This window comes from Atractosteus spatula, chromosome 28 (assembly GCF_055471065.1).
Source record: "Atractosteus spatula isolate fAtrSpa1 chromosome 28, fAtrSpa1.hap1, whole genome shotgun sequence".
Lineage (NCBI taxonomy): Eukaryota > Metazoa > Chordata > Actinopteri > Semionotiformes > Lepisosteidae > Atractosteus > Atractosteus spatula.
Genome location: NC_142733.1, coordinates 4,301,547 through 4,372,355, shown reverse-complemented (window position 1 = coordinate 4,372,355; position 70,809 = coordinate 4,301,547). Strand labels below are relative to the sequence as shown.

At 52.7% G+C, this 70,809-nt stretch overlaps 1 protein-coding gene across 3 annotated transcripts; it reads right to left on the bottom strand.

Moving 5' to 3' along the window:
- Window positions 1-36,930: 36,930 nt before the first annotated feature.
- midn (midnolin) lies at window positions 36,931-69,387 on the bottom strand. Of its 3 annotated transcripts, none has more exons than XM_088907793.1 (8): window positions 69,146-69,387; window positions 63,171-63,399; window positions 60,024-60,111; window positions 59,707-59,769; window positions 49,047-49,484; window positions 48,207-48,330; window positions 47,632-47,937; window positions 36,931-40,902 (listed from the first exon to the last, which is right to left on the bottom strand). In XM_088907793.1, exons 2-8 carry the CDS (start codon window positions 63,389-63,391, stop codon window positions 40,640-40,642), a joined length of 1,503 nt encoding a protein of 500 aa, XP_088763919.1. In that variant the 5' UTR covers window positions 63,392-63,399; window positions 69,146-69,387; the 3' UTR covers window positions 36,931-40,639. The 3 variants fall into 3 exon arrangements, with proteins under 3 accessions (XP_088763919.1, XP_088763920.1, XP_088763918.1); XM_088907794.1 differs by lacking the exon at window positions 69,146-69,387 and adding an exon at window positions 63,580-64,080; XM_088907792.1 differs by lacking the exon at window positions 69,146-69,387 and having other exon boundaries at window positions 63,171-63,406.
- Window positions 69,388-70,809: the final 1,422 nt, after the last annotated feature.

Here is a 70,809-nt window from a genome sequence, read left to right as displayed (position 1 = left end):
GCCAGCTCTTGGCGGGGGCCTGTCCTCTCCCTCAGCAAGCACAGGGGTCAGCCGCAGGGTGCACTCTTCAACCCAGGCTCGGCTTCGTTTTGGGATCTTGGGAAAGCCCACGCTCGCAAAAAGTGCTCTGGAACGTCAAAAAAATAACATATCAGCGGTCCTTTGGTCAATCAGGACTGACAACTTCGTGAGGAGAAAGAGCCGCCAAGAGCCTGGCTTCTGGAGAAGCAAGAAACGCATCGTTTCATTAAAAACACAGGAGCTTCCCTGCGTGCCCGGAGATGAGCGTCTGTGGCACCCAATTCAGGCGCAACAACCCCAAACACTTCGCAGAGACGCATCTGTGCCTTCTCGTCCTAGGGGTATCGCGTTACCTGAATTCTTGAGAATTCCCCCGGCAGACGATGCTGAGGACTCTTGAAGGAGCCTGTGCAGGACGATACGTTTTTAAATCGTCTTTGAACCTCCCCCCCCCCCCAGCACCTCCCCACCCGACACCCTTGCCCCTTTTCCCAAGAAACGTCTTCGATTATCCCGCGTGCTTTGAGGCAGGACAGATCCGCAAATGCATCTTCTCCGGAAAACGACGGCTTCGGATCAGACGCGCACGGGGCGGAGGGGTGGGGAAGAGGGTTTTTTTTTATTTTGACTGGCTCCGCAGCCGGTAATTGGTAGGCTGCCTGCGTGTTAATAAGAGGCTCTCTGGCACTAACACGAGGTTTGTTAGTTGGAGCACCGCAGCTCAGCGCGTGCGGGCACGGCCTACCCCCTTCCTCCTGCTCCTGCACGGAGGAAAAGCAGGAATACTGCAGGCGCGCGGGATCACCAGACCCCCCACCCCCCCCACGCAACTTCCCCAGAGCTCAGCTGGGCAACCCAAGAGACGCCCAGACCGAAAAAATGGCGTTGGAGGTGTGTGTGTGTGGGGGGGTGGGTATCCTACACAACATTACTGGTTTACATCAGGCCAGGACTGAGGTACAAGCACGTTTACATGCCTATCACGACAACACACACTGCTGCAGAACCACAGGCACCGAGAACCTTCGCCAACAAGAACAAGGGATCTAAAACCCCATCTCTGGGTTTTTCATCGCAGGCCATGGTCGGGTTTTGTTCTTTCTAATTTTTCGGACGGGTGGGGGGGGGGGGGCGGTCTAGGGAAAGTGACAGAGATTGATGCGGATGGTTAGGGCGAGGGCTTGAGTGGTCTGACAGGAGGCGAAAAGGCAAATGAACTAGACGGGTGTACGGTAAAAAAAGGAAAAAGGAAAAGTTGAGTGGAGTGTGCAGAGGCCCAGGCCGGTACATAAAAGGGCTTTGGGTTTTAAAAACTGGCCTCCAGGAAAAAAGTCAAGCCAACCAACTGGGGAAATTGTTAGAAAACTAAAATAAACTACCTGCGTGACTGAATACGTTAGGAATTCACTGCCCGCTGCCGACTAAACGGGTTGGTATTCAAGCAGGCGCAGAAAAATAATAATAATCACCTGGAACAAACCAGAAGGGGTAACAAAGACGCAGGAGCTCATTGGAACAATTACAAAAAAATTGTCTGAACCGGACAAATTTGTAGCCAAATCCCCTGTTTTCTAAGAAACCCAGCTGGTTGATCTGGAAGATCCTGCAGGATTCAGGACCCTTGAAGACCTCCCCTAATGTAAGCAATGTAATGGGGATCCCCTCCACACCCACCAGCGTGCAGCCCCACCTGGATGACGCGACGGCAGCCATAGTGCGCCAGAACGCTCCCCACACACCAGCTCTCAGTGGGGAGGAGAGCAGAGTGATGAAGCCAGTTCAGAGATGGGGATTATTAGGAGGCCATGACTGGTAAAGACCAGGGGGAAATTTGGCCAGGACACTCGAGGTAACATCCCTACTCTTTTCCGAGAAACACCCTGGGATTTTTAATGACCACAGAGAATTTGGACCTCGTTTTTGTCTCATCCGAAGGCCAGTGTCTTTTTTTTCCCCCCTTCACTATACTGGGGCATTAAGACCCACACGGACTGCAGGGTGAGCGCCCCCTACTGGTCCCACTAACACCTCTTCCAGCAGCAACCTTAGTTTTTCCCAGGAGTCTCCCATCCAGGTACTGACCAGGGTCACAGCTGCTGGGCTCCAGTGGGGCTGCCAGCTGGGAGTTGCAGGGTGATATGGCTGCTGGCTATATAATATACTGCTCTACTGTGTATCACGCAAATTCAAAGTCAATGTAGGTGAGAAAGGCTGGAATAATGAGTCATTATGATTATTTTTTGACTTCTTCTAGACGAATAAAAAAGTTACCAGCCCCCACTACCCACTGGTTGCTTTTTGATGCGTATTAAAAAGAGAGGCACTCCCTTTGCTTCTAAAACGCAGGCCAGATTCCTGAGAAGCGGCTGGAACAAATGAGACGTGCCTCTGGCAACTGCTGGCACGAGCAGCAGGCATCCCAGCAAGCCCTGAAAAGTCACGCCACACTGCGAAAACGGAGGCGGCGAAGGAGAGGGAAGGGAACGGGGCCGCAGCCGCTGCGCTGTGCCGCCCAGGCATCAATCCGCCAGCGCCGTCCCCTCGACGGGCCCCCGGACAGAGACGACGGGGCGATGGAGGGGGAACAGGTAGCGTCCACGTGACCCAGAGGACCACAGGACACGGCTATGACCGTTATCAGTCTGTTATCAGGCAGAGCGGTGGCTCTGTGGCTCAGGATCTGCACCTGCGTCTGTGGCTGGAGGGTTGCCGGTTCAAATCCCGCGGCCGGCAGAGGAATCCTACTCCGTTGGGCCCCTGAGCAAGGCCCTTAACCCCAGCTGCTCCAGGGGCGCCGTATAAATGGCTGACCCTGCGCTCTGACCCCCAGCTTCTCTCCCTGTCTGTGTGTCTCATGGAGAGCAGGCTGGGGTGTGCGGAAAGACAAATTCCTGATACAAGAAATTGTATTGAGAAGGACAGAAAGAGTGAAGGGGGGGAGGGGAGTAAAAAAAAAAAAAGGAGAGGGATCTCCTTGACAGCCTTCCTCCTCAGTGAATCACCTGGCCCTGAATGGCTGCAGGCAATTAGCTCTCTGCATGTAAGACCTTTTAGCAGAAGAGCGTCAGGTGACCTTATACCTGGCAGGGATACGTGCATCTGCCTCCATTGCTTTTACCTAGAGTGTCCTCCCCTCCCCCTTCCATTAGCTCACAGCAGAGCCTCTCTTCCAGCCATCTCACACCTGCCTCCCTCACACTCCGGGATTTCAGGCTCGAGGACGCGTGGGCTCCTGAAGAAATGCCTCAGAAGCCGCGTGGGCACGGAATCAGACCTCACACTTCACATCCCCCCCCCCCCTTCCCCCCCAGCTCCACCACGAGCCGCCGCCGCGCAATCACGCATCTGTGAATCGTCAAGCTCCGGGCCTCGGCACAGTCACGACAGCCCCTCTCTCGCTCGCTCAGCTGGGTACAGAGGGGGACCCCTCCGATAACACCACCACCACCTCCTTGCTCCACGGATGCGGTGTGGGTTCCCCCAGTAACGGCAGGGAAACCCAGTTCTCTCCCGGGACGGACTCCCAACCCCCTTGGGTCTGAAACACTCCTTTCCTTGAAGGTCCCAAAGGGAGAACCCATGACCACCATTTAGAAATGCACAGCAGGTCAGAAGCATTTAGGGATCTGGGCCTCTTATTAGCATTATAAACCACTTATTTAATATCCTTATATTATTATATTATCAGAACGAGCAAGAGCAGTACAGCACAACACCTAATTCATTACCTAATACTCATGGGTTGTTCAAAGAGGCATTAGAGATTCGTCCAGATAACCCCCGCAAAACAGCCTTTAAGAGGAGTTTTTTTCGGAGTTTTGTCATCTTATGTTACAGAAGAGCAAAAAAAACTAAACGAGTCCCCTTACCCCACTCTAATACCACAAGTCCCCATTCTGTCTCGAACCTGGAGAGCAGCCCGGCTCCTGGACCACAAGAGGGAACATTACCCCCTGTGGCAAGTTTAACCACAGACGGGGGGGGTAGGGAACTGTCAGAAGGTGGGATATTCTCGTGCCCCAGAATCAGGAAAGACGGGGAAAAAAGGGAAGCAGATAAGGATGAGGAAGAGGAAGCAGAAGCATCTAGTTAAGGTTCTGTTCCTCATAATCGCTCAATCACCTCCTGCGAGAGGTGATTGGATCAGAAACCTCACTCACTTCTCTACACACTCGGACAGAGAGGAAGATTTACAGCGTCTTGTGATAGTAACACCAGCGCGCGCACACACACACACACCGCCAGTGGTATAAATCCTGCATGTGCATCTGCACCAGGCACACAAGGCCAAGCTAGAGTGTTCTGCCACATGCCTGTGCCACGACTGCCTTGGGATTTCAGCTCAGCGTCAAGGCTGGTCTTTTTAAAGGGGAACTGCAGCACTATTTGTGTATTTCGGGTGAGAAAGAATCGGCACTGATGAGTGCATTTCAGAGCACAATGAAAGTCAAGTGGACACAGTAACTTCAAAATCTCCAATATACATCGCAAAACAGACTAAATTTCCAGGTGTGAGCAGCGCCATGTTCTACATTTTAGAACAAGCCAACAAAACATCTGGGGATGTGTGCAGCCCTATTACATTGTAAACCAGCAGGCTACTGAATACATCTCTCGTAATGCAATAGAAATACTGCTCTCGACTTCGGGACGGTTTTGCTGGAATGGAACTTAGTCGTTAACTCTGCATGAAGATCAAACTGGAAACTTTCTGTGGTGAAGCGCCTGCTGCACAACCTGTACTTATCCGCTTGTCCGTCACATTACATTAGTCATTACAGGGACTAGTGAGCAGGAAGGGCCACATCACATCACAATTAGCACAAACTCTCGCTCTCCCCCCCCGCCCCGTGGTGAGACCAGGGGTTGGCGACACCATGGGGACCATGGGAACTTCGACAAAGTTCATGACTTTGGGCTTAACTTGAAATTTGCAGATTTATTTTATTACGGAGATTTAATAACCAGTCAGAGAAATTGGGACAGCAGCTCCAGTTTAAAATGAGAGGGCTCTGTACAATCCAGTTAGCACGTGTTTTGTGGGGCACAGGTCACGGATAACTCGTCAGTCCTCCCTCGAAAACACAGATTACCGTTTCCTTGCAGCCCTCGGCTGGTTTTGAAGCCATGTGACCCTCCTTTGCAACCAGGAGGATCCTTTGCAAAGAGGAGGTTCATAGCCTTTCAGGGAAAAAATAAAGAGGAGAACAGGTTCAGTCCTAGAGAAGGTATACGATGAAGCCGGTGCACAGCGATGCCAGTTAGCAGCGCTTAATGGATTCCTAGCTGGGAAACACACCCCAGAAGCAGCACAGGAACACAGAGTGGAGTTGAGGGAGATTTACAGGAAAAAGGGGAGTCTGTCTGTGTTGAGGGGGGAGGGATGACAGGGGCCCTTTAAACAATAACTACTTCTTTCTAATTGTTTTTCTCTTGGCCGGCCCAACACTGTGACATTTAGGGTCTGTTTGTCAGCCTTAGGAAATAGTTAATTAATATGATCATTTAACTCCCCCCACACACACACGAGGAAAGACACTGATCAGACTCCCTCCCTCGCAACTGAAGGGGGTGGGACGATGGCGTTAAGTAACTGTGTTTACCGGGAACAGGTCTGGAAGAGAGTCGAGCAGATCCGAGCTCCGCGCCAGTACGAGCGATCATCAGCAAAACAGGCAGAGCCCCGCGGAACTGCACTCCCCTCGCCAACGCACCGCCACCGAGGCATCCTGCTGATGCAGCTGAAAGTGCTTTCCCATTCACATCTGAGCTAACACAGTGGGGGGGGGGGGGTTCAGTCAGTGGTTATGAGGCTCCTGCCTCAATATTCGGCTCAGAAGTCCAGCCCTGGGTGGCATCTGTGTGGAGTTTGCATGTTCTCCACAAGTCTGCATGGGGTTTCTGCAGGCACTCCAATTTCCTCCCATAGAGCAGGGCAATCGGGGGTCTCTGAATGGTTCCTGTGTGTTTGCCTGCATGCTCAGACTGGAAGGCCATCCAGGGTACTTGCATTACATGCTTCTGGGGCATCACACAAGAACGGTTACTCACAAGTGAAGGTTATTCGGCGGCCCACCTCGGTCATTTGGTTGTTAGCTGCTCATCCATCTCTCTCGGGGAAAAAAAAAAGACATAACGTCTAAAACATGACTGGGCAGCTTGTTCCAGACACCCACACTCTCGCCTGTAGAAACGTGTCCCCTGTTCTCGCTTTTTAGAGCAATTCCAAAGTTTCCACAAAGGCTTTGGCCATGAACCTTACAGGTGTAAGTCGCTTTTTCAATAAAGAATGCAGGGAGTATCCAAGCTGCACACTTTATTCTATAGAGTGTCTTTGCTGCAGTTCCAAACACACCCTGAGCATTCGGTGGGCAAATACATATCAGAACCCCCCCCCCCCCCCAGATACAGAGAGAGATTCAAAATTCAGTTCTGCATGCGTTTTTTCCTCTGCGTTTTTTCTCCTCTTGCGATGGAAGCTGTGCAGCCCAGCTAACGAGATCAGCAGCTCATTTACCTGAGCTGCAGGTAGGCAGAAATGCTCATTCACATGCATATCGATTAAAAGCATCTGAATGTCAAGGAACGAGAGCAGTCGACGCCACAGCCTTTGACAACAGACAGGACTGACCAGCTGCAGCAGCACACACAGAGATGCCCTGATATGTTGGACAATGGATGTGGCATTCACTATTTCCATTACAACAGAGGGAGTCAAATCTCTTAAGCCCACAACGACCAGCCCACATAGAGAAGTACCTGTTTTCCATTTTCACAATTGCTAGTAGGATGTGACTGCTTGCTGTTTTGCTCCCCAATGTGGGGATTACTAAGAACTGGACCTTAATGATAGGAGCTCCCTGGAAGAATATCAGCTGCTGAACTGAACTGAAAGTGTGCTAAAAGCACTTGCTCATGCAAGGCGGTGCATCTGAAGTTTTGTAAAGGCTGATCTGACCTGATACTGAGTGAGGTGTGTCCTTCAGTGAAGAAATTATAGAGAAAGAAGTGAGAAGGAAATCAAGTGACGCTATGGCAACTGGCTGTTTTTATCGGTAGCCAGAGAAGATCTTCATCGTTAATGAATGTTTGCTTGTTCTTCTGGCTTGTTTTTAAGCTCTGGGTATCATGACACTGAACACCCAGTTCCTCTTTCGGATTCTGAGAAAAAGGAACAGGTCTGCACTGAAAACCAGAAATTGCCCACACACTCATGCACATAGAAACGCACATACAGTGGACAGTAAAGGAGCCTAATCTTTGCTGGGTGACTTGCTCCTACTCTGACAGCGGCCCACCCGGCTGTCACCGAGAGTGGGTCAGTTCAAACCGTTTGCAGTAATCTAATCTTTTCTGCAAAAAACAGCTCTTGATATTTCCACCCCAGACGAGTCGCACACAGCACCAACAAAAAAACCATAAGCGTTTGACTTGTTTCCAGCCTGAGCTTGTTTCTTGTTCCTCGCACACTGACGCAAGCTAACATGAGCTTTAAACTAACATCCTTTAAACGGATCCCGGTAAGGATCAGACTGTGCACACTGACTGCACCCAGGTTCACCCCTTGTGAACATCTTCTAGTGGGTAGAAATGGAGTGTCATCACAGGCTCTGAGCTCACAGGGATGTCAAAATGCTTCAGATTGGTATCTTCAGCCCTTTTAGTGCCCTCTGTCCTATCTGCACAACTTTGTCTAAGCAGCTGCCTTATATCATGTCCTGGTTCTGGAACGGCCCTGTTCTACGCTTGACCAGTAAGGTGATATCGTAAATGCAATGGAAACAGTGGAATGACGATCAAGCTGATGGCCTGATCCATGTGCTGAGGCCAGAGTGTGCTCATGGTGGACAATCCGCACAACATCTCAGTCCACCCGTGCGTCGCACAAGGTGCACGTTTCACCCCCTGAAAACAGAGCTGGCAAAGGACCTGCAGGATACCGGTCGAAGGCGTTTGACAAAGCGGCTCATGTAGGCCAGGGAGGAAAGCAGAATTCCTTCGCTTCCCAGCTCGAGAAGTGTATTTCTTTCACCAAGTTATCATCTTCAAGCCAGCAGCACGCCTGCTATACTTTATCCTCAATGAATATGCATTGACACACTAGTGGACCTGTGTGGGGGAAAAAATGCATGAAGAGAGAGAGAGAGAAGCATGCAATCTGCACTACAGCCCGCTCTGAAGACCTCAGAAAGCCATGTCAGGTGCTGTGTAATGCAGTATGAGGATGTGTTTTTTTTTAAGAAAAGGCAACACCGTACCGAGCGTTGCGTCGATTCGGGATTTTCTGCTTCTAGCGAAGTGTCCACCTCCCACTGACTCTCATCCGGCGGCGCTTTCCAACCCGATCACCCCTCCCCAGCCTACTCTTCACACTGAGCGATGTATACGCATTTACTTATTTATGTCGTGTTTTTTTTTAATTGTGCTGAAATGCAGAGAAGGGGTGTGAACGCTGTTCCTCTTTTTCTCTCTCCCCCGAAATGACTGACTGCCTCCCCGTTTGAAATCGTTTGAAATTTAGGACAAGAGACACCCGAACACGTAGAGCAGCGGACGATGTTGTTTTTTTTTCCGTTTGCGGCGCAGATGAGCCGAACCCTCGTTAATATAATAAATATTTGACCCTCGTTTTCACCCTGATGATCGTCAGCGTCGCGTTGGGAAAGACCTGCAGCTCGCCCAAATAAACCAACAGCAAAGCAACACTCGGAGCAAAGTTACCTGTGGTTTTCATTCTCCAACGCCCCCAAATACTTTTTTTTAGCGGATTTTCAACAAATAGCAAAAATTAAACTAGTCAATTGGTATAAAAACATTAACAAACTGTGCAAGTGTGGTCTAACACAACGTGGGTGTTGAAACGTGCTGGTATGTGCAACAATTTGAATATAAACGTAACAAACAGCCGAAGCAGCACAACATACTTAACACAAATCGTATAGCTATAATAGTACTGCTAATAAACTATTTTGCATAGTGCTTTTAAAATGAAGCTCAAAGTCCACTTCCCTCTTACCACTTAACTTTAGTTTTGTCCAGCGATGTCTGAGAAGGATGAACTACAGATGGCCAGGACTCCTTCAAGTCGGTGTTTTCTTAAATATGACTTTAAAAAACACACTAGTTTTATTTTCATTTTTTCCCCACAAACGTACTTTATTCCAGAATTGGAAAAACTGTCAAACGTCATTTTTGTTTTGGAGCATTCGCTATAAATCTCCAAAATGACAACGTTTGCAATAAAAGTAACAGGACAATTTCATGACACCCCCCCATCCTGTAAAACTCGGCGGAAGTACAGCGACCTCTACAGGAAGTGGTGTTTCCACTGGGGGGCGTGACCACCAGGTGAGACACGGGGAGGCCAAGTGACCTTTCCGAAGCCGCACAGGCAGTCCACCCGAGCAAGACGGGAAATGTGACCGGTGCTGTCCACACCAAGCAAAGACGCGTGTGTTTTATTTTCAAAAGAAAATGAGTGTCTCACTTCTGAAAAAATCCACCGGGCAGCGTAGTGGGTGAATCTCTGCACTCATGGCTGGTGATGATGGTGGTGGGCTCAAGGCCCCAGGACAGACACAGTATCTCCAGTCCACCCAGCTGAATGACTGGGGAGCAGCCTTGGTGGGATAGCTACCTGGGATCATCTACCTGCTCAAAACAACCCCGTTAGCTGGATGGTTGATCAGATAAGGTCTCTGTGATGTAGCAACACTGGGAGGTTCATCACTTCCACCAGTCTTACAGCAACTCTGTACAATATGGTAGGGGTGTTACCCTGGTGTCCTGGCCTTTACCCATCATGGCCTCCTAATAACCCCCATCTCTGAACTGGCTTCATCACTCTGCTCTCTTCCCCACTGAGAGCTGGTGTGTGGGGAGTGGACTGGCGCACTCTGATTGGAGAGCCCAGGAGAGCAAATTTAAGGAATTATTATTATTCTATTTCTTTTTCTTATTGCAATGGGATACAGCAACCCAACATCTTCAGTGGGAGTTGAGAAACAAGACAACCAGCCCTGAACACAACACGATCAGTCCAGAGAGGGTCAGCCTGCAGGTCTGATGCATCAGAAGGAGCCAAATTCTCGTTCCCGGCATGCACACTGGACCATGTCATACAGCGGGTGCCGTCTTCGTCAGGAGGATCGTTTTAATAATAATAATAATAATAATAATTGCTTACACTTATATAGCGCTTTTCTGGACACTCCACTCAAAGCGCTTTACAGGTAATGGGGATCCCCTCCACACCCACCAGTGTGCAGCCCCACCTGGATGATGCGACGGCAGTCATAGTGCGCCAGAACGCTCCCCACACATCAGCTCTCAGTGGGGAGGAGAGCAGAGTAATGAAGTCACTTCATAGATGGGGATTATTAGGAGGCCATGATTGGTAAGGGCCAATGGGAAATTTGGCCAGGATGCCGGGGTTACACCCCATTTTTAATGACCACAGAGAGTCAGGACCTCGGTTTTACGTCTCATCCGAAGGACGGTGCCTTTTTACAGTACAGCGTCCCCATCACTATACTGGGGCATTAGGACCCACATGGACCACAGGGTGAGCACCCCATGCTGGCCCCACTAACACCTCTTCCAGCGGCAACCTTAGTTTTTCCCAGGAGGTCTCCCATCCAGGTACTGACCAGGCTCACACCTGCTGAGCTGCAGTGGGTGTCCAGTTGTGAGTTGCAGGGTGACATGGCTGCTGGTGAATGCCCAACCAGAAGCGAAACACAGGTTTAGTCACTCGCAACCCAAACGAATCACAAAGAGCAACGATCGTTCTTTTTTTTTTTTTACATCTTGGCTTGACATTTGAGCTGCTTCAAGCTGCACTTTTTGCCTTCCAGAGCAGCCGTGCTGCTGAGACTTGCGGCCAGGCACCAGGGTGCTAGCTGGTGTGTGTCTCTGGCCCCGGGGTGATATTTGATATGAAAGCAGCGAGCGGCGATTTCTCGAAATCCAAAAGGCTGAATGGGGACCACAACCCGGCCACTTCCTTTCACGAGAAATCTCCCCCGACACCCACGATTTTTAAAAAAGGGCCATTTTTCGGTTGTCAGGAGACGTCAGCGATAATCAGTCTTCAAGAAGCCCGTCGCTGTAAATAGTTTTATCTCTGGTTTCGGAAAGGCTGCTGTTCGACAGTTGGACCACTCGATTCTCTGTCTTAGCGTGCCAGTCCTGGCTGCTGTGCTGTGAATGAATCATTCAGCTGCAGTCTAGCACAGCATCGCGATCTCTCTCTCGCTAGCTGACGAGCTCAAATGTCCACTGAGTATCCTGGGGACTCTTCCACCTTGTTTCAGCTATTCTTGAAAAAGGTCAGCAGTTCAGTAGTAGTAATTGGAGTTGCATGGATTTTTTTGTTTATGCAACTACTCCCTGACAAAGAAAACATCCAAAGTTTGATGCAGACTCATATGTTCTCTGATTCAGTGTGGTCAGCGCTCGACATGACCACGAATTACCAGATTATCAACTGCTGTTTTACACCACCCACCATATTCTGTAGCCCAAGGATGCCTCGTTTGCAGCCTCTCCAGACAATTGCACCCATTCATTTTCTAACCAGTTCTTCCAATACAGGGCCACAAGGGAGTCAGGAGCCTATCCCATCAAGCAACAGGCGCAAGGCTGGGTACACCCTGGGCATCACGCCAGTCTTTCACAGGGTACACACACACACTCTTGCACCTAGGGCCGATTTTCCCTGAAGCCAATTAACCTACCGGCATGTCTTTGGACTGTGGGAGGAAACTAGAGAACCTGGAGGAACACGGGGAGAACATGCAAACTCCACCCAGACAGCACCGAATCCCCAAAGTTAACCGCTGTGCCGCCGCCAGACCATTCCATTCCGGAATTTGGATCAAGCCAGCTCCTTAATTGCTATATCAACCCCCGATGATTAGGGTTAAATAATTAAAGAGCTGGTTGTAGCAAAAGTCTGGAATGGAATAGAGCAGGCTGGAGGTGCTGCAGGCTAAGTGCTAGCAAAAGCCTGCAGTGTGAAGTAGTGGTCGGGGCTCTTGGCTTGTATCTGGGAGGTTATGGGCTTGGACACTCCTGTGCCCTTGAGCAAAGGAGCTTAGTAAAATGTCCATCTACATAAATGCATATAAACATACATTGCTTTGGATAACTTAAAATATTTATCCAGCCAAATGAATGAATAACAATTCAGAAATCTTGCCTTCTGAGCAGAGCCCTAAATGTAGTTAATTATTGGACGCCACTGGCATTGTGTGGGTCTCCTCAGTTTGTTTTTTGATTCTGTGCAGTCAGAGCCCCCGAGGCACAGGAAGTGGTTGTAGGCACAAAGTGTGGGGTGGACAGGTGAGCTGAGGCAGGAACAAGGTTAACTGTGTGAACGGAGACGTCTGTGAGGCGTATCTCCAGTCAAGCGCATGTTTCTAATTGTGTTGTTTGGTCAGACGAGCCAGATCTGTTTTGCTGGATCTCCCAAGAGGTCTCACCTTCTCACTGCCCTCCCTGACTTCCGGGCCTTTCCAGACCATTTCTCAGGAAGGAAGGCTTGTTGTGTCAGATGCACGCACATTCCTTTAAGTTCGCAAACACCTCTAGGGGTAAAACGAGAGTTGCTTTTATGATGTTTTTATTTTGTTCGCCTGTGTTTGTTTGTGTTCTCATTAACACCTCGTTTTAATGCTGTTCACACATAGCCCTTAAGCCAAAGGGGTAAACAAAGCCTTTTGGTCATCTCCTGTCTGCACCCTAAAACCAGAAAAGCAGAGTGAGATGGTAGATTTTTCTCTGCTGTGTTTCTGCCTTTTTGGTGCAGATGCTACAGCTCTGGAAAGCGCTCTCTCAGCGATGTCCGATGTTGGAAATGGCCGCACGGTTTGTGTCTCGTTTTGACTCCAGCCCGCCGAGAACACGACCAAACTCCTCTATAACCCCCACACTGCCTGCGCACGGCGAGTAGAGACACGTGCCTCATGAATCCAGGAGATAAGTGTAGTTCAAACACACCAACCCGGCTGTAAATCTTAAAGCTTCGGTCCGTCTTGCCTGGAGTCGGCGTTTCTCCGGCGAGGTCTGGCACACGGTTGGGATTTTGGCACAGAGAGAACGCAGCGCAGCTCCTGGAGGGGCCGAAGGGAATGAAAGAGAAGTGCTCTCCCACATGAGCCCCAGCAAAATGCTCTCGCCAAGCAGAGAGAGAGAGAGACGCTCCTTCTGCTCGTGCAGAAGTCAGCTTGCCACAGACGAGAGCACAAACGACAGGCTGTTCCCGACAGCCACAGCTCTCTCTCTCTCTTACAAGGCCCTCAGCCCTGTCTTTGCTGAAGTTTCCATCGCTGCACAGCCGCTGGCAGGCAGGAGTGTTTCCAGAGGAGTTTTTGAGAGCCCCGATGTGATCAAGGCTGCGGATGACAGGGCGATTCGGAGCGCTCCTGAAGAGAGACGCTGCCGGTTGCAAAAACCCCACCCAAACCCCACCGTGTGCCCAAAAGCTGTGGTTCCTTTTAAAGAGGAAAAAAAATGGGTCACCGTGCAAAATCAACCTTCTCCTGCGATGATTATTGATTGCCGTGACTGAAACAGGCTTCATCTGATTAGCCCGGGGGTGGCGGAAGGGGGCACTACCCTTCTTTAAAGGGAAGCGCAGCTGAATGAGTCATACTCCCGCACGCCTGCAGCCTCACCTGTCCTGGCCTCAGAACGGCTCTTGCAGCCCAGCTTCTGTGAGCATGGCCTCACCCATCCTCCCCCCTCCTCTTGCCTTGCACACCTGGTTGGAGCCCCAGCCTGGTGCCTCTGGGCCTGGCTGCGGTTTGAACAGAACAGCCCCTGTGTGCACTCCAGATAATCATCACATAGCTCTCATGCCTGTCACCTCCCTCCCCTCCCGCCTGCCTGCCGGCTTGTCTCGGTCTCTGGCCTGGCCTAGCTCGGGCCTGACAGCCTGCGCGGGCTCAGACAATAGCTCCTCTCTCTTGAGTTCCCCTCGCCTCTCTCTCTCTCTCGCGCGTTCCTCCTTACCCAGGTGTGCCCAGGTAGTTCGGGGGAGGCAGACAATAGGGGGCCACTTCATGTTCCCCACACCCTCCTCCGTAAGAAAATCAGACAATGAACACAGAGTATCCCATTGTGGGCCGCAGCAGCTGTCTCACCAGTGCACTCGCCTGCAGCGAACAATAAGGACCACAGGCCTTCCTTTCCAAAGTGGAAACTGATTTGAAGGGGAAACGGTAAAAGAGAAACTGAGGTCCCACTTTCTCAGACTGCTTATTAAATCTCGGCGCCAAAATAAATTCGTTGACGTGGAAAAAAAAGTTACAAATTCCGAATCAAGGCCAAAGTGGTGAACATTGTGAAAGTTCTGGATAGTCGCCGTGTTGTTGCAAACCCCTGGTCTCGTCACAGGCAAGAGGGAGAGTTCATGAGAATTGTGATGTGATGCAGCCCTTCCTGCTCACTAGTCACTGTAATGACTAATGTACTGTGACGTACAAGCGAGTAAGTGCAGCAGACATTTCACCACAGAAATGTTCCAACGTGATCTGCACGCAGAGTTAACAAGTAAGTGGTATTGGTGAGCAGAACCGACAAAATCGAGATCGATATGTCTATTGGATTAAAAGAGATGCATTCACAATGTAATACTATTACTATTAGACTCTAAACAGGCCAACTTCCGTTGCCGTTCTGAATGACAGAACATGGTGCTGCTAATTCCTGGAAATTTAATCTATTTTGTGATGTTGACTGGAGGTTTTTCCAAGTCACAGTGTTCATTCAACTGGCGTTGACCCCTCTTCTTGCACATTTCGGCGTGAAAGTGCCTACGAACACCAAAATCCGGCCCTGGCAACTTACGCGTTTTTTAAAAAACGAACAGGGTCCAAGCCATATTGGGTGTCCTGTGCTGCTGCCTCCTGCCATTGCAGAAGGACGTCCCAGCACTTCACCATTCGACCTCTGGTTCAGGAGGAGCATTGTTGTAACTAAGCCCCTTAGAACAGTCTGCTCTTTACAAATAGGAGACCCATTTGCTCTTTACAAATAGGAGACCCATTCACTTATTCATTCATCATATCAGGTTGCCTGCATTGTGTGTTTTTTTTTGTGGAATAAGCCGATAAGAACAGCAGAGTTCCTGTCAGAGCCAGCTGGCCAGGCGGCCTCCTTATCTCCCTCATCATGTGACCCGGGTCAGTGGCAGCGGGGCAGATGGACTCAGACATCGATCAGCTTTCGATCAATAATCGCCGTCTGATCTGGGGGGGGGGAGATCTGAGCCAGTCTGGCCCCAGTGTAGGTGGGGGGTGGGGTTGAAGTGCTGAGTCACTGTCTGAGCACCCCTGGGGGGCGGGGGCGGGGGGTGGCGTTGTTAGGGTGCAGCAAGGCAGCGTGGGATGGGGGCGCACAGCAGGCACTGTTTGCCCATGTCACACACCGCACGTCAAACAAACACTTCCAGGACCAGCCCAGCACAATCTCTTTTGCCCTCGTCGTCAATTCTTCTCAGGAAAGATCAAACCAGAGAGTTTAATTCACATCCTGCCAAGGGGGGTCTGCAAACGTGCTAAGATCACCCCAGCAGAGGCGGATGATCCTTCCCCAATTTTTTAACACTTTCTTGATGACCTAGTCCGTGATGTCGGTGTGTTTTGATTATCTGCTTGTGTGACTGGAAAACATTGCACCTTGGGAAGAACTGCAGGATTGTCACGCCAATGGCTTCAGCTCTGCAGGAAGGCTGCGAAAAGAGATTGTGCTGGGCTGGTCCTTTGCAGAAAATAGGGTCACTGGGGAGAGGCATCACTTTGCCCCCAGCAACATGCAGACTCCCTACTGTCCCTTCACTGCTGTAATAATAATAATTCCTCACACTTATATAGCACTTTTCAGGACACTCCACTCAAAGCTCTTTACAGGTCATGGGGATCCCCTCCACACCCACCAGTGTGCAGCCCCACCTGGATGTTGCGCCAGTCCGCTCCCCACACAGCAGCTCTCATGGGGAGGAGAGCAGAGGGATGAAGCCAGTTCAGAGATGGGGATTATTAGGAGGCCATGACTGGTAAAGGCCAGGGGGAAATTTGGCCAGGACACCAGGGTTACACCCCTACTCTTTTCGAGAAACGCCCTGGGATTTTTATTGACCACAGAGAGTCAGGACCTCGGTTTAACATCTCATCCGAAGGACGGCGCCTGTTTACAGTAGAGTATCCCTGTCACAAGGGTCCAGATTTCAGGTTTCAGATTGACTTTGACATTTCAGCGTTCTCGGGTCTGAGCTGACGCCCCGCCTGCCCCTTGCACGCTTTGCTGAACGAGAAGTGGTCAGCGCACCTCTGCAGAGCAGTAGAACTTCCTGATCTGCCTCGTTCTCTCTGTGCAAAAGGTCAAACCAAAAAACAAGCAAACAGAAGTTCTGTTAAAGGAGGGCGCAGTCTCCTTTGAAAGACAATCAATCCTGTTGGACTTATCAGACAGCTGTTAGGAGATGACCCTGGAGAGAGGTGTAATCACTGATAAAGCTCTTTTTCCTGCCCCTTATTCTCTCTCTTTCTTTCTGGCTCCTGCTTTTGTTTCATGTGCACAGGTGTGACCTGAGGCGTTCCAGAAACAGCCAGCAGGGAATCACAGTTGGTCTCCACAATCTTTTACAGAGATCTGAAGCTTCACTGTGAATTTCTGGCTGTAACAGAGCTTTGCATCTGCGTGTTAACTGGATCATGCACACAAGGAAAAATGCAACAGTGACGTCACTCTCCTCTGAAATCTCGACAGTGCAGTGGCAGAGACGCAGGCGTTTGGAGTAGCACTGCTCTCTAGGAAGGGGGAGAGTCAGACGTATATGCATCTTTAAAAAAAAACAACAGTCTTAATCTAGTGACAACTGCCCCCCCCCCCAACATCTGTCTTTGAGTACAACCAGCAGGGAGATCATGCTTGCAATCATTTAGATTGTGCTGACAAAGCAGTATTTGCTTCCCTCTCCAAACAAGTCTCTGAGCAAAGAGCGAGCTGATGGCTTTCACCTCAGGGGGGGAAATACAGAGGGGATGTGAAGGAGCAGGAAATCAGACCATCTGCTGCACTGAACACGCTGGCCGAGTGACGTACCGTGATAACTCAATTGCGACAGGAAGCTGCTTAACCCCCCCAGCCTCCCTCCTCCAGCATCACCAGTGCCCTGATCAACATCACTTCCTGTCGAGTGACGTCTGTCCACCAACATCCTGTGTCTCGGCAACTTGCTGTGTTCCTGCCCACCACCGTGAGAGCATTAGATACTTAATCACTTCAAGAGCAATGGGTGGTTTGCAGGGTGGCGGGGTAAATTACTGGATAAAAACACCAACCTTCTTGCAGAGAGATGAGTCACGCCTTGGCTGTCACTGTCGCTGGCTCTGTGTTGTTTCTTCCACGAGAGTTTGGTCATCTGAACGCAGAAAGCGGCCGAGAAGGATCGAGAGGAAAGCAGCATCCCAGCGCGACCATGAGATTCCACGCGACTCACGTGATCAAGCACGGGGTCACGCAGCATGGAGAGCAGACTGCGCAACGCAAAGCAGAAAATCAAACTAAAACAGGGCAGGTGACCGGGATAACAATGTGTTCACAGGAAGCCATCGGCGTGCGGAGATCTTCCTTCTGGAGTCTTCAATTGCTCCGGCACAGAAGAAGATGGGACTCTAAGTGTTCCTTTTCAAACGAGCTGGTCTTGACTGTCTTAACAAGGGTTGCAGGGTGAACGGTCATAACAGGGGTTACGGCCTGGGTCCTGCTGAGCCATAGTGTCATCTGGAATCCCCTTCCTGCTGAGCTCTGATTCACTTTAACCACACAGAGTCAATGTGTTTTCTAGGTCTTAACTCTCTGACTTTTTAAGGCTACTGTACCTTAAAATCCTGTGTCTGCAGCTGCATTTATGTTAGGACAAATATTAATGACTGGGAGGACAGATTCTGGTAGTGTGAATGCAACACACTCTGGAATCCAACTATATCCTCTCAAACCTCAAGATCATACTCAAGCTAACTCAGCAGACAAGAGTTTGGAATCTGGTGTACTTAGACCAGTGTAAACACGGTCAAGGCTGGAAAGATTAAAGGAAATTCCCAGTGAACACTGCAAGCCAACTAGCAACCTCATTAGGGTGTTGCCCTGTTGCATGAATGCAGTGTTTCAGCTAACTCGTCATTGAGCAATACTACTACATATCCGCTGAAACGCAACTGCAAAAACAATGAAATAAAATTACACCTCACCTCTGCAATGTCCTCCTTTTTTCCTCTTACAAAGAATGGGGTGGCACAGAGGCTCCTGAAAGAAATACACCCCGCTGTTTCAAACAAGTGTAAGCACCCCATTCCTGAACAGACTGTCCTCAGAATCTTGTCAGAAAGTGTCCAGAACACAGGTATAAACACACAGGTCCTGCATATACTGGCCCCGGATACCTTATCAGAAGGTTTTGGGAACACAAGTTAAACACAACGTAATGCTCTCCAGTGTCCTCCTGGTCCACGAAAATACTGCCTGAGTACTGCCAAGTCCACACAGCAGGGTTAGGACAACCCAGTCTTCACTGGCACTGTACTTCCTCACTCTGATAAATCACTTTCTCCCCTAGGTGCACATATCACCACATAGCATTGGTTTCTGGTGCAAATATTGTGTTGCTCCTGCAGTTGACACCTGGGCTGAAACATCCTTTATCAAAGAGCAAATGCACATGGTCTTCAATGGCAACAATGAAAAGACTCTCAATCGTATGCATGTCTGTAAAAGAAAAATGCACCCACTCCATCTGAAAATCACATCCACATAACATACACACAGAGGAAAAAAAACCCCAAAAGATTTGTGGCCGCCATGGGCTCGGTTTCGATCTGTTAAAACCTTTGCCCATCGTGTGTAACCGTCCAGGAGGGGGCAGAGAAGAGCACAGGAGTGCAAGCAGACACCACCCTTCAGGTGCTTCGACAAAAACACCTCCCTGCCTCTTTTCACACCTTCGTTCCTTACTGCTAGAGCTGCGAAAGGCAGTTCTGAGTGACAAATCGGTTTCAGTGAGCTGTTCCTCGACAGCGTCTTCAGGGCCGCGCTTACAAGGAAACCGAGCCTCCTTTCGCCTTGCTGGTAAGCGGGCGTGGGCCAGGAACCGAACGCCTATCGTACTGAGAAAGCCCGACACGAACGTTTGTTCTTTTTCGAAAATAACATTCTGAACAGAGAATGTACAGTTGCCACAGCTGGAGGTCTGGGGCCCTGCCTCGCCGCCGAAAACTGCGTCACGCTAATTATCTTCCCCCTCGGCACACTTCCTGGCAGCTCTGCAGGTGGCAAAATCTCGTTCCGAAAGGTTGTTTGCCCAGGCTGGTCAGCGGGGCCGTCTCAAGGTGGGGGGGGGGGTGTTGTTGTGTGTAGTGGTGGTGGCAGGGAGCAGCGTTCAGGTGATGAAACAGCTCCCTAACTGGCCTGCGCAAACAGACATGTGTCCGTTTCTTCTTGGCTGCTGGTTTTTAGAAAGAACCTTTTCCAAAGACCCTTTATGGGCCACATTTGCATCCTCCCTCTTCTGCTTCCTTTTAATTTTCTCGCCCCCCCCTGTAGGATTTGCCAAATTTGTCCCCCTCTCTGCTTCTGCTCGCCCTTTTTTCACTGGCTAACTTTTTTTCCAAGCTAGTTTAGTTAAGATCAGATCACTTTATTGGCCATACACAATTTCTTGCATTAGGAATGTGTCTTTTCGCATACCCCAGCTTGCTCTCCATGAGACACACAGACAGGGAGAGAAGCTGGGGGTCAGAGCGCAGGGTCAGCCATTTATACAGCACCCCTGGAGCAGCTGGGGTGAAGGGCCTTGCTCAGGGGTCCAACAGAGTAGGATTCCTCTGCCGGCCACAGGACGAACCGGCAACCTTCCAGCCTCAGGCGCAGATCCTGAGCCACAGAGCCATCGCTCTGCAGTTAGGCCACAATAACTTTTAGCTTGCAACTGGTGGCCCATGACGTCATGAGTGCCTCCGGTTATGAATAATCTGTTCTCCCACTAACTCAGATTTCATCTTGAGTTAAAATAAGAGTTTAATGTGTCACTTCATTAAAATATTTAAACATGTATGAAGCGGGATTGGGATTGGGGGGGGCTGGCCGGCCTGGGGCCCCCCCAAAGTGCGGAGCCTTGAGCAACTGCCCCCTTTCCCCCCCCCTCTTTGAGACAGCCCTGCTGGTCAGTTAGCGTGACAATCAGCAATCTTACCGCAGGACAGAACACACACAGGGTGCCCCTTTCGTTACTTTTTAAGAGTTCCTCATTAAAAGTCGCTGGGCTCCTCACCTCTTGACCGAGAAGTGCTATTTATTGTTGTTGGATGTTTTTTTCGTTACTCCTGACGCTGTAGTTTAGAAATCTATTAACTCAATTGACAACAGCAGGAAAGAATGGAACCACTTCCCCTCTGTCAATACAGATCATTGCGAGAGAGGGAATGAGCAGCTGAGAGGTGAATGAACACTGACAGAGAGTAGCACTTACAGTGAGCTCTATAACACTCTGCTCTAAATTATTCACATCAAAGGGTCCAACATTGCTGTAGTTTTATTTGAATAATTTACCAGCCAGCAGGGCTGTGTGCCCTGGGGGGGGGGGGGGGGGGGTATGGAGAGTACAGAGAGGTAGGCAGACACAAGGAATTATGGGACACGCAAACCCTGGTGGGTGGGAGCACTGATCCTTTTTCTCACAGTGCTATGAAATTTTAATACACTCCCGTGTCAGTGAAGAAAATAACACCACCCTCGATCTTCTACTTTCCACACGCCAAACCCAGGAAAGCCAAACGCTTTGAAGCATGATTTTGCCCCCAGTATTTTTAACTTATTCCAGACCATGTGGAATAATCCTAACGTCCTTCAGGTGATTTTGTTTTGAGATGTTTTTTTCATTGTTGAATTTCAGCACCATTGAGGCAGGGCCGGATTGTGGTGTTCGTAGGCCCTGGCTGTATATGTATCTGTAATCTTTATTGAGAAGCTGCAGCCACACCCCAATATCCCAACAATTTAACTGATATTTTAGAGGTCCGAACCCCCCTTCATGAGCTAAGAGGTTGCTGGACTGGCAGTTAGATTGGAGGGGAGGGGAAGGGTTTTGAGACAAACACTGAGAAACAGGGGTTTGGAGACCCAGATCTACACCCTAGAGCTGGGTGTGGTCCGATTACTCATCCACAACATCCTTTTCTAACCCAAAGCTGTGTCCTGTTTATCCTTATTCATCCAAAATCCCCATTTTTATTCATTCTCAGGGACTCTGCAGGTGTAGTTGGGCTCAGGACTGCCTGCAGTTAAGCCGGCAGAGGAAATTTTGCAGGCTCACAAGACCAACTGCATCCTCTTCATTGTGCTCTACAGTCCTCAATCACCGAGCTTAAAAGCACTGCCAATTAACACTGCACAAGACAGGAACAGAGCACAGAAACAGCTGGTCTATTGTTACTCGATTATCCTAGATACTCTATTCCACTCTGTTAGGGTGTCAATTTACCTTCGCTATTTGTCAAGTATTCCTGCTATAAAGGTTATTGAGCTATCGCTATTATTGATTTACTTAGCAGATGCCCTTAGGTGACTTATGCTTTAAACAATGTCTAAATTCTGTGTAAAAACAAAAGGGAAACAACCTTGCTAGTTCAGTAAAATAATCAAAAGACAATAAGGCTCAGCACAAAAGCTGGAAGTGCTACATTACTGCAACACAAAGCAAAATAAATGAGCAATTATGTATCATCAAGCATTATGGACATGAGCAGTACAGAGCTTACTGGCGTCTTCCATTCTATGAGCTTACAGCTCATCCATTCATTTTCTATCCAGTTCAGGGTTGTGGGGGAGTCAGAGCCCATCCCAGCGAGCAAGGGGCGTAAGGCAGGATACACCCTGGACAGGACACCAGTCCATCGCAGGGCCACACACAGTCACTCACACCAGTTTTCCCAGAAGCCAAATAATCTGCCTGTATGTCTTTGGACTGTGGAAGGAAACCGGAGAACCCCCCCAAAAAAATCCCATGCAAACGCAGGGAGAACGTACGAAATCCACTTAAAACCAGGAGGGTCTTGACCTGGAGTCAGCAGAGAGTTACAAGAGGAGTCACAAACTCTGGACGAGCAGGAGCAGGAATCACAGTGGCCCAAGCCGGCGTCTGCCTGCACCTCTCTGGGCCGGTCTGCAAGGTCCTGGCTGGGACCAGGTCCTGGTTCCGGTCCGCGGGCCCGGACAAGGGCTGGGCTGCTCTAGAGGAGGCGACAGGAGCGTGCCGGAGGAGAAATGTGCCAGGAGCAGGACAGGGAGGAAACAAGAGAGACACTATGACTCTTGGCTGAGGAGCAGGGGGAGGGTGGTGGAGTCCAGAGGAGTAGAGGCGGGAGGCGTCCACAGAGGGGGGAGAAGAGGAAGAGAGATAAAAGAGCCCTCACACTAGGCTCTGAAATGTAATGTCAAATGTCAGAACCACATGGCTGTGTGAGGACGACAGAGCGCTGGACCTTTTTCCCCTTTCTGCATCCGTTTTTGCGTTTCCTTATTCCAGCCATCTGATCTGCAGACTATAAAATCCTCCTCCAGCTGTCCTGCCCGCTACCAGCAAGGCACATTAACGCACTGCAGAGGCTCGTGAAACCACAGCAGAGTCCCGCTCGTCATTGCATACGTGCCATTAGGAATGCACAGTGCATGACCACTGCAGAATTACCGGGCAGATTTATGAGCAGTTGCACGAAGCCTGCACCGTTTCCAAAGCAGAGAGGCCTGGGTGACGTTCTGGTTGGTCCCGCTGAACTGCTGTGACAGCATTCGTCAACAGGGCAGCGACTTTGTTTTGAGCGGCTTACAGTAAATGTTTCTCGAAAATGCCAGACACGTGGCAGAGAGCTGCCACAGCTGAAGCCCTGAAGAGTCACAGTGAAAACGACAGCTCCTGTGACACAGCTCTGCCCAGCCGTGTGCACAATGCGTCACAGTCTCAGTTCTGCGGCTGTACGGGGCAGGAGAGACGCCGTCAGGCCTAGTCTGCTAGCCGATTCTGAAACTCGTGTGTGTGTGTGTGTGCCTGCATTTTCGGGCGTGTGTGGGAGATGCCGGAGCCTGCGCTTATTGGAACTTGTCTAACTTATGGCAACAGATCAATATGGCAGGATTCCTCTCCACAGCAGGCCCGAGCGTGCCTGTTCCCTGGAGCCCCTGTCACAGAGATTGCCCACATCTGGATAGACCAGCCCCTTCCTCACCCCCTCAATCCTGCCCCGTACCCGTTGGCGCCTCCGTCATGACAGGAGAACACTGCTGCTCTTCGTCAGGGCTCAGCGCCAATTATCTCCTTACCACACAAGTCACCATTTCCTACTGAAACTGCGGTTTTACACTGTGCGTTTCTCGCCCGGTTCTTAAACGTGCACTTGCTGGTGGCCATAGACCTCTCAGAGCCCTTTTTCTCTGGGGAAAAGGCCGCGTCCGCGCTGCTGAGCGAAACGGAAGCATGTTAAATGATTGGATGGTTGTATCGCGCGCTGTGCTGGAATTCACTGGGTTCTCTAGTGCGGGCCTGTCGGGACAGAGTCGGGGGAAAACAAAAAGAGAGAGATTGTTGTAGTTGATGAAGAAAGGAGGGTCGAAACAAAGAGGGCAGTCCTGTCCCCGGGTTTTTTGCAAAACAGGCTGATGGCAGTGCCCGTCGGAATTGGCACCAGCAAGTCAATCAGGCAGAAGGGCGTCTGGCGTTTGTGTCACGGCTTCTTTCTGGGATTTCTCCTGCAGGGTGACGGCCGTCTTCACCTTCTCAGTGCTTGGCTGAAGTAAGGCGGAGGTGGGAGGGGGCAGCTCTGGGTTCGAGGGAGGGGCGGAGAGGAGGCAAATCCAGTGAGATGAGACCGGGGCGACGTCGCTGGAGGTGTCGGGGGGGGGGGGGGGTTAAGAAATCAAACAAAGTAACCCACACCGCCAGAGGAAGCGCAGGCTGCCGAGCTGCACATCTCCAGCCCTGTTTTCGCAGGCGCCTGACTCAGTGGAGGTGACTCACTCCGAATCCTGTCTGAACGCCGCCGTCCCGGCTTCCTCCATCTCCAGCTATCGCTGCCCCTCCCTCCAGCTCCGTCTCCCCCCTAACCCCGAACCCCTGGAGGTCCCGCTCCGGCCTCCTTCCAGGCGGTTTCCTTAACGGATTTACCTGAGACGAAGGGGACACGGTTTCAACAGGCTGCCGGGCCCACCCCCTGGCGATACAGGAACACGCCGTCTCGCTGGCAGGGAGCGATGTCTAATTAACACCGTCCAAACAGTAGTCGGCGAGGCGCGGTGTTTCTGCGCTCCGTGCCGGAGAGGTTATAATTAAAGAGGGTGGAGAAGGGGCAGAGCAGGTTTAGGATCCTCTGCAGAAAGGTGCCCAGGCCAGGAATTAGTCAGGCACACGCGCCTTCGGATTATGGCAGCAGGTACAAGCAGGCTGTTAGAGGGAAACGCACAGCCCCTGCAGACGCGGGCCGCAGGGCCAAGCACAAGGTACAGTATCTGAACGCTGATGTTACCCGAGTTCAAGAGCTCAGCCGCAAAGCAGAACTTGGCCGAGCCGGCAGTCAGCTGCTGCGTCGCGCTTGAAGGACAAGGATCTGCAACCAGGAATCACACACACACGCACACAGACACACCGGCGAGGATCCGTCTGCTGGAGCAGGAAACTGCAGTCCTGCGTGTCAGGGCTTTCGTCTGGCAGGGAGAGAAAAAGAAAGGCAAAAAACAGCACACCGAGCACTGAAGCGTTAAGGTTGGTGCCGTCGGTGGGAACAGGTGCCGGCTGAGCCTGAAAAGATGTTGTTGTTATTCCCCGTGGGGTGTGGGAATCACAGGGGAAATAAGAAGAATTCCTTACACTTATATAGCACTTTTCTGGACCCTCCACTCAAAGCGCTGTACAGGTCAGGGGGATCCCCTCCACCACCACCAGTGTGCAGCCCCACCTGGATGATGCGCCAGTCTGCTCCCCACACACCAGCTCTCAGTGGGGAGGAGAGCATGGGAAGAAGCCAGTTCAGAAATGGGGATTATTAGGAGGCCATGACTGGAAAAGGCTAATGGGAAATTTGGCCAGGACACCGGGGTAACACTCCTACTCTTTTTGAGAAACGCCCTGTGATTCTTAATGAGCACAGAGAGTCAGGACCTCGGTTTTCACGTCTCGTCTGAAGGACGGCGCCTTTTTTACAGTATAGTGTCTACAGTGTATAGGGAAATGACATAGCAGGCATATTAGACATGTTTCTGTTGGCGTTTTTTTTAAACTCACATTCCTGGCCCATTGCATAGATCCCTGCAAAGATCTCACGCTTCACAGAAAGTCACGCCTGACATATTTCACCTCCGGCGACGGCACGCCCAAGAGAGAACTGTCCATCCCGTGATCGGGGGGAGCAGGGGAACACGGGGAGGCCTCTTTCCGCGAGGCCAAACTCCTCACTTCCCAGCCCGGGCGAAGGCAGCATTCTCACGTGTAGGATGTTTTCGTCTGTCTCAGACAAACCACTTCTGCTACTGATTTGCCTTGTCTGTCTCTCTCCCCACCGACACAGGTGCCTGCAGAGGAAAATTCCACAGCTGTGGAAAAGCAGAAGCATGGGGGGTGGCGGGGGGAGGGGGTCAGGAGCTTGTCACGCCGGCTCGGGCGAACGGTTTTTTGGGGGGCGTCTTTTCTAGAAAGCTAGGTTTTCGATTACGAGGACAGAGCATGGAGGCCGATGGCGGGGGGGGGGGTGTCATCAGGCTCGCCTGCAGCCCCAGTCCAAGGCAAAAGGCAAGGTCAAAGGTGAGACGCGAGCACCTTCCTGGACGAGAGACGGGGGACGCTGGGATGGGGGGGGGGGGTTTGGGAGCAAGTTCACTCCAGTTTCACCAAGATGATGTCGTTTTGTATTTAATAAAATGAAATTATCATTAAAAGAGTGGGCCTGCTGAAGGCGGTGTGTGTAAAACTACCATTCCGAGGTCTCTCCAGGTCTGGATATTCACAACCATGACGTCAGTAACACTGAATTGTTAAACATGCCACTTACCTTCTGCCTGGGTAAGGTCAGGGTGTTGGCGAATCCAGTTTGGGCTTTCCAATAGGAAATTTCCACTTATTCAGCAGACCTTTCTTTTGTTCTTGGGCTTTGGTAGGCTTACACCATAAAATTGCGAGTGCAGAGCAACTGCACTCACACTCAGAGCTCGGGTTCCAGAGCTGCAGGAGGTCTCAGCTCTCGGGCAACGATATGACACCCGAATGGAAGAAGAAAATTTGAGGAACTGGATCTTCCTCTTAATCAGAGGTGCTGAGTGTTTTGCTTTTCAGGGGTGCTGCACTGTAACACGTGCATGCGGTTTGGGGGTGTAGGGTGGGGTTTCTGTGCAGGGCTCTGCGGGGAGGGCAAAGGTCGTCAAACAATCCGAGGAAAAGCGGATGTTTTAGGGCAAGACGGCAAGTTTCTTTCAAACTGGTGGCTTTCCTGCCGTCCTGCAGGTGAAAACTCCACCCCTGAACACAGAAGGCGGCTTCTCTCAATGTTGCGGCATTTCTCCAGCCAGCGTCGGTCCCGAGAGAGATTCGACGCCACCTCTACAAGCCACAGACGGGGAGCAAAGGGCGTAAAGGCCTCTGATGTCAAGCTGCTGCAGAGACACTAAAGTCACCCGAAACTCTCTGCTTGTTCAAGAGCTGGAAGCCGAAACCGTTCACTGCTTTTGTAGCCCTGAAACGGCCTACCCGCCCCCTCGGAAAGAGAGAAAAAAGCACACCGAAAGAGAGGCAGCGCCTCACGTTCTCCTGCAGCCCTAAATAAGCTGAGCCAAGGCCCCACACGTCACAGCGGGAGTGCGGTCGTGAGCACATAGGTCGCAGAGCTGAGATTCTGGCTAAAATCGGGGGGAACTTCCTCGACTTGGGGGTTCGTGACCTCTGCTTGAGCCGAAGCAGTCAATCTCGCAGCCAGGAAAAGAGGAAAGGGCACAGCCGGCGACCGCGTGCGCTGCCTGGGCAACATCACAGACCTGTGGATTCTCCAGTGTCCATGTCCGCCTTCGTCAAAAAAAAAAAAGTGCTCCTGCCATATTCGCCTTGGATTTTGACAGCTGAACAGAACAGGTCCAGGCCTTCTTACTGCCCGGTTCTCTGGCCCATTCTGTCTGAGATCATTTCTTCTGAAGCTGCCTCAGCATAAAATTCGCTGCACCTCACCTTTCTCTGCTGCGCCAGGGCCTCCTCTCCTCCCCCAACACGCTCTTAGCTCAACATGGGCAAATTAACGCCAGTCTGTTTCGTCAGGGAGCCCACAGCAAGGCCCAGCAATGATAGATGAAGCCATCGTCCCTCGAGATGCACAGTTACCGTGAAAGTCAAGCCTGCAAAGGTATAGCGCGTATCCTCAGTCACGCTCTGTTTAAATGAAATCGCCACCCGGCTGTTTCCCTGTGACTAGGATTTCTCAAGACGAGGCTCACAACGGGTTGGGGCACCACCAAGGGTAGGGCCAGGGACTTCACGGCGCCCCCCTGTGGTCTCCCACACTCTTACAGGCCGGTGGTGCCGCTGGTGAGACACAAACCCGTGCCTTGCGAAAGGGGGAGGGGCTTGGGGTGGGCGGGGGCAGAGGACTATGTCCCCGCCCCCTTCCCCGTGTGCAGCTGCGGAGGTTTGTAGCCACCAACGAGGCAAGAAAAAACACACAGCTGCCGATTCCCAAACTAGGAGTCTGGAAGTGTCTGCCCTAGACTTCGCAACACGCGTCGCTGGCCAAGGCAAACCCATGCGCGTTCGCACATGCACTCCACGCACATGTGAAGTCAACTTGCCACTTGCCAACGTCGCAGGTTTTTAATGGTTCTGGGAACAGGCAGGAAACAGGCTGACCCGGGGCTGGGCTTAAATGTGTGCGATGTCCACGGGGGGTCCCCCTGGTCCCCTTGAAGAACAGCATTTGCCAGCACCCGCAGCCACAGCCACAGCCAGGAGCTCCAGACCTGTCCAGTATTGAGGGGTTCACCCAACAACAAAGACCTTTTCTCGCGCCCTGGGTAATTCATGCATTACAATCAACCCTCTCGTCTCCAGACAGGAAGCCAGTGATCTGCATTCACGTCACTCCTCCTGTAGTAAAGTACACAGTCTCATTGAGCTTTTCAGAAGGCCTGGGCGGGCGTCAGATTTAAAATGATTATTGTTATTACGATAAAATGTGTGTTTTCCTTATCTGCAGGAATATGCAAAAGGCTGAGAGAGGTCTTCTTGAGAGAACAGGCCAAAGGTGTCTAACTCCTGTTAGAGCCACTGAATTGGCAGGCTTTCGTCAAGCTTTTTATAAGCGTGCGAAAAGCTGGTCTATTTCTTTCGATCTGTTTTTTTTTTTTTTTTTTACAGCAGCTCGCTCTCCCTCTACTAGAAATGACGTCAAGCAGGCGAGACCGGCAGGGCCTCTGCGAACCGCCGATGGTTTTGGTTTGTCGCCTAGGCAACTGTCACCACTTCCTGCAAGAGCTGGGCTTCCTGTGTTTCATTCAAGTTTTTTTTTTCGGCCCCTGACGGAGAACTGTTACTAAGATGTGTTTACAATACCATAAAAGGGGTTTTGTGAAGTATGAGCAGGGTTTTCCAGAGAAAAAAAAACACAAAAAGGTTTAGACATGGCCTGTGTTATGAAAAGGCTGTTCCACAGCCCTGGAGATTCTAAGCAAGGAAAATTCTCAAATATCTAACAACCCAACACACACACACACACACACCTATTCACTGGATTTGCCAAAGAGGAGGGCTGCGTTCTGAACCATTTTTGGCAGGAAATGTCAATTTGACAGCTGTTCAGCAAGCTGACTGCAGAGGAACAGAGAGCACTGGTATTCTGTCCAGCCCCAGACGAGACGCCGCCTTCGGGCCGGCCCAGTGGTCACTGTGCACGGACCACGAGCCGTGCTCGTCTGCGGCTGGAGGACAGACAACCCCCCCCAGATGCTTGTCGAGATGCCCCCCACCCCACCTCTGGGGATGCTCTGCCCCCCTTAAAGTGCCGTCTTTACTAAATGAGATTTACCCCCCCCAACAGCTCAGGGGGCTGCTCCTATCTGACTGACCCAATCTTTCCTTGAAAGAAGCTAACCGGGGCAGAACAGGTGGGTGAACCCGCTATATGAGTAACAGTTTTGAGAGCTGGTCAAATAAATGAGGAAGTAAAATACTGCATGGCTACTTTTCCCCTCGGGGCTGCATGGGGAATCCTCATTCCTTCAGATGCAGCGCTGCTGTGAACCCTGCTCCCCAGCGTGAGGTGGGACAGCTCGTTTACAACGCCACTCGAGAGGCCCCAACACCCCTTTCTCTCTCTCTCTCCTCTCGGTGTTGTCAGTCGCAGCAGGAAGCCGACAGTGGAACATATTGTGGCTTCTCGTGTCTCTGCTAGGAAAGGAACTCCCTCCACTTACGTGCAGAAGGATCTCCCTGACTCAAGCACACACACACACCTGTAATGTAGGTTTAGAACTCTCCCCCCCCGACACACACACACACACCTGTAATGTAGGTTTAGTACTCTCCCCCCCCCCCCCACACACACACCTGTAATGTAGGTTTAGTACTCTCCCCCCCCCCCCACCCACACACACACACACACACACACCCCCCCCCGTTGCACCAATCTGCCCCCCCCCATCATGCACTTGTGCCAATTGATAATGGACAATCTTCATTGATTAGAGCATAACGGTGTGGTGGCTCTGTGGCTCAGGATCTGCGCCTGTGGCTGGAGGGTTGCCAGTTCGTATCCTGCAGCCGGCAGAGGAATCCTGCTCTGTCGGGCCCCTGAGCAAGGCCCTTAACCCCAACTGCTGCAGGGGCGCCGTATAAATGGCTGACCCTGCGCTCTGACCCCCAGCTTCTCTCCCTGTCTGTGTGTCTCATGGAGAGCAAACTGGGGTATGTGAAAAGACACATTCCTAATGCAAGAAATTGTATATGGCATATAAAGTGATCTTATGCATCACCAGAATGTGTAATTATTGTGAGAGGGTTTCTGTGGAATAAAGTTTATTTTTATATAAAAAAACACTCCAATTAAAAAAAAAAGAACGCAGCCGACAGACGTTGGCAGCAACCCCAGACCTGCACGCTCACCAACGCTCAAGCACGAACTGTGCGTCTTGGAGCTGCAGGTACGGAACTCCGAGCCGCTACCTCCAGCTCGGAGACGCGCATGCGCATGCCAACAGCGGCGCGTCACGCCGTGCGGACAGAACCCCCAAGCGGCGCCCCGCATTGATGACGTCAGGAGCGCGGCGCTCACAGCCGTGGCGTGCGTGCTGGAAAGTCAAGCGTCCCGGCGGGGGTGACGTCAACAAGCCACCTTTGTCCCAGCTGTTCTCAATCACGATCATTCCTCAAAGCCATATACAGTACTGTACATAGGTTACACGCGCAAATCGATCTCCTCGCATTTCTCCTTCCGCCTCTCCCCACCTGCCCCTTGGTCACTCCTAGCCCTCCGGGGGGTCTCAGCCCCCTCGTCCCGTGGCCTGGCTCTGAGCCAGGCAGCTTCAACCCAGCCTCATCGTACCTCGATACCCGCCAGGCCGCCTCAGAGCACATCCACGCCTTGTGGAGTCATTCAGGCGCACGAAGACTCGGTCGTTTTCCATCTGCGCAAAACCAGGCTTCTGGTTTCAACCAAGCTCTCGGGTGCGGACAGAACGGGGGGGACGGCAATGAAAAAGGAGCTCGAGGCATTTGCACCGCCGCTGAGTGTGCGAGAACAGATATAGCCCGAGAGCTGCGCTCAGTGCCGGTGCGTCTTTACCTTCTCCGGCACGGCGTCGTCATGTCAGCCTTTCACTCCGCCTCTGGGCGCCAAACACCTTATTCAAACAAATGATTCGCATGCAAAGTTAAATCACCTGTTTCTTTTAAGCCTTAATCAGCTGCTAATTAAGTGTCAACACCTGCCGAACGCCGGCGGCCCAGAATGATGGCTATTGCCGATTCCGTGTTTTCACGACGTGCACGCAGCGCCAGTGTCTCATTTGTGGGTGGCAGGCTTTGTGTGGCTTCACTGTACCCCCCCCAAGGCCTTCCTGTTCAATAGTTTTTAAGAGCGCGGAACGCTTTTTCAAAAGGGCTCGGCATTGTGCTCCGCGCTCCCCGTGGGCTACTTCCGGCCTTGCTCCGGCCTGCAGAGCTGCGTGACGTCACAGCGCTGGGCTGCCGGCTGCCCCGCTCCTCCAGCAGCAGGAGGAGGAAGAGGAGTGTTGGGGTGGGGGGGAAGGGATCTCTCTACACCTTTTTCCATGGAAAGCAAAACAAGGCGCCTCTCGTCTGCGCGTCCGAGCGAAGTCTAGAGTAAAACAAGTCATCAAAGCATTTTGAAAACGGCAGACGGGCGCTAAACCTGTGGCTATTTAACCCGCCGCATGCAGTTCAAAATTCCGCTTCCTCATTCGTGCGATCCTGGAACGGCCTCAGTTTGTAATGTGAAGTTCGGGAGCTGGGCTCCCTGGTCGCAAGGGGCGCCTTTTCCACAGCCTTTGTTCTTCAATAGATTTAAAAAATAAAAATAAAACAGAAATGAAGAGGGACTCCTAATTTAGCCGTACGAGAGAGTGTTGCTCCAGAAATAACTTCCTGGATCTGACACCACCAAAAAACTGTTACAGCACATCAGGGCTCTGCTGAGAAAGCAGCTGAGTCATTCTTTCAAAATAATAATAGGTCGTGGTTATTCTTGATTTGGCCGGGTTAATAGTTTGTGGGGTCAATATTCTTCTATTTCAGCGCAGTCCGGGGGCTACCCCCGCGGGTGGGCTCCCGGACTTGCTGCTGTCCAGTGTTTCTGCGCTGGGAAAGAGGAAACAGGGCTTCGACACCTCCTCCGTCCCCTGACCCCCCCCCCCCCCCAAGCTCTTCCTGTGATGTCATCCCATTACTGGCACACTCGGGGCGGGGGGCTGCTGGGAAACCCGGCTGGTCTTGATGCATCTGGGAGCGCGCTGTGCTGCGCGGGGCGGGTCCGTGGCCAACCGCGGGCACGCAGGCTCGGGGGTCATCACTGCGGGCAGGGAAGGCTCCAGTCTGTGTCTGGGTGGAGCTGCTCTATTTCTCTGTACTAGGAATGACGTCAAGTGAGAGAGATTGGCAGGGCCTTGTGAACGTGGCCCCAGGCCAGCCAGACGCCGTGAGGCCAAAAGGGTTTTTAAACTTTGTGTCGAAGTCCAAACAAATTAGCTGGGGCATTAACTGTTGGCGAGATGGACATTGTCCTTCAATTATTGGCTGTAAGTAACATTTAAAAACCTGATCACCCCTCTATGCAATTTCCAACCTGCTTTACACAATTCAGGGTCGTGGGGGGGGGGGGGGGCGGAGTCTATCCCAGCAAGCAACGGGTGCAAGGTGGGGTACACCCAGGACCCACAGACACAAACACACACACTCGCACCTGGGCCCGTTTTCCCAGGAGGCAATGAACCCAGCACTGTGGGAGGAAAACAGAGCTCCCAGAGGAAACCCACCCAGACGGGGGGGGGGGAGAGCATGCAAACTCCACCCAGACAGCACCGCAGGTCTGGAATTGACCCCGGCTCTCCACCCCTGCGCGACCACGCCACCTAATAAACCACACCCGTTCCGTGAAACGGAGCCTGAAGGTATCCCATGTCCTTTATAGTTGCACCACGTCACTTGGTTCTGTTCTTGGTGGCCCATGGTACAAATCTGCTGTTGCCCTCTGTTAATTAATCCTGAATGCTCTAATGCACACTGACCCTTTGACAGTGTTGAGCTGATCAGTGGGGAAATCTAGGGTCAGCAGTCAGCCCTAACCAGCGGACATCTCTTGCAGGGGTACGGACGAAGAGCCCAGACAGGACCAGGTGACTGGGTACCCTGGGCTCTTGACCCCATGCCCAGACAGTGCCCTTCTGTTAAATTCCCGACAAATGGAAGCTCTTAGCTGAAGCCAATTTCTTCCCAGCTGTCCCAAATCATAACCGTTCCCAACGTCATCCCCCAGAGCTATTTATACATCAAGAGCAGATCCCACCCTTTTAGCCTTTGCACACATGTATCCCTCCTCCACCCCACCTCCACCTGTGCAGCCAGCCGTGCCAAGCCAGATCGGATTATACCCAAGTACTGGGCAAGCATCCTCGGACACGTCAAATCCCTGGCTGTCGTTATCCCTCCTGAACTGCTAGGGGACTCAACGGCTCCGTTTTGCCCAGCTAAGGCTTGCAAAAAGTTGTGTTGCGGCCGAGGTGCAGATTTAAAAAAACAGAAGCACGTGCAAGGCTAATGATAATGGGGTCATGGCCCTACGCACGCAGATTCTCGGGGGGCTGTCCTTGCACGGGGTGCAGCCTCTCGTGCTTCGGAGGCCAGGCCCCTGCTTCAGAGCCCTGCACGGTCAGCCCCCAAATAAGGCCAAAAGGCAGCAGCCCAGGCCAGCGTTTTCTGTAGGGTGAGTAGGCTTGGTCTCCCTTCAGTGGTTTCCTGCTGTAGCTGGGGATGGTAAATGAGATGATGAAGCGTGAAGCCAGTCACCGATTATTAATTTCTGGTGCCGCGCGGGGCCCTGGCTGTGGCGTCCGTGGGCGACGGCTTATCTGCCGCAAAGAGGCAGGGTAGGTCTGGAAATACAGGAACCCCGCTCTGCTTCAAGGCAGCTGGTAAAGGTCACTGGAGTGAGGCGCTGCCGGGCGCCTGCAAGCGCTGCACTTTTTCACTAGAAGGCAGTGCCCGAGAGAAAGGAGGAGAAGAACTGAAGGAGCCATTGCGCTGCGTGGCAGACGTCACAGGCTGACTCTGGTTACAGTAAGACGGCCACAGCGGTACGTGACGTTTTACTGAGCACAGCACGCTGCAGCAGTGAGAGCCTCTTGGGAGCCCCCTCTCAAAAGCAGCCCCAAAACCGGGCAAAGTCTCCCCTGTGGGCAAACCCAGAATCCACAGAAGTTCTACCCAGTGGGCGGTTCGCCCAGAGGGAGGACTCCAGCCCTCCTGAGTCTGCAGAGTGGGAGAAGTGGCACCGACAAAGCAAATGTCTGCGTCTCTTAAAGCCCAGGAGAGGCGCCTGGGTCCCTGCAGGACGCCCCGACTTAGCGCACCCCTGACCTCGCCTGGATCCCGAGAAGGCGATCCCCCAGATTTGAGGGTTTCCCCTGCTATCGGGGTTCCAACCACTCAGAGGGCGAGCCCCAGTGAGAGTGTGCAGGGAAAGGAGAGGACAGCTGGCACAGTAAGACCTGAGCGAGCGCACACGCGTGTGTGTGTGTGTGGGGGGGGGAGGGGTGTGTGGGTGGTGGCTGGGGTACAGTCTGTTAAGGCGAGGGGTGCAGAAAGTATCATTTAGCACGCAGCTGCATAAACACCCCCCGGCCAGCTGTGAAACACATCACCACCAGTTCACGCCATTTGACAGAAAAGCCCACCAGCGCCAGGTCTGTCCATGTCCTCGGGCTCTAGAGTTCTGCCTGTCCTCTAAGCGCCAAGCAGGGCTGCCACATGCCCTGCTCCGTCACGGGTGACCAGCTGAGAGTTGCATGCGCTGGCAGGATTTTCACTGATTCATGGCCTGCAGTCAGCAGGAGTTCACAAACCCGAGAGCGCCGGGACTCCCACACCAAGAGTATCAAGTAACAAATTACAGACTCCGTTAAAAGAGTGAAGTTACCGCAAACTGTTTAGTGTGCACAAAGCCTTTCACGGGGAAAAAAATACACTGAGAGGCATCAGCAACACGTTTAATGCTTCCCTATAGAATCCGCGCTGCCTTTATGTAAACAATCACATGAAATAAATAAATGAATGAGTCCTCTCAACTTAAACCTCTAAGCAGGAAACAGCAAATACATTTTTTCTGATTGCGCAATGCTTTTTTTTTTCCACTTTTACATCTCCCAGAATAGAAGACCAAATGCGTCTTAAGTCATTTTTGCAAGGGCCAAAAGGGTAAGATGTTTACCAATGCAAATGGCTGTTACTCGCTTTTTTTAATGGCCTAAAAAAATAACCGGGTGTCTGCATCCCAGTCTCCCTTCTGCGTCCAGCGCCTGGTCTGCCAGAAGCAGAGCTCAGCTCAGTCTCTGCCACAGATCCAGCAACACGGTCTGATCGACGCCCTGTCGGGCTGTGGAGTTTCAGTTAGTGGTTAGGGCAGCAGATCTTTGTTCCTCTAAGAGTTTCGCTTCCTGTATTCATGTTTTTATATATATACACACACACACTATATGTGTCTGCACATATGCATGCATGTACACACGGTTTTCTTTTTTTGCTTTCCTTCTATCGGTTACCAGATATCTGTGGAGGCAGCGACCTGAAAGCTCGAAACAGAAATGGCCCTCTGTTCTGGGAAATTCGTCAAGATGGAGTTTTACTATTACTGTACATGCAGCACTTGGCCCGGATGCGTTACATGTTTAAAAAAAGAGACTTGAAATGTAACTCTGGCTCTCGTCTTCTCCAGAAGCTGTGCCACTCCAGACCCGACTGCTGAGCTTGGGAACAACTGCTGCTCCTACTTATAACACTGGGATTTAAAAACAACAAAAAAAAAAACGCTGTGGTGTGCCACACCAAAGCTCAGCGAGAGCAGGGCGGTTCTGGGCACTGGGCTTGCTGGGGGAAGGGGAGGCTCCAGCTCAGTGTCTCTCCAGCTGAGAGCAGGGCTGACGCTCTGCCTTTGCAAATGTCAGCGAAACCCAGAAGCCACAGGCAGTTACAGTGGTGGCGGCAGCTAACCTCCAGTCGCACACCTGTATGCCAAGACAAGAGTCACATGGCCCCTCTCCAGGAGAGGTGAGGGCAGCACTCTGCCTGCTATGCCATGCAATCATACTCACGCTGGCACACAGGGCATTAGCCACAGCCCTGGTCATGGCTTCTACTGTCTAGACTCACAAAGTGTTAAAGGGAACATCAATCCAGGTGGAGGTTGTCCGGGGAGATCTGTGACACATGGGACAAGTAAAAGGATAACCGTCAACTCAAACCCTATTCCCGTCTCCATTTGTCCCAAACACTGCTCTTTTCCCCAAGGCAAAAAAAACTCTGTCACTGCAAGACTATACACTGTAGTGTACATGAGTACAATCACTGCAACACTGATTGTACTCATCGGTCATCCCAGTAAAGCATCTTGAATTGAACTGTAAGGGGACCGGTAGCTGGGTGCGTCCTCGAACACCATCCCAATGGACTCGGGGCTCATCGGTCAAGAGAAGCAGCACTTGGGTCCCGATTTGTTAAGTCGAAAGAGGCCGGTTCTGCATTCTTTTTCAAGAGGTGTTTTTCTGGGCCAACCCAGGTCAAACATGTTCTCATTGTTTTTTCCCCAAACAAAGCTTTCATTTAATTTCACGCGTTTCTGTGAAGAGGAAGGCTACTGCTTTGCTCAGGTCTTGGGTGGCGCGGGCCTAGACTGCAGGAGCTGTGCCAGAGAGCAACGGTCCCGTTTCTGGATTCCTCACGGGAGGGATTTGCGGGTTCACACCCCAGCTGGGGCCACAGCTGGTGCACTCTTGTGCAAGGTACTTGACCCTGAGTGCTCAGCACCAGAATTTGTATGGGGGGGGGAAATATCTTCGCCAGGCTGCTTTGGAGAAACATCTGACAAATAATTCAAGAATAAAGTGCCGTGAACATGAAAGTTTTTAAATGTCAGTGTTTGCGCAACATCAACAGAAACAATCACACTTCCCAGGAGCGATACAGAGCAACGCCCTGATCACAGGTGTCAGTCAGCAACTAGGCTTCGGTTTCTCTGAACACTGCACTCCACCCCTAACCTCTCCAAACATACAGCCAGCCTCACCCCAGTCCCCATTACACAAGAATGGACAGAATAGGCAGGATCAAGGGTTTCAAGTCTTTTTTTTCAATTTATTACCTAAAAAAAAAAACAAAAAAACGACATTTTCTATCACAAGTCACACTGAAATGTATTGCTTAAGAAAAAAAATATATATTTATATATATAAGGTTTTTTTGGAAATGGATAATTTCCATTATTATTCCACAAAAAAAGGACATTGCATTTAACCTTGGCCATGCCCTACCTTCTCCCACAACCTCAAAAAAAAAATCTCAAACACACAAGAAATACCTAATTCACAGTTACCATTTTGGTTTCATAAATTAATACAGTCACACATGTGCTACACCGGTCTATCGCTAGAACATTGTAAATTTAATTGTCTTTTTTTATTATTTTATATGGTTGGCTACAAGAAATAACAGGCAACTTAAATGAGGTGATTAGAATGTGTTAATCACTCCACCAACAAACTGGTTCATTAATGCTTCCCCATCTGTCTTTTTTTCTCCATTTTTATTAAATTTTGCTTTCCGGCCTTTCAAATTTCAAGGTAAGGGCAAAGTGAGGCACACACAGGAGTATATAGTTTTAAAATAAAACCAAAAAACTGGGGGGAAATATTTTATCCAAGGAGACAGTAAGTGCATGTAGTCGCATGTCCACAGAACACACCCAGGAAGTGACATGCCACAGTTTCCTTTGGGCACTTAGTTGCCATGGCGATGGGGCCTACAAATTCTGCGACGGTGGTGGGCGCTGGGTTTTTCAGCTTGTTGGTGGCCGAAGGACAGAGGTTTTCAAATACAAAACCGTCTAACAGAGATGGAAAGATGGGACTATGGAAAGACAAAATCGAGGAGCAACGCAGATTTCAGATGATAATTATCCCACCACCCTCTCCCCAGCAAGCACTGAGGCTCGAGGATGTCCACTGCCTCACTCTCACTCTTGGGTGGGCGTGAGGATTTGCTACCTGGAACCGACTGCTTTCTCTCTCCCTGTGAGGGGGCAACATTTTAAGGCACAAAAGCCTCGACTCGTATAGATTGGCTCTGCACGATCATTCTGCTAGAAAGGATGCCCGTATCTTCAGGAGAGAGACAGCAGGACAACAGCTGCTTGAATGTGGCTTTTTGTGAATCTTGTTACATGAAGAGTTAAGGTCACTTAACAATAGAAAGGGTCCACTGTCCAGCAGCTACTGCCCTACAGTGACTTTTGTCAGTGCGCTGGGGGTACGTTCCGAGACGGGCATTCCACAAGCACTAGGCTATTTATCAGATTCCTCGCTCGTCTTTAAAAGTTACTGATCAATTCAACAAAACGTGGAGTGGAAGATATCCCTTCTACAGGCATCCTGAGAAAACCTACAGAACATTATGGACACTGGCAAAACTGATTGCCTGTCTGCTTGAAACCAGCCATAACTAAGCTGCAGTACTTGTGCTCAACCTCTAAACCTCTGGGCTCAAGCTCAGTTCCTGGAGGTGGGGAGGGGGGTCTGCGGGAGGGATGGTCTTCCGATTTCCATCCTGACCCAAACAGTCAATTAAACAATCAACCTTATTATATTTTGCAAGTTTTTTTTACAGTTGATGACACAAAACACACACTTCCTTAAAAACAGATTAAAGCCTGGTTAAACAGTAGTACAATTAATTGGATTTGAGTGTAACTGAACCCAACCGAACCCAGATGTCAGGTCTTCCAGGAACTGTGAAAGAGACCCCAAACCTAGCAGTCTCTGTCTTTTAAAAGTTTTAAAAAAGCAAGGAGTCAAATCGGATATCCTTTATAAATCTGCCAGATAGCATTTTGAATTGGTGAGGAAAGAGAGGAACCTGATCGCTCCGAAAAACACACAAGACTAGTCTACGGCTTTAAAAAGCTTCCTGGAGGAACAGGGCTCGCAGGTGGAGCGGCCTACAGAGAAAGCAGACGAGATCCTTCCCCTTGTCGGATGCCCAGGGATCAAAGCACGGACAGAGATGGAACGCCGCCCAAGGGTGGTCGAATTCTATCCACCCCCCCCAACTCCAGCACCAGAAAAAAAAGGAAGCATCAACAATTGAAGCCATCGACCACACCGAATGAAGCCCACGCTTTCTAAAGGGTGCAGAAAACACAAGGCAGTGTCTTGGACCCAACAGCAATTTAAAAGAACCCCCAGCATGCATTTCCAGTGCTGCCCCCCAGGATGCATTGCTTCCATCAAGCTGCACCATTTGTAAATGGTAGATCATGTTGATCAGCAATGGCTGATCATTAACGTGCCATGGCACAGGGATAATTCGTCACTCGTATCTGCACTGCTCCTCAGCGCGTGCACACAGAAGCCCGGAGACCCCCCCATCTCCTGAGAACGGCCCAGCCTATGACCGAGCTGCAATCTTCTGGGACAGTGAAAGGGACTTAAGGAGTCATGCTCAGGAGACCGGGCACAGCTGCGTGTGGTCCTAGTACTGGCCCAATGCTTTTTCAGTTACACAGACTGAAAGTCAGGGGAAAAAAGAAAATCAAATGGAAGAATGGATGAACTGGTGAATTAATTAATGGCTTGACCCAAGCCATACTGGGTTACTGTTTTTTCAAAACAGTAGGCAAAGTAAAATTAAAAAAAAATAGAGATTTTTCATATACATTTAAAATGATTTTACACCCTTCTAAAGCACTTTTTTTTTCCCATTTATAACCTGCGCCACTGAGGTTACTGTTGACAGATGCAGTTTCTTCCGCGCTTTAAATGTCTCGTTTCAGTTTGATGTCCGTTACTTCTTCCATTTCAGCCTTGGGCTCCCCGATAGCGTCCAGTCCCAGGCCGCCACCGCCACGCCCCCTTTTCCCCACGATGCTCCAGCCTGACGAACGACCTGGACTCATCTCTCCACCACCCCCCTCCCCAACCAAAACCCCATCAGTCTGGGAGGGGGGGCAAAAAATTCAGAATGTGCAAAAAAAGAACAGGCCTGTCCATTTTGTTTCTGAAAACCTGAATGCTTTGTGAACAATGCTACATCTTTGTTTGGAAAAGAAAATGCGATAAAAAAAAAAGACGCCTTATTAACTGAACTCTTCGTTTCTGGTTGGTGACGATGATGCCTAGAATGCCCCATTTCCAAAAGTCGGCCGAGTCGCTTCTCTGGTGGCCCGGCGCCCGGCCTCTGCCCAGCACATCGCGGGGCCAGACGCACGGGCGCAGAAAACCGGGCTAGCACAAGTTCGGGCCGGAGTGCTCCTTGAGGGGGGGGGGGGGGGAAAAACCGAGCCACCCTCAGATTCTGCCCCGTAGGAGTTTTTTCTTCCCTAAGGCAGAGCGTTGAAGATTTATTTTTCTTTTATTTCAGTATAGTCTCGTTCTGCAGTCTTGCACGGTCCCGTCAAGTCCAGACAACAACAACAACACCATATATATATATATTTTTGCGTGTATATATATTTTTCACTGGATATAATCTCGATTTCGTGTCCTCGGCCGTTCCCCGGACAGGACCCCTCGGACCCGGGGCCTCTCTGGGCGGAGGAGCCCGTGGAGCAGGGAGCCTCGACGGGGCCCCCGCCTGCATCCGCCGGGGCGGGGTCACGCGGGCGAGGTCAAAGGTCAAAGTTCGGTCCTTCCATTCCAATGGGCAGCAAGAGTCGCCATCTCTTCCCTCCCTCCCCCCTTGGCCGGTCCTTCCTTGTCCGTGCCCGTTGTCCTCTCCCGGCAGCGTGCCCTGCCCATCTCCCCCCGGCCCCCCACTGCCGCCGCGCTACGCCACGACGAACTCCGACTTCAGGTCGGCCTTCACGTCGGGCTTCCAGACAGAGTCCTCGTAGTCCAGGTCCAGCGAGCCGTCGCTGGACACGCTGCTGTTGCTGTTGCTGCGGCTGGACTTGCGGTTGGGCAGCCAGGAGTAGGGGGCGCGGGCGTCCCGCCGGGCCTTCCGGCGCAGCCTCTTCTGCTGCATGAGCAGCTGCAGGCGCTCCACCTTGCAGCGCGTGGCGCGGTTCTCTGTCTGCCGCAGCCGGTCACCTGCGGGGGGGACACACAGAGGGGACAGCACGTGAGAGGAGGCTCGCCCGCCTTTAAACCAGGAAGAACCACACAAGATCCGCAGCAGCGGTGTGATCTGGGCCCCACTCGCATCACAAACGGCTGCCTTGGCGCTCCACTCCCCCCCCTCCCCCAATCCCGCAGCCCTCTCCTCTGTTCAACCCCCAGAATACCCTGGGAGCGAAAAGGGATGCTTGGGAACCGATCGAGAGGGAATTGCGTCGCTTGCTGGGCGATCAGTCTGAGCTCCCGTGCAGCATCCCCGATGCATCTTCAGATCATTCGAGGAACTGCCCAAGCAGGAGAGAGCTCTGGAACAGGGGGCTGCAGCAGTGGTGGAGTTCTAGGATGTGCCCGTTTGTAGCATTGACTCAGCTATCTGCCCCACACATGCGAGGGAGTCTTTCTCAGCGTCTGCTTTTAGCAACAGTTGCTACCACAACAACCTTCCCATGTTGGGGTCACGGTCAATTCTCCAGCTGCTGGCCTCTCTTCTCCCCAGACTGGTGGGATTGTTTGCTCCCCAGCGGGCGGGGATGGACATGCCCTTGAGATCATTATCGGACAGCTGAAGGACAGGAGCCGGCGCTGGGCAGGCACTGCAGAGGGCTAGCGCTCCTCCGGCCGCGAGAGTATTCTGCCCTGCCTTTGTAAGCAGGGAACGCCGGCCGACTCCTGTCAGTTAAGCAGTCCCGTTTGGGACGTGAAATTGCAGCAGTCCCACTGATCGGTTTCAGAGGTTCACCCAAGCCTGTGATCATGTTTGTGACTTCCATTGCCTGAATATTTGCGCTAAAAAACAAGCAGGACCATGCATAAATTAAAAAAAAATCAACGAGTTGCTCATTCCTCATCGGTGTCACTCTCAGGGCAGGTAAAAGCTTTACTGTGCTTCTAAATGTAGCCGGGGGGAGTTGGGGGATTAGAACAGATGTGACCGCAGTCTGTTAGCTAGATGCATTAGTATCGGTCCCAGAATTAAATAATTAAATAAGGCAGGTATATCAATAACCCGAGCACAGCCGCAGACATGCACACACGCTCACTCACACAGCAGCTCTTAGCAGGGATCGATGGCAAATTAAAAAGTCCTATTGATTAAACCTTAGCTCTAGTGCAGCCATCCATCTTCAGGCCCGGACCACTGCTATTGGCTTTCAATAGAAAATGCAAGCGAATGGAAATTGTGAGCAAAAGAGCCTGGCTCTTACTGCTGCAGTTTCCTCCTCAATGGAGGGGCCAGAGTGACTCCTGGCGCTGGGGAGGCGCTCTTTAAGAGACCCCCCACAAGCCAGGGGCCAGAGTAAGTCCCAGGACAGAACTTCGGGGAAGAACAAAGCCCTCCCACAAAGCATCTGAAAATAACTCAAACGTGCTCATGATGCTCTGAGAGCTTCATCTGTCGATTCACGACGTGCATGCTCAATGCAACCATATCTAAGATCTCGGTAACCCACAGCACATGGGGCACTGCACAATTCAACAGCAAACTGAAGGCCGAAATTCTGTACGGTTTTTAAAATGGACGTGCCTTCTTTCTTAAGATGACGGAGATCCTTACATTTTGGAGAGCCCTTGAAAATTAAACTCCGCTTCACAGAAACATGCCAACACACGCACACTGCTGTATATTCTGTATTTAACACTGTTCCTATGGGAAAGAGTTAACACTCGCACATGAATCAGATGCACTGGATATCAGCTCCCCACAGGGAGCAGGGAGATGTGTTCTGCTGAACCTCTCCCCCCCCATCCTAATCCGGGCTCTGTCAGTGTTCCCTTCCAAAAAACAAGAGATTAAAACCGGAAATCCAGCACATCTCTCAGTGGCTTCTCCTACTCTGCACGGCAAAGAGGGACTCTCTCCTCCGGCTGCCCTTGAAATATCCCTGAACATCCTCCTGTGCTCCAGATACCCATTCCCATGAGCACCAAACTGGGTCAATAACTGGTAGAAACCTGGCTGGGGGGGGGGGGGCACATGCTCACATCGTAACAGTGCTGCCAGATGGGCAAGAAACGGGGCTGTGCTCCATCCCCGCCGTACGCCGCAGTGAAAGATCCAAGCAAAAATTGCAAGCAAAAAAAAGCAATAAGCAGCAGAGCGAAACTCAGAGGCTGCCGGCGCTAATCTCATGCCTTCTGTCTGCGCGCGTGGGCGCGGGGGAAGGTGCAGGCAGATAGCAGGCCATCACTCCCCTGCTGGCTAGCAGTCACGGCTGCCAAAGTCAGGAGAAGAAACCACTGGAAAAACTGAACCCCCCCAGCAAGCAGAAGGCCCACCTTCCATCTCCCACCACGTCAACGATGAGCGATTACCAAGGGCTAACCCAGAAATTCGAGATCCACCACCCCGCCTTCCGGACTCCTTCCCCTTGCCCCGCCACTGCCCAGCCTGGCCACCCACACACCGCTCGGCCACCCGCGAGGCACAAAGACCTCCAGCCGACCTCAAAACCACCCTTCCTTCAGCACCCGAGGTGAACACAGGGAAGAGGGTGACCTCAACAGAGAAGGTACTTGAACAGGAGTGGATTTCACCCAGGAGGTTCCGATGGTCCTTTTCCAGGAAATCAAGGTTTATCACGCCAGAGTCCCCAAGATGAGCTGAAGAAAAAGCAGCGGGTTTGCCCTCCTCCCACTTACGGGAGCTCTGTAAACTGGGCCACTGTTTCACATCTCCTCAGGCCTCACACGGGTTAAGAGCGCTCCTCTTTTGTAATTAAAGGCAGCGGAATTCCGACAGCGATCCACAGAGAATCGATCGCGCTGCCGGGCTCGCCTCCCGCCGCCAGGACCCCGCTGTACGCGAGACCGGAGCCCAGGCTGAAGGATGGCTTGTTGCCTTAAATAAGTAAACATCGAAGCTACAGCTGTAAGGGAGATTAAATGAGATACTCGGCGCATTGATTCTTTAAAGATCAGCTTAACGAGCTGTTGTCTTCTGCGCTTGTTTCTGTTGGCTCGAATGTTCGCACGGGCGGCTGGAAGCAAGCTGCCAGTTTCTGGATGTGGGGTGAATACCCTGTTCAGCAGGAGGGCAAAACAAAGCCGAGGCACACAACGCCTTCGCAGACGAACACGCCCCACCACCATCACCCCCTCGGATCAGGGCTCGTTCTGTGCCATTGTCAGCGATTTCAAAGGCCGCCAGGGCACTCATCTGCAATGCTGCTCAGCTCCTATTACCTTAGACAATGCAGGGGCCTGGTCAACGAAAACCGGAGCGACTGGAGGGAGGGCCAGAGAAAACTGTAGACGTGTTTGCTTTTTTTGTGAGCGATTTCAAAGCTTGCTTGAGCTGGGTACAGTGGTCATGGTGGTAGGGGGAATTAATGCTGGCGTTCAGTTTTTATTAAAACAGTCTGTGACCCCCTTACTCCATGGCTAATTAACAGCCATGGCGGCTGTCTTTGAATTTTGTCAGAGCTTGATTAAACAGCATGGGGCATTTGTTCACGATCCAGGGGGGGCCTGTGCTATCTCCGCAATTTTAGTAGTTTTTTTTCCCCCCCAGTGCAGGTGGGATAATGTGGCAGCATAGAGTTCAGAGAAGCAAGAAAGAGGGAAGCAGGGAGCTGCTTAATGGGAGAGGCTGCAATGCGAGTGCATTTAGCTCCCTGTCCAGTCTGCAAGGCTGGGTTGGAGCAGGCTCCCAGGCCCAGAGTCCCGGAGGCAGGAGGGCGCATGGCACAGAAATGGGGAACCCGCCCGCCGTGCTGGTGGAAGTCTGCACAGCTGAAGCCGACTCTGCCTTGCAGAGATGAGAACTGAAACCTCTCGCCGAACAGAAAACGCTGAGTTTTCACGGTTTACACAGACAGAGAGAGAGAGAGAGAAAAAAAGGCAACAAACTCATTTGCATTTTTTCCGTAATACGAGCTTCTCGCTGGCTTCACGCGGTGCAAAAGTTCACAGGTTCATGCAACAGATCCTCCAAACGAGCCGCACATGTTAATCAACAACTGAGCTGGCCGTGTCACTGAATTATTCACTCGATTTTCGTTTGCTTTAAAGTTTACCACGCCTGGGGATGCTGGTAAGGCTAGCGGTAAAAAAAACATACCGGCACGATCAGCTCTTCGACATTGCTGACGGGCTAGGTGGGCCGATTGCTTCAGGAAGCCCTGAGGTTGAGAAAGGTTACAAAAGAAGAGGAGGGCAAGAGGGGGGTGATGACATTTGATGCAGATGATCTGTCAGACAGATGGCCAGCAAGCTGAATTCCAATGAAAGGCTTGCCAGTCTCTCAGGAGCCCTTTAAAACAATAAGTGCCCCCTTCTAATGCCTTACTGTCATTATTTATTGTCTGGCCAAATTCATAGCCAGCCAGTTCTTATCTGCTTAGCATTTTCCAAATCAGCTTCAAGGCAGCGCATACGTGCGGGTTTGCTTTAGGGCGGATTAAGCGATTGTTCAAGCGCTTAGGAAGAATTCAAATGCAGTCACCCCCCCCCCCACACACACACCAGCCAGGACAGCCCTGCCTGAAACTGCGTGGAGCTAACCGGACCTGACAGTCAGTGAAGAGGTGAAGAAAGGCGCTCTTTTCAGAGAAGGGGGGCGGGGGGCTCCTCTGCCTTTCTGCGGCAGTCTGCAGCTGGCGGGGGGGGTGTGGGGGTCCGTGCGCAAACCCCTCACTCAAGGACCCCACTCCCCGGCTCCCACAATGGGGCTGCCCTTGTTCCTCTCTTCCTCCCTCCCTCCCTCTCTCCCCCGGCTGCCCAGGCAGACTAAACAAACAAAGGGCAGCGATCCCATTGAGAGCAGGAATTCCAGAACCCAGCGCCCCACACCCCTGCCTGGCCTCCGCAGCACAAAAGGGCCGAGCCCCCAGCCCACAAAACCCAGGAAACCGCCTGCGCGGCCTTCTGGGATCAGCAGCTTGGCGTCAATAGCAGGTTTGCTGCTGCCCCATGGGACACATGGTGGTGGTGGTGGTGGTGGTGGGGGGGGGGGGGGTCTTCTCTGGAGCCCTGCGGTGCCCGTCGCCACCACACGGGCGCGCTCTCCACCAGCTGCCCTCGCTCACAGAGCACGGAAGGAGGGAGCAGGCCGGACAGACGCCTGCTCCGGTCTAGGTGGCAGAAACGCATCCAGCGAACAAACAGCAAAACTGCAGTCCCACCCAAGGGTGACAAAACCACCCCCCAACATCCATCACCACCGCCCGGGCAGCAAGCCAGAAAGAGGAAGAGAGCCACAACTGCACTCAAACCGCCCCACAGAAAAAGAAAAAATGCCAACAAGAGCCAGGGCTCATCAGGCCTGGTCTAGAAACTGAGATTAGCAGGGGGTCCCCGTGACCATCCGCCTCACGTTCAACAGCACAGCCTCCATCAACCAGCACCCGGCCCGGTGATAAATCAGGACCTTTTCTGTCCCCCAACCCGGGTAAGCAAGCCTGACCGCTGTGGAAGGGCTCGTTTTTCTCCTCCAGAGGAAGCAGCATCGATTCATCTGTGGGCAGTACTTGGCCCAGATATAAACAGCGCGATTTTATGAATGGGAGCTTAGTGTCATTTCCCCCCACCCCTCCCCTCCCCTCCTGCCTTGAAAAACACAATGCGCGTTCTTGTTGCGTTCCTGCTTTGTATAAATCCTCCTATTTAAAGTCCGAGGGCAACACAGGCTGCCATTGAAGAGCCTGGCTGGAAGGACGCGGCGTGTTTTACAGATGAGGTTAGAGTTTTGGAACGGCGCTGCGGAAACAGTAGGATGTGCTCATTGACTGGAGAGTGTGGGGGGGGGGGGGGGGAGGGGTGTCTCTGGCTTCAGAAAAGGGGTTGAATTATTTAAAGTGTGTGGATCTGTTTTAACAAACTGGAAAAAAAAAAAGACTTCTGTTTCGTTCCTTTGTTTAGAATAAGGATTCAGCAGGCACTGGCTAGCACGAGTCCAGCATTCTATAATTAGGCAGAACTGGCAAGAGACTCTGGCCAGAAAAATAAATAACCCATTGTCCCCGGGAGGAAAGCAAATTAAAATGTGCTAAGATGAGGGGAAGATTAAAAAAAAAGCACCGAATCTGCAGCTTATTGGAACAGCTGTTAAAGAGACCGATCAGCCCAGTGATCAGTTAGCTTAGACATGCGCGCTACACTATGCTCACGTGCGGACACTGGTGATGGAAAGGGCAGGGGCCACAGCTTAGCTTTCAGAATCAGACACTTCCTCATCGCCTGACTGGTGCCCCTGCCCCCCTCCTACAAAACGACCCCCTTCCAGAGACCAGACCAGCCAGCTCCGTCTCTCTCCGCACTGTCCTGCTCCTAACCTCCCCGTGAAACAACCAATCCTGCAAATCCTTCAGTCCAGAGCGACTTCTATTTTTAATGCTTAAATGGCACAGAAAACCCATATGCTGCGCGTGTTCTCGCCACGACTGCTGCCAAGAAACCAGTCCAGAAACCAAGTGCCACATCGCCATGCGCCTCCACAGCTGACAGGCTCTCCCGAATCCGAAACCGAAGAATGCGGACAGTCCACTTCCTTTCCCTCGGTTCCCGAGGACAGCTGCTTTTATCGGAAGGCCAGCGGACCGATGGAGAGCAAGGGACCGCCTCGCGGATTAAGCATGCGTGCCAGGTGGTGAAGACAGCTGCAGCCCCCGTCTCCCGGAGGACAGTATGAACTGGGGTGCTGTTCAGGACAACGGGGCGCAAGGTTCTCCGAGCTGCAGGAATGGGAAAAGGGGGGAAACTTACCGCTGGGTCTGCACATGCGGATGGGGCTCTGACACTGGACCAGAGGGTGCAGGGAGGGCTGGCCAGGGCTGGGCACTGAGGTAGCTTTGGCAGAGAGGCTGGCGATGCCCGCGGCGGGGGGCGAGGGCGGCGGCGAGGGGGGCGGAGAGGGCCCGCACTGCGTCTGGCAGCGCAGCTGGGTCAGGGAGGGGGGCACGCCCTGGTAGTGCCGGGTGGCGCTCAGCAGGTCGTTGAGGATCTGCAGGATGGTGCCAATGTCCCGCCGCGGGCGCCCGCTGCTGTCCTGACAGTTGGGGTGCAAAGTGCCTGAAAGAAAGAGGGGGGGGGGGGAGTGTTACAGACTGAAGCTCTCATGGATGACTTTCCCCAAACCATCACCCAACCCCGGGATGGCAACGACAGCCTGGCACCTTTACAAGGCAGAAACTTGGCTGTGCTTCTGGTCATGTGACTGGGGCCCTATGTGACCTATAGGGCCCCAGTCACATGACCAGAACGGTGATCTTTGACCTTCACGTGGTGCTGGCCTTCGGCCAGCCCCTCCGCGGCGCGAGAAAGTGCGGGCCCCCCCTCACCTGAGAAGGTCCCTGAGAAGACTCCGGGGGCGTGGCTGACGAAGCTCTCGATGATGGCGCCCGGCTTGCGAGACCGCGAGGAGGGGGCGGGGCTGCCGACGGGGCTCCTGGCGCTGCAGTCAGCCTGCAGGGGGGGGGGGGGGGGAGACAGGAAGGGAGAGTCCAAACTGAGTCCCTCATCTGAACCCAGAAACGACTCCCTGCACCCTAGTCCTGTACCAATCCAACAATGACAAAACCCGGCCACCCCGGAGATCATGACACCTCTGCCAACAGAGGATTGTGGGATGCCCATGCCGTCTTCCTGGAGGGCGTCTGTCCACGGCAGGAGATAACCCCCTTGGGAACAGAATGTACCTTCTTGAAGAAAACGGCAGCGTCGGGGGTCCAGCCTGGGCCGGCGCGCGGCTGGTGAGCCCCGTTTCGGAAGCCCGAGCCACATGGCTGACTGGGGGTCGGGGTCCCCCACCGAAAGCTAAACCACGGGGGAGGACGCACTGTTTTTCCCCCCAAAAGTGTGGCGTGAGCTGCCAGTGCACTATGGGTTTGAAAGGAACCCAGTGGCCTGTTCTAATGGGTTAAAAGCTTTTTCTTTCCTGGCCATTTTGAAACTACCGTTAAACAAGCAAGAGACTGAAAAGGTCTGAGCAACCAATAAGCAGACAGGAGGGCAGATCCTTCAGGACAGGATCAATCCTCGGATCGGCAATGAGAACCTACACCGGCAGATCGGACGAGCTGTGGGGTTTCTACTGCCCTCTCCGCCGCGGTGCTGAAAACTCTTCCACTGCTCATCATAAGGGGATGGAATTCGAACGGCAGCGAGCTGGCATTACTCACCTCCGGACACGGGACCGACGGGCCGTGACTCTGGGGGCTGGCGCTGGCGCTGGCGCTGGGGGGGACGTGCGAGCGGAACAAGCCGGAGGGGCAGGGGGAGGGCCTCTGGGGCGAGCTGCAGGGCGCGGCGGAGGGCGAGAAGCCGAGGGGCGTGGCGCTGGCTGCTGGGGGGGCAGCGGCGGGACGCGTGTGCAGGGGGTGGGAGTGGTGGTGGTGCGGCGGCGGCACGGGTGGCGTCCTGGGGCCCGGGGCCCCCGCTGGCACCCCCCCGGCCGCTGCCTGTCCCGTGCCCTCCGCCCCCCTGGCGATGAGATGCCGGTGGTGCAGCTGCTGCCCGCCGGACTGCTGGGCCGCCAGCTGCAGCTGGACGAACATCATGTGGTCGCCCACGCGCAGGGCGAGGGTCAGAGGGGAGCGGCCCGACAGGAAGTCGCTGACCTGCAGACAGGAAGGAGATGGGAACAGATCCGTTAAAGGCCGCCCGGTAGAGGAGTGGGGGGAGAGATCAGTTCCTGCTCCATAAGGCTCTCCTACCAAACCTAAGCTGAGATTTTTGTCTTTGTCCCCCCTGCTGACCACAGCCCAGAATCAATCTCTTGACCGATTTACTGCCCTCGAGCATCTATGGATGTTTGAAGGCGTTGGGGGAAGGGAAAGCATGTCGTTTAAGGAAGGGAAGCCCATCCCTTCAGCACTGACCTCCCACCCCACTCGAGCCCAGAGGCCGAACTCCTTTTCCATGACACAGCACACAAAGGACACCGTCCCACCCGTTTGAACACGTATAATACCCGACTGTTCGGCCTCTTTGGTGGGACAGGAAGGCCTAACCCATTTCAGGAGCTCCCAAAAGAAAGGAGAGCCCGACTACGGCTTCCTGCACATCCACCCAGAGCTCAGCGGACCGCTCCTAGGATCGCACAGCTGCCCAAGAGTCGTTCACGCACGCCAAGCGCCGAGAACCCAGCCCCCTGTTCGTAAGACACCGGGACAACGGCACAGGCAGGCTCGTTCCGAACATCCCGTCAGGAGAACGTGCTCTGAGCTATCCTCGGACCCTCCTTGCAGATTGCGTGTCAGGAGGCAGGGGGGAGCCTCTTACATCTGATGAAATAAAGGCGCTTTTTATCATCTCAAAGAGCTGCAGTAAGAGCATTCAGGGGCCAGGAAGGGGTAGGGGGGGGAGGTTTTGCAAGACAACTGCACCAACGGAAAGCTGTGTTTTTTTTTAAGGAGATATGCCAGACAACTTGGGGGGGGGGAATGCCTTATCGAGCAAGCCCCAGCACACGGGGGGAGATCCAGCAGAATCCAGCGTGTGCTCCCTAACCGGCACCCCGACCACGGATCTCCCTCCGCCGCCACCCTTTCTTTCCAGATGTATCATTTCCACGGATTCCCACCTTCCGCGGACCGGTGACGTCGGGGGGGTAAAGAGAGCCCCCCCCCCCCCCCCCCGGACTCCCATTCTGGCAGGAGGAGTCGTTTTCCAGGAACGAAGGGGGAGGATGCTCTCTCTCTGTGTGTGTGTGGCCTGAAAGTGAAAGCTCGCAGAGGCTCGAGGCTTCCAGCGCTGTTCCCCCGACACCTCAACAGGATGCTCTTGAGCCGCGCAGAGGTAAGCGCCGGGCACTCGTGGCGTCAGGGGAGGAGCCGCCCGGCGCAGACAACACCCGACGCCGTCTGAGGATCGCTCGGGGGAAACTCCGGCGAAGAAAGGTCGCCGTGAGTCACCCCGAGGTGGGGAGGGCAGGGCAGGGCAGCTGGCAACGGCACTCAGGAGTGAGCAAGCTCACCGATAAGATATCGCATCCCCAGCAGGTGGGAGAGGTGAGGGCAATTTAAAAGCCACGCGGAGGGGGGGGGGGCTTCTCTGTCACACAGGGGCTTGACACGAGTGGGACACGTCTCGCCCTCCTCTCTTCAAGGGCCCATCGACTACCAAACCGGAATGGGTAACGCTCACAGGCTAAAAGGTAAAGGAGAAACAGGGTGCACCACGTGATGCGCCGCATGGTAGACAGGACTTGGCAAGCCTGGCCACTGCACTTGAGCTAGTACACACTCTACCCCCCCCCCCCCCCAAAGGCATGTCTACCTCTCCAAGCTTTTCCCAGCATTGAAACACACACATGCTGTTGGGGCTGCCATCTTGGGCCCGATAATTATTTAGCCTGTCCCTGTAACTTCCTGAGATGATTCATCCCCACTGACAAGCTGTTATTCATCTCCTAGAGCACATGTCAGACCCACCATTAGACTCATCTTCCATCACAGGCCTGCCACTCACTCACTTCTGCAGATCACATGTAGGTTGCAACCCCTCAACACACACAAAGTGACTTTCTAACCCCCCCCCCCCCCCACGCTCCACACTCTCCATTCTGCCAACACCCAGAGAAACCTCCCCGTGCCCATCTCATGGGAACATCCCATCCCTGTGCCTCCTTTCGGCCAGGCTACACAAGATCACAAGATCCCCTGCCACAAAAAATTTGTCTCCCGTCAAGGCACAAAAAAAAAAAAATCAAGCTTCAATTTCTAGGTTCTCTTTCTCTCTGATCGCGAAGACCAACACATGGACCATCTACCACATTGACAAGTTTTGAAGATTTCCCCAGGATCTCTTCAAGTGTCCTCAAGTGTCACTTAAGGGCTCCGTGATCTTGAAAGCCGAATAGCTCCGGAAACAATTTAGAGAGGCGGCCAAGATCCCGACAAGATCGTTTCACGAGAGCAAGCACTCTTTTTCTAACCCAACCAGAAAGAACACTGAAAGGCTCTTTTGACCTATCCTCCGGTATACAGATTGCTTTCCTGTACGAATATCCACTGCCCCTGCCCAGGCACCGAAATTCCAACCAGCGAGCCCCCGGCGTGACCCTCCTAGGGTGGGGGCAGGCAGGCAGGCATCCCGCAGGCTGGAGCCACGGTCTGCCCCCTTTGTCGAACAGGTCTAGACTCCAGCGGCACGACAGCACAGCTCGAACCTCCTCACTGCCCTCCCTCCCCGCTGGCCTTGCCAGCCCCCACACCTGCACCACCCCCACTGTATCAATCCCAGAAACCCCCTCTCCGCCTCCTTTCACAACCCTGGAAATTGCTTTGAACCCCAGGCAGCGCCCCCACCTCCCCTCTCCCAGCGCTGCTACTCCTCCCCCTCGCCCTGTTCCCAAAACACCCCCCCGACCCTCGCCGAGCACACAAGTCCCGCCCCACAGCAACAGGAGCTCCGAGTGCAGATGGAAAACGCACCCGAACGGTCAGGACGCTTCCAACAGCGGAAATTTTGCTTCTTTTTTTTTTTAAATTTGCGTGCATTTCTCTTTACACACAGCGCGGCAGGGAGATGGTTCCTGATGTTTGTGGGGATGCAGGAAATTTTTTTTTGGGGGGGGGGGGTTGGAGGGGGCTGCACGACCCGATTTCTGGGAAAGGACACTCTGAGAAGGAGCTGCCTCCCCTGACCAACCCCGTTGGGGAGGCAGAGGGTGACCCCCAGGACCGCCCCCGTGATACTTGGGGAAGCAGCTTGGGCCTCACCCGCCGACCCCCCAGGAAGCTCAAACGGCTGGAGAATTCCCCTCCCCGTCCAGCACACGCAGCACGCCCCCCCCCCCGCGCGCTCCGGGAGAGGGGAGATACCAGCTCCTCAATCGGACTGTGCCCGAACACGCCCCAGGAGCGCAGCCCGTGCGGCAGGGTGCTCGCCGGGCGGAGGGAAGGGGGAGGATCGTGCGAGGAAGCGAGTGATGAAATATTCAGCGAGAGTGCGCCTCGGGCTCTCTCCCCCCCTCCCCCAAACTCCGTAGCTGACAGTTATATTTATTGGGGTCCCTGTGGTTCAAGGAACTCATTTGCAGGCAGTCTACCTTTCCAGAGGAAGGAGGGGGGAGGGCTCAGACATTCAGCACTCCTGCGATGGGAAGAACAAAGTGTTCCAGATTGAAGGAGAGGAATGGGTGGGTGTGTGTGTGTGTGTGTGGTGGGGAGGGAGGGAAGAGTAAGAGGTCTCCCCAAAGGAAAAGCGCTCCAGTTACAGGATCTCCGGTTGCCTATGAGGTCTGGGGGTCCAAACCCAGCTCCGCCTGGAAACACACTTGACTAGAACCGGGACCTTCTGCGATCGGGCTTGCTCGGGGAGCCACAGCCAAGACCAGCCGATCAAAGCAAACGGGATGCTGGGATTGGTTGCCATGTCCGTACGCCGATGATGATGATGATGGATGTCACTCAAGCCCGGAGGGGTTGGCCTAAAAAGTACCAGGATCAGACAAGACACTGGAAATAATGGGAAGGAGCTGCTGCAGGGTTCCTCTGCTCCAGCAGGATGAGCTGGAGGGCTGGGAGGACGCAGCGAATGGCAGCGCCGTCTGTGTCGGGACAGAGCCAGAGCCTGCAGATCCCAGGAAACCGAGCTAATGCCTTTGCCCGAAGCCTCTTTACTAAATAACGTAAACTTACAACATCTTTCCGAGTAGAGTGGAAAGAGTGGCGAAACAAAAGAAGTTAACTAGAAAGGAAAGGCAGAAAGAAACCAAAATAAGAAGAAAAAAAAAAACTTGAGGGTGGAAAACGAAATTGATTTCTATTTGAGCCGCGCGTGAAGGGCACGCCAACCTTCACCGGGAAGGGTCTGTAGCTCGATAGCGAGCTCCTGCTCCTACGTTAGTCATCAAGGAAATGAAAGGGATTATCTGATGGAGACTGTAAAATACACATCGCGCCGAACCCTAAAATTGCTATGACCCCAGATGGGACGGGCTTAGCGGAGGAAGGGTATTAGAAGCACATGGCTCTAAATTCCTTCGGGCGCCGCCGAGAGAACACTTCCACCCCTTCTGCCCGAGAGAAGTTTCTCGTCCCGACCGGCTTCATTAGGCAACACGTATTCTTCTGTACCCCCTCCCCACCTAGTCATGATGGCACACACTCCAATCACAAAGGCTGATGTATCAAAGGGACTGGCAGTCACGACACCGCGTCCGCTTGGGCAGAACGCCTTCTGCATTAAGTAATGCCCCCCTCCTCTGCCCTCCACCCCCGCATTGCAGGACAAAGAAATCCTGCCCCCCACCCCCCCCTCCTGCCACCCACCTCATTCCCCTCCCCTCTCTCTCTCGCTTTTAAATATAGACACCTTGAGATCTCTTGCATCAATGCGTGCGCACCGCTAATGCATTAAACAGTAAATCCAAAGGAGACGAAAGCACTCGAACGCCAGGGTCTCATTTGGCTTCTCACTTTCTCGTTTTAATGAGGATCGCCTTCTCTAGAAGCGCAAGGAGGGAAGCAGTCTGCGACGGGAGACAAGATCCGTCAGAAGATTGTCACGTAACGTCAGGGGGTGGCAAACATGAAAACCCTCCCAGACTGTGCCAGCGGGCACACGAAACACAAGACGAGATGCTGTCTCTAATGGGAAAACCCATCCAAGGAGTCGCAGAAGAGCACACAGAGATCAGCAAACGAATGGCACTGCTGCAGGTGCAAGTGCAGAATGCCTTCATATTACAGTGTATCTAAATACACAGGCACAAATATGGGAGTATATTCATGCATAGCTGTTTTTCCCCCTCTTGTCCTGAAGCTGCAATATCGATTTATCTAATTCACAGACAGATTTCGATTCTTTTCCGTCCGCCAATTGCTCAATGCCATTAAGACCTAATGATTTCCAATGCCTCTGGAGGTAAATGGCAGATTAACTGAAGAAATAAACTACATGAGGGCACAAAAAAAGGTCAAAGTCTCTGCAGAAAAGCAGCCACAGACTTATTTACTATAGAATCGCTTGACATTTTCAGTCTTAGGAAGTGCCCCCCCCCCCACACCCCCCTCAAGTCAGCCCACGCCAAACTGGTTGCATCCTGCAATTCCCATCAATACCAGTCTTTTAAAAAAAACTGACGTTAGTCACGAGGAGTACAGGATTGTGCGCGCATCACGCTACCCTGTCAAGCACAGAACATGCTGATCCGAGTCGTGATTGCGAAAGAAAGAAGAAAGCCAATTTAGCAGTGACCTTCTCCATTCTCTCGCCTTGCTCCTCTCTCCCTCCCAGCCTCGCTATTGTCTTCCTCGGCATCCTCGCGCCGCACAGAACAACCTGTTCCAGCGCCGTGCTGCAATCGCTCTGACTCACCAAGGCCGGCCATCTTTCAAGTCCCCAGGATTCTAAGGAATCCTCACTCGGGCCCGTGGGCACCCAGGGGAGAAACAGCAGGAGGGGGGAGGGGCAGCGGCCATCTTCTGCGCTGTTGCGTGCTGGGGCAGCAGCATCACGACAAGAGATGCACATAGGCTCAATAAACTCATCAAGAAGGCCGGCTCTGTGCTGGGGCTGAGCCTTGACCCCCTGGAGGTGGTGGCGGAGAGGAGAATGCTGACCAAGCTCACAGCCATCATGAACTACGCCTCTCATCCGCTACAGGGGACTGTTACTGGGCAGCGGAGCACTTTTAGCAACAGACTGCTCCAGCTACGGTGTTCAAGGGAACGTTTCCGCAGGTCTTTCCTCCCGGCGGCTGTCAGGCTGCAAAGTAAGAAATCACCCCACCCGACAGCTATGAGTCACTGCCCCCATCCTCGGAGATGGAGATGAGCGTCTTAAAAATGAGCCACTCCTGCATTTTCTACCACTCTCGTGCCCCTGAGCCGTTTGAACCATGAACTCACTGCAAACTGAAGCCGCTTCCTTGTTTGAGCGAAACCATCGCCAGCGCAGCGCTGAGCGCCGAGGGGGTATGGGGGCGGGGAGGGCGCCGGCCCAGATTCTTGCTCTTCAGAACCAGGCCAGAGGCTGGGTTCTAACGTCACAGAGCGCCAACAGCCAAACAAAACAACCCCCCCCCCTCTCTAATCAACACACCGAAAGCTGTCAAATATCTAGGTCCTACAGCTGCCAGACAAACACAAACAGACCCCACGATATCTCGTTGATGTTCTAAACCCCTTACAGAGCTTCGTGGCAAAACAGATTTTATTTGTACCCATGTCGGCGGGATCGGATACATGTTTCCTTGGTTCTTCCCCGCAGACGAGGTTACACGGGCTCGCCCGAAACAAAACTGTTTTTCCCCAGCTTCGCCCTTCCTTCCCAGTAACGGAACGCGGGATTAATCAACACCGGAGGGGCTGGGATATGGGATCCAGGCCACTCCAGCCGGGCACAGGAAGACCAAAATGACTGCCCGGCGAGACGCAACTGATGCTTAAGATATGGCTCTCCCTAGAAAGCTACCCCAGCATACAGACACGGCGCAGTACAGAGCAGCCTGACGGCTCCTGGAACAGCCAGGAACTTCTAAAAGAAAGTGAAAGAAGCCCTTTGAGCAGTTTCATCAAAGGTCACACAGGAGGTTTTTTTACATAAAAATAAGCCCATGCTCCAGACGAGTTCCCGACAGCCTGTGAGCTGACCCAAGATTGCTGTGGTTAAAGCCTCTATCCCTGGGATGCAAAACCATTCAAATCAGGCGCCGGCGCTTACACAACAGACCAGATGTCCCTCCGCGTGCACGCACAAAGGACACCGCGCCTCTGCACGTGAGCTCAAGTTCGTCACTGAGCAGCTCACGGCGGGGGGGAGGGGGGTGGGAGAGACGAGCAGCCGATCAGTACAGTCAGATCGGGGGCCGGCTCCTCTGTGCTCGTCTCCCGACTCCTGCACACGGGCCGGGGCAGTGGCATGAGCCCCTCGAGGAGGACACGACACGAAGGGCCTGAGGCTCCAAGAGGAGGAAGACCCTGCCTTGCTTTTTTTTTTTTTTTTACTCCTGTTGCCAAGGGAGCGGACACCCCCCGCCTGTGCCTGGACGTCTTTACTCCCGCACCTGTGTGGCACATGCATTTCAGATCCCAGGGCAGACACTGAGCCTGGGTGGAGAGCAGGCCAGGCGGCAATTAAGATAGTGCCAGCCATGTAAGACCACACGAGGTTCAAATTACAGGCTAAATAAGCAGCAAGGAAAGAGCCGCCATGGTAATTATCTCGGGTTTCTCTTTTCATAAAACACTTTCTTTCTCACCAAGCGGAACTCTGGAATGGATCTCCGCCTGGAAGCCTTCCCATCAGGCCGCGCTCCCGAGCACTGCGATGCGGACGAGGAAAGGGGTCAAGGAAAGGTCGACTGACCCTTGCCCTCCCAGGGAAAAGGAAGGCAAGACTCCGTCCCCACCATCTCAACTTTTTTGCCGGTGCAGCGAGCCAGCCTCGATGTTAACAATGGCCGTTTTTAAGAGGGTACGATATCCGTCAAGCCAGCATACTCGGAGCTCTTAAAAGCCTTCAAGAGCATTGATTGATTCCGGATACTTCCTGAGTTGCAGATGAAGCAAACCGCAGCAAATCGAGTTTGTGTTGAGCCTTTGTTACCAACCTCACCCCCCCCCCCCCCCCCCATCTTCCTCTTAGCCATTTTGAAGAATTAAGCCAGTATTTCCAAAACAATAGCTCCATCGCCATCCTCTTCCAGGATGCAATGAATTTTAAAAACAGCACTTGATTGCAGCTTTGCATGGGAATTCAAAACACCTGCTGTAAGGAATGATATGACGAGGGCTCCTGGCACATTAGCCGAGTGCTGTTTCTCTCAGAACAATTTCCATACTTGAAAACCCTGATCCCAGCAGTGACTCAACAGGAAACGAGACGAAAATAATAGAGCATACTGAACATTCCTCATAACACCCAGGGCCCTGAACGGGGTGGGGGGGGAGTCATACCGACTGATTGACTCACGTCCGTCACCACGGACTCCTGCGAAGGGTTTCGGGGTACCCAAAGGGGAACAAATGCCCTTTGTTTTTCTTTCTCCTGCCAGCAACAGCAATCATGTGGCCACACAATGGTGAATGAGAGCTGCGCTTCCTGCTACACCCCCCTCTCCTCTCCCCACACACAGTCGATCACACACCCGCACGCGCACGCACACACACACTCGCCTGTCGTCACTGCAGCCCGGCTCTGATCTCACAATAAAAGCAGGATTTCCAGGTTAAAAATATCTACAGGAAGCCAGCCATGCTGGGGTTTGAGACAGCGTTTTTTTTATCAGCAACGCCGGGCTCACAAGACACTGTTTCCTCTTCCGTTCTGCTGCCAGCACTTGAAAGAGCAACAGGAGTAGTCAACACTGGTTTTTTCCAGGTGAGCGTTGGCCCCCCACTACAAACCCTCCAGAACACGGTGTCTCCTAACCACACACTCACAAGACACAGAGCAGGAGCACAGAGACAGCACTGCGAGCCCTCGCCTCTTAAAACGTCACGCACTCACTGCATGCAAAAATGTTTCCACCATGTGTAAGCAGGCTTTGTTTGGATAACCGAGACCTGATGCTTTGTCTAATGAGGTGAGCGCACGAAATCAGCTAATACAGTTTTTATTGGCATTCCAGAGCTGAAAACCCACTCTGTACAGCATGCTAGAAAAACCCCCTTACGATACCGACGGCCTCAGTGGCATCATGAAGGGCGCCACAGGTTTAATACCCTATTCACTGATCATAAAGACGAGCCAGTTATGCTTTCACCTCTGACTCAAAAGTTAAATACTGTTCTGTCCGCGCGGAGGGTGGAATCGAAGACCTGCAGCACAAGAGCTTTTACTGCAAAAGAGCTTTCGTTTTCAGCCACAAAGACACCAGCAGCGCCGTCTCCCCAGAGCGCAGTGGGGACGCTGGGTGATCTTCACCCCTGGGCACCGGTGAAGATGCCCGGGCTGGTTTGGCACCATTCAGGCCAAGAGATGCCCCCTGCTCATCAGATCCAGGGTCTCCCCCCCCCCGACACTGCATCCGAGCACAGGGCCAAGCGACCCCCTTTTTTCACAGGGTCCCCCAAAATCCAGCAAAATATTATCCATTCCTGAAAAGCCATCCGAGATTTAAGACATGTTCTTCATAACTTATCTGGTTATCTTGGGCATAGAACTGTTGAATATCCCTGTGCTGCCTCCAGGGGTTCTAATAAAAGGCATTTTGCTGCCACTATGCTTCATGCAAAGATGGTCTGCAATGAGATCTCCACAGCTGAACCCAAATTCCGAAAAGTAAGTAACCTGAAAACCAAGTTTGAGGCATTGGTACATCTAATCCGACTTTAGTGCGGGGGGGGGGGGGGGGGGGCGCATCTGGGTGAAAAAAAAAAAACCACACAAAACCGCACCGCACACTCAACATTTCTTGGAAACGTTTTCAGAGCTGCAGAGCTCTCGCTCACGAGCCGAGGCTGACCTCCCAGAAGGCGTCCGGGATGACGCACAAGGGGGGCGGGGCCCCGCCTCAGCCCGGCCGCCGCGCAGAGGCGGCAGCGATAGAGACCCGTGGCAGCCGCGTAAAATACGACATGAGCTCCCCTGACACACCGGCCACGTCTCCCTGCCGTTTAAAGGGGGATAAGACGCGAAAGAAGCTCGTGAAATCTCGGGGCTTCTCCTATCCTACCCCCCCCCCTTACTTGAAACCTCACAGGCAAGTATCACTACTACCCCCAGCCCCTGGCCCAGGTCTGACGCAGTCTTCTTTCATGTAATTATTGCAAAATTAACCCAACACTTTTATTGCATGGATTAAAAACCATGCACACTGGAATACACGGCAGGTACACCTACTGCAAACCACGAGGTTCTATAGCGATAGACGGAACCAGCTCTTACCTGAGTTTCTGTTAAGCTCTCCAAAGCCTGCATGACGGACTGCTCGGGTCTGGATGCTTGTGACTTTACAGGAGACAAAGCAGAAAGAGAAAAGAAACGTGAACCGAGGAGACGGATCTTTCGCACGCGTAAAAAAAAAAAACTCAGAATAACGTTCACAAGCGCGTACGAGCTAATCCGTGCGCTGTCCAATTGTTAAAACGCACCGATTTTAAAAGTAAGTTGGAAAAGGTTATTTGCAGCAAATCAGGGTTCACGCGAGCATTCTGCAGCGCTCAGGGCTTTGTCGAGGAAGGCTTTAGAAACATTCATCCTACCATTAATCCCGTTTCCACAGTGGGGACGAGTGTTAGCTTGCTCCCATCGGAGACGCCGAAGTCTTGGAGTTTGCCTGAACTTAGCCGCCTGGGAGAGGGGAAAAAAAGGAACGGAACCGATCAGGAAAAAAAAAACATCCATTTAAACACACAACACCATGTGAGCCACAAGCGCAAAGGGAATTAACTGGGGTGTCATGAAGATTCTCCTTATTAGGCGCTATTACGGGTACGCCTGCGTCAGTGAGAAGGGGTGCCGTTTTCTTTTCTTGTTTAACGTCTCATTGTCATTAACTCGGTCACGGAAGGGTTAAGTATTAGTCTCACCCCCCCTCCTCACCACCCTCTAAAACTGGAGCACAGTGCTCTTTGTGAGCATGTGACACCAGTGTCCTCTAAGACGAGGGGGAAAAAAAAGAGGCATTTATATAAATAGCGTGCTTTCTCTCACCCGCCTGCAGCTGCAAGTACAGCGGGAGTCGGGTCAGGCTGAAGGAGACCAGGCCCGGTCCTGTCCAGAACACCCCCCCCCTCCCAAGGGCTTCCCAAGGCCCGCTGTCTCCCTCTCCAGCCCGGGGAACCGGCCAGGCCCGCAGGGGGCGACCCGAGCTCTTGGCCCGCACCGAGCCGAGCCTCCGACACCACCCGAACGCCAGAAGCGAACCGGTTCTGCCCCCCCTCCTCCTCACCCAAATAACATCGTCCCGGGTGGGATGAGTGAGGCGGGGGGGAGGGGGGGCAGCTGCTCTGCGGGCCTTATTAGGAAACCCTACACTCAGCAGAATGGCGACACAAAGCACGTCTACAGCTGGGGAGGCAGAGCGATGCCATAAACAGCACACGCTGCCTTTTCTGTGGCTGTGCTGCGAGTCTGACGTCCGCAGCCCCATAAAAATAAATTACACAGTACCCGGAATCGTAATTGCAGTGTGGCGAACGCGCCGTGTTACAAACGCCCATAGTCGAGGGTGAATGACTGCGCTCGGTCAGACGTAGCCGTGACGTCACTCCTGGTGAGACTTCTTTTTAAAAGGACTTGATGTACCCGGTGCCGTCTCACCGTCTGACGTGCGAGGTTTCTATTGTTCGGCCACGGACACCTGCCCGCAGAGCCGTAACGACTTTGGCTATTTTAAGACGTTCCTCAAGATTAATAATAGGTGAGAAACGAATCTTCCTTCACCTTGAGCAGGTCAAAACCAGCAGGTGACAGGGCTCTGTGCACGGAACCGCAGCCAGGACGACACACACCCGCCCCCGAAGTCAGCTGAGCCAACTCCGAACAGCGAGCGACAGAAAGGGACATTAAACACACGGTGGGCTTTCAGAGGAATGCGGCCGTTCAAGAGAGACAGGTGTGCAGATCCTTGCCTCTGCTTCCGGCAGCTGCTCGTCGGCGGTTACTAAAAAAAGGGGGTATTTCCTGAGACTCTGCCTTCGAGATCTGGCTCGGGCACGTTTTTGTCCCCCCCAAATAAAACTACACCTCGGACTTTCAATCGAGCGCGACAGCGCCGGCAAACAACCAGACCATCAACGGCAGCACCGACACAAATCACAGCGGGAGAGCGGCGTGACTCAACGCACAGAATCCCTCCAGCAGCAGGAGAAGGAGACTCGGCCGGTGTGTGTGTGTGTTGAATGTCATCGCCCCTGAACAAAGGGAGCCCAGAGGCAGCCGTCCGTAGGAAGGAGAGGAAAGGTGTTCCGTCTCTTTCTTACAAGGTGTGATCCGAGAGCCGATTACTAGAGGGGGCGTTAGCGACCACCCTCCTTTCGAAACAACAACAATGCGGCAGTTTATGTCAGGGTCATTTGCGAGTGACAAAGCAACCCCCCCTCCTCCTCACGCATATATATACACACAAAGTCCACCCACCCGGGTCTCCATTGTGATTCTGTTTTTAAGACGCGCCCCCCCCCCGACCCAAAGTATCGATCAGCTTTAACGCTAAGACTCCCCCCCCCCCGGTCAGGAGCAAGAGGCGCCTGATCGTGACCAGGCGTTAATATTCGAGAGGGCAGCGACTTCATTGTCTCCCGAACCGGCCCCCGGCGAATCCTGTAGTTAAATACCCCCCCCCAGCCCCCCCACACACACTTCAGCGTGCTACTTTGTATGCAAATGTTACAATCAGGTTCTTATGCGGCGGGAGAGTGTGTGTGTGTAAGGGGCTGGAGAGGGGGGGTCTAATTGATGAGAAGAATCTCAATATGAAAACTCTCAATACACAACTCAAGCCCGTGACGAAGGAGAGGGAGAGGAGACTAAGAATAGACGGCAGATGAAACGGAAAGGAGGAGAGGAGGAGGAGGAGGGGGGAGGACAGGAATGGACACGTTTTCCCATTAACATACCCGAGTCAGAACTCCTAGGAGCTGCGATTACTAATCCCGCTTTTACAGGCGATTCCCAGCGCTTCCAGACCCCGGGAGGCTCGTCCCCTGTTCCCCCGGGCTAGGAGCGATGATGTCGCCGAGCTCTTTCACGGACCGGCGGTCGGAGCAGGAACCTTTGCCCTGCACTTACTTAACCTTCCTGTCAGCCCTCTCCAGACCCCGAGACGCAGCACGTATGCACCCCACTCCGGGGAGACCCCCGGAACGACTTCTCCGCCGCTCAGGTGAAAACCACACTTCTGGGAAGAGTCGGGAGGACAGGACCGGACCGGACCGGAGACCCCCCCTCCCCGCGTGCTTCTCAACTGCGAAACATTGCATCAGAAATGTTCCGCTCCCCCACTCTCACTCCGCAGGAGAGAGAGAAAAAACACGCCAAAAAAAACACAAAAGTCACGGCTCGCGGTCGGAGGCACACGGGTGTACGGGCTGTCGCTGAAAGCAACCGGGGGACTGATCTCTCCTGCGGGTGAGCGGGCTCCCATGCTACACCTCGCTCTGCCAGTACCCCTGGCTGGACCGGCGCACGCCAGTGCAAGTGCACGGCAGCCCAAGCAGACACCGCTCGGCGTATGAGCCACCTCCGGGCTCGCCCCCAGAGCAGAGACGCCGGGCAGCCCTCCCCGCCCCGTACCTGCTGTGAGAGAACGCGATCCCGCGAAGCCTTGCCTGTTAGACGAGTGTACGTGTACGCGGACGATGCACGACACAGCGAGACAAGACAGGATGCGGTCGCCGCGTACTCACGTTTCTTTGTGTAGCAGAGCGAGTCTCTCTTTCGGCACCTTCAGCCTCTGCGATAACCTCCTCTTCAGCCCCTCCACCGTCTCGTCCTGCGGCAGCGAGAGCTCGAAGCGCGTGCCGGTGGTGGAGCGGATGTACAAGTTCATGGAGGGCTCGCTCGCGACGGCCTCGCAGGACGCGGCTCCCCGGCTCGTGCAGCTCCTCGCGCTAGGGTGCTGGTCCATTCGATGACCTGGCATTCAAGAGCGAGACAGCGCGAGGGGGTTTGAGGGGGGTTGTAGCTCAAAAAAAACGGGGAGGAGGGAGGAGGAGGAGGAGGAGAAGGGGGTGGGGAGTTTGGGGTGGTGTTGGTCGGAGAGAAAGAAAAGGGGCTCAAACCCCCAAATTTAAAAAAAAACAAAAGCCCTGGTACCAGAGAAAGGGGGTTCCTCAAAATATCACAAGATCCAAAGTGTTCTGCTGTTCTTTGTACAGCCCAACGCGAACGCCAGATCTTCTCCGGTCTTCTCGTTATAGAAATATCCCCGAAATGAAGTCCCCCCCCTCTTTGATTGCTTCTCGTTTTAAAAGACGTGTAATGTCTCTCCGTTTCGTCTGCGAAGAATCCCACGTCCAGACCCGATGTCCCCGTGTGGGTTTTTTTTTTAAATGCTACGGTAGCGGACCATCGCCAACGCGAAACAATAGCGGATCGGAGACACGAGATTCCTCTTGACAATTTAACTCGACTTTGCGGGCTGCTGCCTCTCCGCCATGCAGTTAAAAGGTAAGCAGTTACTGATGTTAAAAGGGTTGATTCCTAATTCTTTAAAAACGCCCGGAGCCTGTAGGGTTCTTGCTAGTAGCAGGGGATCAGTCCTACTGACTGCCCAAGCCTCGTAAAATCAGTCCTGCTCTCCGCTGCCTCCTCGCAGCTCCAATGCAAAGTCAACAACAAAAAAATGTTACAAAGTATCACCGCTCTACAGGGGCAAAGCACGCCCACCGGGCCCGGCTGCTCCGGCCAATCAGCAGCGGCACAGCGCTCAGACTTTGTTATCTTAGCCAATCAGCGCGCAAGGCAAAACTCCCACGTGGAGTCGAGGCACCGCCTCCCCCCGTCCTCTCCGCCAATCGGAGCCGGAGGAGGGCGCGGCCAAACCGGAGGAATACGTTAGACCCCGCCCACCTGCAATTCGAGGCCATTCATAATGTATTAGAATCACAAAAGCGGCCCAGAATAAATCTGATGGCCTTTCATGTCTTTTGAGATGTGTATTATTTCTGTTGTAAAGAAAGACGAGTAGGCCTAAAAAAGGCGTATTGCATTTAAATAGATAGCTACCCGAAGCTGTTAATTTTAGGGCTGCATCTTTGTTTTAATTAGTGCTGGCGTTGGATGCAGCTGCGGCTTCGGTCTGGGCGTCGGGTTTTCACCCGCACACAAGGGATACGCGCGCCGCGCCGGCCGGGTGAGGCGGAGGGGGGCTTCTGCAAACCGCGTGTCGCGTCTCTCGCGCTTGCTTGCCTGACGCGAGACAGGCTTGATGGGGTTCAATTCAGCTGCAGAGCACCCTCGTCTACCCCCCCCCCGACCTCCTCCCTCCTCCCTCCGTTCACCGGGGGGCCGCAGTCGTCACAGTTAGCAGACCAGCGAGACCCCGGCTCGTCTCCCCGCGGACCCGTGGGGGTCTGTGGCCCCTCAGCCACGCTAGCCGCTGTGGCACGGTTCGCCGGCACGTTCGCGCCTCGCGTCCCGGTTACCTGCAGGGAAACAGCCCCCGCGAGGGGACAGGAAGCTCTGCTCCGCGAGCTGTAGCGCCCCCTTGTGGGCAGCGGCCATGGTCGACACAACGTGAAGCCCATTCCATTTCATTTTGCCAGAAGTGATGATTATTATTATTATTATTATTATTATTACTACTGATAATAGCAGATAGGACTGCCCTATCTTTCTCACACCCAAAGAAGGCTCCACAGCCCCAACGTTGTGTTTTTTCTTCTCTTTTCAGCCTGAAATATAAACCTTTACTTGTTCATTGTTATTATTATTCGAGTGCAGAAAAAAAAGTCAAATATTCTGCTCTGCAATTCAATGATTCAATTATAGGATACGGAAGTGACCGAACCAGCCAGCCCGTACCAGACCTACAGACTGCAATCTGTAGGCGCTCTCCGGGCGCTCGGAGAGATGGGAAGGAATGATCAGACTCCCCGGAAGTGGGGTGCTTCTGGGGGTCCGGCGTCCCCGCTCTTGTGCCCCGGCGGTCACGCGGCCGCGCAGCCGACCCGTTTTACTCCACAGCGTGCGCGCGCGCGCGTACACGCGCAGGCTGAGCCTCGCGGCCGCCGGCAAAACAGAGTCAAAACACACCGGCCGGCTGCCCTAGCAACCGCCCGGGTCCTCCCCTCCGGTCCCTCATACAATGGGCGGCCGTGTTTTTGCGACAACAATGTTTATTAAATCCCACGCCCAACCCCCCTCACCCAGGTGCCTTATTTACGTACCCGTGTTGCACACTTGCCGCATGAGCGATTAGACTGCGGGAAACCGGGCAGACACGGTTTGGCAAACACTGGCTTCGCTTGTCTTTTGGGGACAGAAACGGGGCGCCGAGCGAGCGAGCGAGCGAGCGACAGGAGTCACAGCACAGCACCGCGTTTCTGTGGATCGCTGAACTCGCTCCGTGCAGTACAAACTGCACCGCACGCACGGTCCACAGTCACACGGCTCCTTCGCTGTCGGGATAACATCCGACAGCAAGACCTCCGGCTCCACAAGCTCTCCCGATCGCGACACCTCACACGGTAAAATTCAAGCGCCGCAGCCCAGCTCACAACTCAAGAGCGAGGGGGGAAAAAAAAGTAACTACAAAGTTTAAAAAAAAAACACACAACCTGTATTAGACCTACAGACTGTAACGCGACTGTCCACGCGAGTGGGGATTACTAAAGCTGGTTTGTGTTTAGTAGTTCATACATATTATCCTTCATGATATTTACCCTTACCATCCCATGTATGTTGAACGCGAACCTCCTACGAGGGGTCTGTATTGCCAATGTCCGTGGATGTTGTGCTGATCGTGCACGCTTTGGCCAAAAGGTGTCGGTCATGCTAATAAAGCTCGTTGCATTGAATGGGAAAAAACAGTATTGATTCCCTGACAAGTCCATCACCCCTTGAATCAAAAGCAACATAGCCTGGCTCCACAGTCAACAGACAACGCGATGCTTGGAGACTCCAAAGAAAAGCGTGTCTGCCATCTAGCGGTGAGGCGCGGGCACCGCATCCTGTGATCTCTCTGTGAGCCAGGTGCGCCACTGGCCGGGTCATCCCCTTATAAAACTATTTTTATAACTATTTTTACTAGTTTATCTATTTTTTCTTAGAGTCACTTCAAAACATTTGCTGCATATACAAAAAAAAAGTAGCTGTTAAAAGTACACAGAAGCATTGAATTAAATCCAGAGGTTTAGTTCAAACAGAGACATGCCTGCAGTGATATTTGGTCGGGAGAGGAGAGGATACCCAGTGCTAACAGGTTTGTGTTGTCTTTGGCAGAGGAAACAGTTAATAAGGCTTGCCTTATGCTCGCAGTGATGTAGTGTCCACTGCTGCATGAGAGATCAGTGAGATCTGTACTGACATTCCCCTGCCTGATAATGGGGTCAGTTCGGTCATCTTAGCACAACAATTTGTGAATCATTCCTGACTTTAATTAAACCTCCACCAATTACTAAACCGAGGTGTCCGCTAGTCATGCGAGAACTGTTGAATAAACACAATTTAGACTTCACAGCAACCGCTATTCCAAAACCCAGGCCAGTAAGAATACTTTTACACATTGCACGGACCCATGTGCTCCCCTAGAGCAATATTTGTACAATAGAACATATCGCTGTCAAAACAATATGAATAAGACTGTCCCATTTGGATTTCTTGACAGCGGAATCACGAGACAGCCTGAAGGACTGCGTTTGTCCTTTTTTAGTATGTTTTAAAACTTTTCACACATCAAGCATTGTTTCACAGTTAGCTTTGGACTCTGCACTAATAAACGCGTACAGGTGGAGGGGGTTATCGGTTTATAGATCTCGTATCGGGAGGGAAACTCGAATGCACATCTAGGTTATTTCCCACAACAAGCAGGGTGATTCACATCAGTCAGGATCTGATTGAAACTGGGGCACTCGCCGACAACCCTTCCTGACCCGGTCTTCTTGTGAAATGTACCTGAGAGTTATCTCATCTCCGGGTATCTGGTGACGAGCAGGGCCCCGGTCGGGCTCACGCCAGGCTAGTCATTGACGTGAACGGATAACAAACGACACCTCGGCCCAGCTGCCGAAAACACCAGGCAACAGCCCGATATTCTACGAGACGTTACAGCGTGAAACCACAGCCCCACTAACGCACTATCAGTAACAATAGCCACAATCAAAAATTAAACAAAACGTCTATCTGGAGTTTCCCCATTTTACGGCTAGGCTTTTAGTTTCAGTATATTTTTTTCCCCCATTGTCTGTGTTCATTCACAGCCTAGTCGGCAGACGGCAGCCCGTGCGGCCATATGCTCGGAATGTATTTATTTAGAAACGTCTTCCTCGCCTACCTTAGACGACAATTGCTGGGTTACAGCCGAAGCGTAAGGAATGAACTGTACAGCCAGGTGCCAGCGGCTGTAGGTCAAACGCTTGCTTTCTTCGCTTCCCTACAGGCGAGAACTGTTGTGCTCAGCAGTGTAGTCACAGACACTCAGGATGAAAGGGGGTTCCGGGCTTTTAAACGGTGTCTCGTCACTGAGGCGCTGTGTCATTTGTGAATTCCTTTGCCTTATGACCACGGCATTAATCACCTGGGTTTGGTAGCCCTGGATTACAATGCAGCAGAGGGCGGCGGGACATCAAGTCACGCAGATCCAGATATCCGGTCTAGCAAAGAGCTGGGCTGCGGGTTCAGTCCAGTATTGCAGTACTTATTGAGAGACAAAAACAAATCGTGCGTTGACATGTAAACGCTTTTTTGTTTTAAAACTCAATTTGTTTGTGTTTTGCAACATCAAGGCGGCCGGGGGGGGGGGGGGGGTAACTTTAAAAGAGTTACCACCGGGGCCATCGTCCCCAACAAGGGGGTGTTACGTCAAAGTCGTGGACACCCCCCACGAGAGGCCAGCGGAGGAACTTCACCACAGCCCCATGACGTCGGCTCGCTAAACACGTGACCCGAGGGCCGGGGTCGCCCCGTGTCCGGGCGGCTCGGCTCGCTCACGTTTGCGCTCCACCCGGGTCCGCGGGCGACATTCCCGTCTCCCTGCTGTGATTTTCACTTCTGCATACTAAGCTGCTGCAGCTGCCCAGTTCCGTAATTACACAACAAAAAACACACAACGTAAACTAACTGACCGACCTCTGCAATCGTATGATCACTGCTGCGTGTGGGGTTGTTGTTGGTTTTTTTTTTTGGTCACCGTCTTAAAGCTATATTTAGATTTGTGCGAACACACTGTCCCGGAGCTTCCCGCAAGAGCGACGCGCGGCGCTGACGCTCGCTCTCCCCCCTCGCGGGACTCGCGCGGTCCGTCCCGGCTCCGCGCGGGGGCCCGGCTCGGGCCACGCGGCCACCGCTGAGGTCAGCAGGAGGCACCTCGAGCCCCGCCGCGGGAGACGTGACGAGTCGGCGGGAGTCCGGAAACAAACCGGCCCCATCACGTCATTGCAAGCCGAAGACCCGGTTTCGTTCAAGGATCAGATCCTTGGATCCGCTAACAGCTACGTACCGGCCAGTCTAGATGGGGGGCGAAACGTCCTGTGGTTTGTAACCGCTCTGTTTTTGCGTGTTACAGAACCACTGAAACGACACACTGCCTGAGTGCCGGTGTGACTGACCCGCTGAAGGTGTCTGCATGACCAACTTTTAAAGTGACTCGATCGATCAGCCCGTACAGGGCGCTTAAAAATCTGCACAGAGGTCTAACCCAGAGATGAAGTGAAATACTCACCAATTAGCGCAGCGAACTCCTCAATGTAATCCCGAAAGCGTTTGACAAGCACACCCCCGTGTTCAAAACTCAATTCCAGTTCAATCGCAATGGAAGGGGAGCACGAGAAAAAAAAAAAGGCAAATAAGTATCCAGATAATTCTTTAAATCCACTCGGGGCCGCGGAGTTTCAGCGCTCAGTGGGTCCACGGGGAACACGCCGTGCGTGGACTCGATTCCTGGCGCGCTGCTGCTATTCAGCGCTTCACAGTACTAAGCGCTAAGCGCCGGAGGAGGGCCGGTATTTAACTGCGGCCGCAAGAGCGGGGTGGAGAGTTTCGGAGCTGCTCTGTCAGCTTGTAATTTAAGGTGGCATGGCGACGAGGCTGCCCCGCTCGCAGTGCTGCGTGTGAGGGAACAGAGCAGGGAAATGAAGTGTCCGTCGCGCTGGCTGACCCCCTTCTCTCCGGGGGGGGCGTCTCTCTGGGTTGGATGAGAAATGATTTTTATTGTCCCCGGAGGGAATTTTTTTCATGGACACCAAGCACTCATTTAATAATAACAACAACATTACTTTATTAACACTTTACAATGTCTTGCATTAGGAATTATCCTTTCACATACCCCAGCTTGCTCTCCATGAGACACACAGACGGGGAGAGAAGCTGGGGGTCAGAGCGCAGGGTCAGCCATTGTACGGCGCCCCTGGAGCAGCTGGGTTAAGGGCCTTGCTCGGGGGCCCAACGGAGTAGGATTCCTCTGCCGGCTGCAGGATTTGAACCGGCAACCCTCCAGCCACAGGCGCAGATCCTGAGCCACAGAGCCACCGCTCCGCCTCAAATTTATTTTGCATTAAATAGAATGCAAAAAAAAGAAGAGAAAAAAATAAGAAAAACGTTGCACATCATTCTGTTGCACATGTACAGCATTACACGTAACAACATGTGACATTTATAACACACACACAAAACATAGCGCACTCAAGTGGGTCGTAAGAGTCCAAATTGTGTTTATCCTTGACATTTGCGTTGACAGCTCTAATGGGTAGTGGATCGTTTGTGAGGAGAAGTCGCGTCTGTCTGCACAGCGTCGGATGCTGCGACCTCAAGCGTTCACCTGCGGCGGGTGGAGGGGTACCGACAGGTGTCCCCGTCCCAGTTCCTCTGTTTCACCCCTGCCTCTGTGAAATGCACTGTGTGCTGACTCGCGGTGGCGCAATGCCTTGTGTCTTTACCCGTTTGTCCTGTGCGCCAGTGCAGTGAAAAGCGTATTTGCATGTGCGCTCCAATACAAAGACATTAAAGGGATCGCCAAAAAAACGTCAACAGCAGGACAGCAACAACAAGTTAAATAACATACAACTTAAAAAAAAAAACATCAGTGTGAGCCAGTGGTAGGGGTTGAGTTCAGTAATCTGACAGCCTGGAGCTGGGCAGTGATTTTCCAGACTGCTGGCCGGCCGGGGAGGCGGGGGGTTATATCCATTGAATACGTTCTGAGGTTTTGAGCTCTAACTGTCTTTCTCTCTGCGCCTTGTGAGCGCTTCAGCGGGGCGACCTTAACAGCTCGGTGAAAACCAGGCCAGCTCTACAGCTCTACAGCTCCGGGGCTGTGGCAACGCAGACCGAGCCGTGACGTCAGCGAATACACCTGATCGCTGGGCAACGAGTCGAGGAAAACAGCTC

Bases quoted from the DNA above. Each gene is read 5' to 3' on its own strand.
- midn (XM_088907792.1), bottom strand. From the start codon at position 63,406: ATGCCAGGTCATCGAATGGACCAGCACCCTAGCGCGAGGAGCTGCACG. The intron at 47,938-48,206 runs GTGAGGGGGGGC...TCTTTCTTTCAG, and splicing joins CTTCTCAGGGACCTTCTCAG to GCACTTTGCACCCCAACTGT. The intron at 40,903-47,631 runs GTAAGTTTCCCC...TCCCCCCCGCAG, and splicing joins CCGCATGTGCAGACCCAGCG to GTGACCGGCTGCGGCAGACA.